This window comes from Apium graveolens, chromosome 10 (genome assembly GCF_009905375.1).
Source record: "Apium graveolens cultivar Ventura chromosome 10, ASM990537v1, whole genome shotgun sequence".
NCBI classification, from domain to species: domain Eukaryota; kingdom Viridiplantae; phylum Streptophyta; class Magnoliopsida; order Apiales; family Apiaceae; genus Apium; species Apium graveolens.
This window is the reverse complement of record NC_133656.1, coordinates 68,018,360-68,090,448: the sequence shown is the minus strand read 5'-3', so window position 1 is coordinate 68,090,448 and position 72,089 is coordinate 68,018,360. Positions and strand designations below refer to the sequence as shown.

The 72,089-nt window shown below is 36.6% G+C and overlaps 1 protein-coding gene across 3 annotated transcripts; it reads left to right on the top strand.

Annotated features, from left to right (window-relative positions):
- Window positions 1-14,912: 14,912 nt before the first annotated feature.
- On the top strand, window positions 14,913-22,223 carry LOC141693790 (bifunctional protein FolD 4, chloroplastic-like). 3 transcript variants are annotated; one of them, XM_074498952.1, is made up of 5 exons: window positions 14,913-15,158; window positions 18,699-18,904; window positions 20,266-20,502; window positions 20,596-20,763; window positions 21,852-22,223. In XM_074498952.1, the coding sequence occupies exons 1-5, from the start codon at window positions 15,005-15,007 to the stop codon at window positions 22,020-22,022; spliced, it is 936 nt and encodes a 311-aa protein (XP_074355053.1). In that variant the 5' UTR covers window positions 14,913-15,004; the 3' UTR covers window positions 22,023-22,223. The 3 variants fall into 3 exon arrangements, with proteins under 3 accessions (XP_074355053.1, XP_074355052.1, XP_074355054.1); XM_074498951.1 differs by having other exon boundaries at window positions 18,579-18,904; XM_074498953.1 differs by having other exon boundaries at window positions 15,022-15,158; window positions 18,502-18,904.
- The last annotated feature ends 49,866 nt before the right edge of the window (window positions 22,224-72,089 follow it).

Below are 72,089 nucleotides of genomic sequence, written 5' to 3'. Positions count from 1 at the left end.
TCAGTATATTACAGAATACTAGGTCAACATCTAGCACAGTTATCCTCATTGGATTGAATAGTCACAAAAACATTCATATCACTATCAGAGTTTAGAAATTCACATCAGACACCAATCAGCACTTAAGCAATTTTCAATTTAAGCACATAAAATACAAAGATAGTAATATCTGTAAATACTGATCATAAAGTCTGATGTATTAGAACATAAACTAAGCAGATTTAGAGAAAGAACCTGAAACCATTCCAAATTTATTTACCAATCTTGTAAAAGTAGCTTCACACAGTGGTTTTGTGAAGATATCTGCTATTTATTGATCTGTTGGAACAAAATGCAATTCCACTGTATCTTCATCCACATGTTCCCTTATGAAAAGGTACCTTATGCTGATGTGCTTTATCATTGAGTGTTGAACTGGATTACCTGTCATAGCAATAGCACTTTGATTATCACAGTAAATAGGGATTTTAGAAAATTCTAACCCATAATCCAGTAACTGATTCTTCATCCAAAGAATCTGTGCACAACAGCTTCCTGCAGCAATGTATTCTGCTTCTGCAGTTGATGTGGAAATTGACTTCTGTTTCTTGCTAAACCAAGAAACTAATCTGCCTCCAAGAAATTGGCAGCTTCCACTTGTGCTTTTCCTGTCAATTTTGCATCCTGCAAAATCTACATCTGAGTAACCTATTAGCTTAAAGTCTGATTCGCTAGGATACCACAATCCCAGATCATCTGTACCCTTAAGGTACTTGAAAATTCTTTTCACAACTGTTAAGTGAGGTTCTCTTGGATCTGCTTGAAATCTTGCACAAAGACAGGTAGCAAATATGATATCAGGTCTACTTGCAGTTAGATAGAGTAGTGAACCAATCATACCTCTATAATCAGTAATATCTACTGATTTACCAGTATCCTTATCCAATTTTGTTGCAGTGGCCATAGGAGTGGATGCACTTGAACAATCTTGCATTCTAAACTTTTTCAACAAATTTCTGGTGTACTTAGATTAACAAATAAAAGTTCTTTCTTCATTCTGCTTGACTTGATCAAATTCTTGAACTCAGTGTCATTATCACTTCTTATGATCTTCACAGAATCTTTGACCAATTTATCCAGTTGCTTGACATGATCAATCAAGTTAAATGCAATTTCACTTTTTGTGTGCAAGAAATATAACCATGTGTATCTGATGAACTCATCCACTATGACCATAGCATATTTCTTCTTTGCAATAGACATGACATTAACTGGACCAAATAGATCAACATGTAGTAGGTGATAAGGCTCAAGAATTGATGATTCAGTCTTGCTCTAGAATGAAGATTTTCTTTGTTTTTCTTTCTGACAAGAATCACAAAGGCCATCAGGAGAAAATACTGATTTTGGCAGTCCTCTCACAAGATCTTTCTTGACTAGTTCATTTATATTGTTGAAATTTAAATGAGAGAGTTTCTTGTGCCAATTTTAGCTTTCTTCAATTGATGCTCTACTTAACAGACAGATTGCAGAACCATCAGTACTTGTCGAAAGCTTGGCTTCATCAATGTTACCATGCCTGTATCCTTTTAGAACAACTTTGCCTGTAGATTTGCTTACAACTTCACAGTGTTCTTCAAAGAAATCCACATAATAACTTATATCACAGATTTGACTCACACTCAGCAGATTGTGTTTAAGTCCTGAGACCAGAGCTACTTTTTCAATGATGACATTCCCAAGATTGATATTGTCATGTCCCAGAGTTTTTCCAATGTCGCCATCTCCATAAGAAACACCTGTGCCAACTTTCTCCACAAAGTCTGATAGCAGGGCTTTATTTCCAGTCATATGTCCTGAACATCCACTGTCCAGAACTAGGATATTTTTCCTGTTGCCCTGCAATCACAAAGACCACTAATAATTAGTTTTAAGGACCCAGACTTGCTTGGATCCTTTGGCATTTTTAAGTTTGTTAACATTTGCAGCAGATTTAGCATCAGAGTTTATGTTAACAGTTTTCTTATCAGAATTTGCAATATCAAACTTTGCATCAGAACTTACACTAGAAGGAATAATGCTAACTTTCTTTACAGAAGGTTTTATTTGATAATAATCATAGTACAAACTATGATATTCCTTACAAGTATAAATGGAATGCCATAAACTACCACAATGAAAACAAGGATTTTGTGGCTTATATCTAACAGACTGACTCTTAACTCCTGAATTTGAAGGTAAGGAGTTTATGTTCTTATTCTTACTGCAAAAAGAAGCCAGATGGTTAGAGTTTCCACAGTTATGACATGTTTTTCTAGGAGCATTAGGAACAGGCTTATAATTGTTACTTTTGTTCACACCTTCCTTTCCATTCCTATTTTTCCTAGGTGGCTTTACCTTGTTTACATTCTTAACATCTTTCAGCTTATGCTTAAGCTGCTTCTTAGTCATTAAGCCTATGTTAACTTCAGTTGGCTTATCCGGTCTAGGTTTGTCAGAAGTTACTTTCTCCTTAACTTCTGATTTCTCAATATCAGACTTTGCAGTTACAAACTTAACAGGATTTACCTTTGGTTTTTGTTTAACAACTATAGGCTCAGTTTCTACAGTTCCCTACTGTTCTTATCATCTCCATAACCTAAGCCCTCTTTCCAGTTTCCACTACTAAGAATGTCCTGAGTTGTTCTACTAGAGTTAATCCAAGTCCTGATATTCTCTCTTTCCTTTTCTAACTCAATTTTTAGAGATTCATTCATTTTTAGTACTTCATCCCTAACATAAAAGGCATCATCTCTATCTTTCTAAGTTTGATGGAACATGACTAACTCTTTTTCTAAATAATCATTCCTTTTTTTATAAGCAAGATTTTCAGAAGTTAATCTTTCACATGTTAAAGTTTGATCTTTATAACTAATGAACATGGTTTTAAGATATCTTCTCAACTCAGTAATATCATCAGTAAGAAAGGCATAAGTAGTTTGAGGTACCTTTAAGTCAGCAGTATCAGAACTGCTATCAGCATTTGCCATCAAGGCATAGTTTTCCTCATTCTCAGAATCTGAAGCATCTGACCAGCTTTTCTTCTTTGTGACAAGAGGCTTACCTTTGTCACTCTTCCCTTTTCTGCAATCTGGAGATATGTGGCCTTTCTCACCACAGTTGTAGCATTTAACATTTGAGTAATCTCCTCTGTCAGACTTTCCTCCTCTGCCTTCAGATTTTCTGAAACCTTTCTTATCAGAACTTGCACCTTTCCTGGAAAACTTCTTTCCTCTCCTGAATTTCCTGTATACAATCTTTGTGATTTCTTTCACCATAAGAGCACACAGCTTCATCATCTCCTCATCAGGGTCTATCTCAGGTATACTTTCAGTTTCTGAGTCATCATCACTATCAGAACTTGATGACTCAGTATCAGATTTTGTGATGAGAGCCTTTTCCTTGCCTTTCTTTGAGGCAGCAAGTTTGGGACTTTCCTCTTCAGCCATAAAAGCAAATGTCCTTGACTTTCTTCCATTCCTCTTGCTTCTTTGTTCCATCTCAAGTTCATGAGTCTTGAGCATCCCATAAATTTCATCAAGAGTTGTTTCATCAAGATTATAGTTGTCTCTTATTATTGTGGCCTTCAAATCCCATCTTTCAGGAAGAGCTAACAGAAATTTAAGATTTGAGTCTTCAATATCATACTCTTTGTCAACTAGTGACAAATCATTTAAGAGTTTGACAAATTTGTCATATAAATCAGTTAATGAATCATCAAGCTTTGAGTCAAAGTGCTCATACTCTTGAGTGAGTATAGTCTTCCTGTTCTTCTTGATTGAATCAGTTCCCTGACACCTTGTTTCCGAAGCATCCCATATCTCTTTTATAGTCTTGCATTGAATTACCCTGTTTGACATGACATTATCAATGGCACTATGCAACAAGTGTCTTACCTTTGCATCCGTCACAATCGATGAGATATCTTCAGCAGTGTAATCACTTTTCTCCTTTGGTGCAGACTTTGCTGGCTGACCTGCAACTTCCACAGAGATTTTGGTTGGCATATGTGGTCCTTCATTAATCCTGTCGAGATATTCTGGATCTGTAGCTTCCAGAAACATAGCCATCTTCACTTTCCATATGGAATACTCAGAAGGTTTCAATATGGGAACTCTTATAGTCTCATATCGACTATGGGTTATGTTCTTTGGAGGTTCTTCAGTTTTGGTGGGTTTGTTTGAGTTTCTTCTTCAGACATGATTATTTTGGATCTTAAATTGTTTGTGTGTTAACAGATCGCTCTGATACCACTTGTTAGGTCACACACACTGTAGAAGGGGGTTGAATACAATGTTTAGCACAATCAAGTCGAATATAAGAACTCAAGTAACAGAAAATATATTTTATTCAACACAATAAACTCTGTTACAATATGGAACTGTCCTCTCTCAGTGATGAACAAATTATCACGAGAGCTGCTAGGGTTACAAAGAATAATAACTTCGATAATGATAATACTTATAGTGTAAACCCTATGTCTATGTTTATATACTACACAATTACAAGATAAATTCTAATTGATATGGAATATAATTCTGCTTCCTAAAATATATCACCTAGTTATCTTTTCTTCCAAATATTATATTCTTCATAGAATTCTTTCTTCATGCATAATTCTTTCTGTCTTAATCTCGATCTTCTTTCCTTTCAATCAGCCGCCTGCCTTATCTGAAAGTCATCTTAAGTCTTGATATTATCTCCTGATAAATATCTTCTGATAACTTAAATTCTGATAACTTAAGTTCTGATATCTTAAGTTCTGTCTTCAGTATAAGTGTTGATTTCCAGTTAAGTACTGATTTGTCCTATTAGGTAAGATCTGAAAATTAAACACAAATCATATTACACATGACATTATCAAATATATCTAACAGCGTCTCCTTTCGTTTAAGATCACCTCTAGTACATTTTTCCTAATGAGAACGCGTCCTCGTTGTACTTGCATATGAGTTTTCCTAAATTTTCCTTAAATATAAGTCATGTTACTGTTATCCCCTTAATATTATAAACTAAGGGTTGTATTGTAAGGGTGCGTCCTCATTTTAGGAGGCATCTACCTTACTTACTAATTGAATCCAAGAGTCATAAACTATCATCAACATCATAAAGGATATGAGGGCGCGTCCTCATGCTTTTTATGCAAGTTATCATAACTCTATTCCAGGATGTGTCCTTGCATGAGGGCGCGTCAAATATGTTTTGAATACTCTATCTTGCAATGAAATCTATCAAACAATAATTGACAAATTTTGAAGAAATTTTCAAAGTTTTCATTAATAATACGCTCTAGTGTCAAAAGTGCACCGGTCCCATGGCTACTATGCTCTATGGGGAATTTATTTGAAAATACGAGATCCTTCAACTAGTTCTAAGGTAAGATAATACATGCACTACCCTGTAGGCTAGGAGGAATTTTATTGCGTCTAGTCTACGATTCGGGCGTAGCCCTACTTAAATCAAATAAAAATATAAATAATATGTAAGGGGCCTCGGTCGCGCCTTACTGATAATACTTTCGGAGATGCTCCGCATTTCATGCTCGCGAAACAAGTTTTCCTTCCAAGTCTTCAAGGTGATATGTCCATTTCCACAAGATTGCTTTTATTCTATACGGTACTTCCCAATTAGCTCCAAACGCTCCATGCCGGGGATTCCTAGTGTTTGGCATTACCTTCCTGAGCACCATATCCCCCACCTTCAGCAGCTGTCCCTTTACTTTCTTGTTATAGTACCTTGTAGTATGCTGTTGATATTCTACGAGCTTTAACTGAGAGTTCTCCCTTATTTCTTCCAAAAGATCCAAATGAAGCCTCTAGTAAACTTCTACATCTCCTTCCGCATAACAATCTCTGCGGAGCGATCCCGAACCAACTTCTATGGGAACCATGGCCTCGTACCCGTAAGTGAACATAAATGGGGACTCTCCTGTAGTAGACGTTGAAGTCATGTTGTAAGACCATAACAACTTTGGGAGTTCTTCAGGCCAGTTGCCTTGCGTTCCTCTAACTTGGTCTTGAGAGTATGCTTTATTATCTTGTTAATAGCCTCTATTTGTCCATTACTCTGGGGATGGTAGACTGCTACAAATTCTTTCTTAATCTTCAAATCCTCACATAGTTGTCACAACTCCTTACTATCGAACTGCTTTCCGTTGTCAGAGACATGTTTGTAAGGAATTCCAAATCTGCATACAATAGAGTTGAACACAAAATCTTTGATTTTCTTTGCAGTGATAGTTGCCAACGGCATAACCTCTGCCCACTTATTAAAGTAATGAACTGCAACTATTGCATACTTGACATCTTCTTTGGCTTTTGGTAATTCTCCAATAAGATCAATTCCTCACATGGAAAATGTCCATGGACTCACCATAGGTGTCAAGAGCGTTGCCGGAATAGATGAGTAATTCTCAAAGCATTGGCAGCGATCACATGCTCTAACAAAGTTTGTAGAATCTTCCTTCATCGTAGGCCAATAATAACCTTGGCGTAGAACCTTCATCGCTAACGAGTTACCCCCGAGTGATTACCATAAATTCCTTCATGTACTTCCCTCAAGATGTAATTTCCCTCTTCTTCATCGACACATCAGAGCAACGGTTGATTGAAGCCTCTTTTATATAAAACTTTATCATACACCACATACCTCGCAGCCTGATAGCGAAGTTGTTGAGCCTTGAATTTTTCCTCTGGGAGTATTCCCTTGTGAATATAGGCAAGAATATGCGTCATCCATGTTTCCTTGGGAGCCTCATCTACTTGCATCACCTTTACCTCTAGGATACTAGGGATCTTCTGGATTTCTAAGGGTATAGATCCCAACAACGCGGCTTCCTGCTGGGATCCCATTTTTTCCAGAGCATCTGCATTGTTGTTCTTTTCCCGTGGTACACATTCCAGTTGAACCTCTTTGAACCTTCCAATCAGGCGCTGCGTGCACCTCAAATACAATTTTATTCACGGTCCTCGAGCTTGAAACCCCCTATTCACTTGGTTCACCACTAACTCTGAATCACTCTTTGTAATTAGATTCCGCACTCCCATTTCCAAAGCGAACTTTAGGCCATTAATCAGTGCTTCATATTTCGCATCATTATTCATTGCATAGAACTTAAAGTGAAATGCGCTCATCAGATGATGGCTTTTCGGAGATACAAGCACTATGCCCACGCCTTCTCCTCCATTGTTAACTGCTCCATCCACATGCAAACCCACCATGGATGTGGAAACTCTTCTAAAACTTCTTCAGGATGAGACATATGCAACACCACCAGAGCCTTACCATCAATTTCAGAATCAAATTCTAGTAAGAAATCAGCTAGGGCTTGCCCTTTGATTGCCTTGCGAGGCATGTATTCCAAGTCAAACGGTCCCAACTCCACAGCCCATTTCAACATCCTCCCCGACATTTCTAGTTTGTGAAGGACTTGCGAACTTCAATTCTATGAGCTTGGAAATATGGGCGCAGCTTCCTTGATGCGAGGATTAAGGCATAAACCAACTTTACCATGCTGGTATAGCGAGTCTCAGCATCATACAGTTGCTTACTCACATAATACACCGGTTATTGATGCGCATCCTCTTCTCTCACTAGTACCGCGCTGATTGAGTACTCCGAAATTACAAGGCATAAAATTAGAGACTCTCCATACAATGGTTTTGACAACATGGGAGGGTTCCCCAGTTGTTCCTTGATCCTCCTGAAAGCTTCCTCACATTCTGGTGTCCACACAAAGTCTTTCCCTGCCACTTTAATCGCCTTAAAGAATTCCTTGCATCTGTCAGATGATTTAGATACAAATCGATTTAACGCAGCGATTTTTCCGGTTAAGCTTTGCACTTGCTTTACACTTGTGGGAGACTTAATGTCCAGTAGTGCCTTGATCTTGGAAGGGTTAGTTTCAATCCCCCTATGATTGACAATGAATCCAAGAAATTTGCTTGACTTAACACTGAATACACACTTCTGCGGATTCAACTTCATGCGAAACCTCCTTGGGATGTTAAACATCTCCATTAGATACTTGACATGGTCATTTGCTTCCTTTGATTTGACCAACATGTCATCAACATATACCTCTATTGTTCTTCCGATCTGATTTTTGAACATCATGTTCACCAACCGCTGGTAAGTCGCACCCACGTTGATCAACCCGACTGACATCCCTATATAATAATATAACCTTCTATCGATGATGAAGGAAGTATGCTCCTGATCGGGGCCGTACATTGGAATTTGATTATAACCGGAGTACGCATTCATGAAGCTCAACAGGGCGTGTCCCACTATTGCATCGACCAACTGATCAATCCGTGGGAGTGGGAAACTATCCTTCGGGCAAGCTTTGTTAAGATCTGTGAAGTCTAGACATGTCCTCCACTTCCCATTCAATTTTTTCATAAGCTCCAGATTTGCGAGCCATTCGGGGTAGAAAGATTTCTTGATTAGCCCAACTTCCAACAGTCGATCTACCTCTTCTTTTAATTCTATCGCCCTCTCTCTGCTTACCGGACGACACTTTTGTCGTATGCCCGTGCAGTTAGGGAAGATGTTCAAATGATGACACATTACTCCCGGGTCAATTCCAACCATGTCTGAATGACTCCATGCAAAGACGTCGAGATTCTTTATTAAAAAACGGGTGAGCCTCTCTCTCATCTCATAACTTAACTGAGATCCCACTTTCAAAGTCTTGCTTGGATCATCCTTATCGACCGGAATAGATATCGTGCCCTCAGTTGATCCTATTTTCTCAGCAGGCATAGGGATCCTAGGATTCGAATCGAAATCAAAGTCCCGGGGGTCTTCAACTTCCATTTTGTACTTTAGGGCGCGTCCTCACAAATAGAAGCATCCACCTCAGGGCAAGGCGTGGTTCCATGCATTGCAGGTGTAGAGGACACATCCTCAGCTAGACGAGCATAGTTCTTTGACATTGCAAACATGGAGGGCGCGTCCTTCTTTTGAGGAGCATCAACCTCACGCTCATTTTCACTCTCCAAGGGCGCGTCCTCCATTTGAGGAGCATCTACCTTGGGATTATTTTTCAGGCTTTGAAAGGTCTCACTCCTTCCTTCCGACGTTTCTCCATTAATTTCCCTAAGCACAATATTTCCTTCATGATTCATCATGACTTCCTTCATACTGCGAATCCTCGAAATATTCCCCAGTATCAAAGCAGGAGCATTGGTCATACGAGTTTCTTCTTCCTCCGGATCCTCCATAAAATAATGGACGTGAACCTCTCCATTTAATTTTACCTGAATATTTGTCGCATCTTCATCGGGAATACCCTTTCCTTCATACCTTCTCCTACGAAATTCCTTAACAGCCTTGTGATAGTAGTCACGTGATTCGTATTGCGACCCGCTCAGGATGCCCACTCCGTTAGGTGTTGGGAACTTTATCATCAAGTGATGTATCAAGGTTATCACTTTGAATGCTCACTACCAAGGTCTGCCCACCAGCACATTGTGCACGGACTCCTAATCCAAAACTTTGAAGTCTATCATTTGAGTAACAGACAGAGCTCCTTCACGAAGTGTGACTGGAAGTCTAATAGAGCCCATAACCCTTACCGCTTCTCCGGTAAAACCATAGACATGCGCATCTATGAAATTCATATCACTATCATAAAAACCCAATTTCTTGTATGTGCTATAGTACAAGATGTTCGTAGAGCTCCCGTTATCCAGGAAGACTCGATGCACGTTCATTGCCCCAATAAGCATAGTTATTACCAACGCGTCATTGTGGGGATGATGCACCCATCTTGATTCTCTTTCCCTGAAAGTAATATCAGCAGAGTCCCCTTTAAATATTTTCAGGGGTCTATCCTCCACGAAATGAATGTTGGTGAGTGGTTGGTGTCGTGCTTCTCTTGCGTTCCTCTCCAACGCCCGATTACTATCACCAACAAATGGATATCCCCCTAAAATTGCCCTAATACTCCCAGCTCTTTGGAACTCAACATCGGCTGTCTTCTCATCAATGTCTACTTATGGGGGATGCCTTTCATCTTTACCCTTGTCTTCATTTCCTCTGCGTCGCTTTACTTTGTCAATCAACTCTCCCAGATACCCGGCCTTGATCAAATCTTCAATTTCATCTTTTAGGTGATGACATTCATGGGTATCGTGACCGGGAGACTCATGGTACTCATAATATTTTTTCTTGTCTCTGCTCTGCCATGAGGTCAAGCGGTCTGGTTTATTGAAGATTCCTCTATCCTTGTATACTTCAAAGATGTGATCAACGGATGCCACCAGGGGAGTATAATTACTTAACCTCTTTTCATAATTCATAGGTGGACTCCACTCTCTTCGCACATTCGTGACATTCACCCTATTAGGACTCCGAGCATTCCATCGATACTCCGGACTCGCGAACCTATCTCTCCTCTTAGTTCGCCCCTTTGAGTTGTTGGTATTATCATTCTTTTTGATCTCGGCAAGCGATTGCTCAATTGCCTTGAAGGACTCAGCCTGCACAAGTACATCAGCTAATGAACATGGTCTTTTCCTTGCAAGTGTTTCCAAAAATCCGTTCCCACACGTAGACCAGCTATAAGAAGTATTTTCAACATCTCGTCAGTTGTGCCTCTCACCAAGGTAGAATCTGCATTGAACCTTTTGAAGTATGAGGTCAACTTTCTCCTTCCTTCTGTTTCACATTGGCCAGTGTGGTAACAGGCGGTGTATACTTCACTACAGCTTGGAACTGAGTCAAAAACAAGGTTTTCATTTATTTTCATGATGTGATAACCCTCGGGCCAAGTTTCTGGAACCACTGTTGAGCACCTTCTCTAAAAATAGCTGCCAAAAGATGGCACCGTGCTAAGTCAGGTACTTGATATACATCCATTTCAATGTTGAAGCATCCCAATAATTCCACGGGGTCGGAATTTCCATGAAAGCGCAAGTCATTGGTCGTGTTCCTATATCCAGCGGGTAGCTGCACTTCCCTTACAACAGTAGAGAAGGGGGATGGGGCTTGCGCAGTTATTGTAACCCTACTTCCTTCAAGATGGTTGAACAACATTTTAAGATCATCCAAATTGAACGTTCCTACTCCATGAATGATTTGAACGTTGAGTTGTTGGGGTTGCTCCAAAATATATTATTATTCCCCTTGATTACCCCCCGGGTGTACCGGTGGATCTTGTCGCCCCTCGCACTGAGGCTGCGGCTGTGGTATATTGCCATCTCGATTTTGAACATCCCCTTATACACGAGGTTCCTCCTAGATGTGTCTCGGTATCTCATCGTTGTATTGCAACCTTTCTTAAATTCGGACGTCATCCTTGTCATGTGGATGCGTCCTTGATCCATTGCCCGTATCACTATGAGAAGCTATAGGAAAAATGACAGGAGTTTCTTCAGTTGAGGGCGCGCCCTCTCGTCTCCCATGATATGGCGCCATTCCATATTGGTATCCCATCCTTCCCCGCCCATTCCTTTGATAGCCTCAGCCGTAATTTCCAAACCTTCCACGTGGAAGGGCACGCTCGTGTTCGCGGTTCCGCATCCTATCATCCCTTGGATATGTAGGGGGCACACGCGTTGTATTACGGGCCCTCGCTTCTCCACATTTTCCTTCCTTTTTCCACTCTAGCAGCAGCATCCTCAAATCGTCATCTTCCAACCTTATGCCAAGTCTCCTCTTCAGGGTTGAAAAATCTCTTCTTTCTTCATCTTGGTTCTGGATATTCTCCGCACGACGACGCTCATCCACCGTACGTCCAGACCTATGCGGATGCGGGGTAACCTGATTGCCGGTACGAGGCCTCTCTCTTCCATCATTATCCTCATCGATAAGCTCCACAATAGGCTCGACGCCATCAGAGTATTCCAAGCGCCGCAGAGTGATTCGCAGGTTTCCTCCATTGGCTTGGCCGCGAACATCCTGGGTATCTCCTTGGACCACAGGAGCTTTCCCCACGGCGTGGCCATGGTGGGGTAAATGACGACCCTCCTTGTTTTGCGACGATCGACCGTGCTCAACCTCGAGTTAAAACTGTTCAGAGTGTCCCCCATGCGATACAGCTGCTCCAAGATATCAGCGTTGCTGATGAGAATGGGTGGTATTCCTCCCACATTTGGAGCTCGCGAAGGATCCACTATGTTTCTGGGTACGTATGATTCATGGCGAGTGTAACCTCCCTCGCCATATCCTTCAGATCTGCTATCACTTCTATCATAAGAACTTTCATCATGATTATAAGACATCTTTTCCTCCTAAGATTATGATCTTGATCAGCACCCCTCCTTCTAGCGTCAATTTATTAACGGAGGAATATGGTAACAATAAAGTTTGAGGTTTCTCGCCGAAATCAAGATCTGTGATGGTGGTTCTTTGCCGAAAAATCAAGTGGTGTGTGGTGGTTGTATGTTGATTAGTGGCTGAGATTGATTATGGCAAGTGGTGGCTCCTTTTCAGCTCTCAAGTTCTTACCCCTACCAATGTGCCTACGTACCCTTTATATAGGGATCAAGCCTGACGTAGTTCTTGGGGAACAAGAAATCTAATGGGCTTAGACTTCTCATTCCTAGGCCTGGTAAAAGTCCTTCCAGAATCCATCTTTCGCTAGCTTTAGGAATGTCCAACTATGAGGCCCAACCGCGAAGGCCCAAGACTCGTCCGTAATCGTAGGACTTCATGGATAGTACATCTCCCCGCGCAAGGATAACACTCCGCTACAGCTATCTTCCTTGATTTACGAACGCAGGTATAGCCACAATTCACCCCAAATGCCGGATGCGTCCCTATCCCCCGAATGAGGATAACCCATCAGATAGCAAGACGGGTGATCCCAAGCTCTTGGGTGCAAAGTGCAGGATGACTCCAAAGTTCTCCAACAAGGACACCCGTTGAATACAAGAACAGAGTTTCCAAAGCACAGACCAAAGTTAACCCCGCATCCCTAACGAGGACACCCGTTGAATACATGAGGAGGCTTTAAGTCACCAGGCATACCCCTGGAGGCCTTCAAACTTTTCGCGGACATCCCCCTCCTTGACCGTCTCAAGAAGGGAATTCTTCAAAGAGTACCTGCAATAAATACATTAGTAAGAATAATATTCCATTGCTCCTTTCCATGCTTGCCTTGATTTCAAAATATCCCTGTTTTCCTTGTCCTAGGTGAAGACAAGCCCATCTATCTAACAATATGCATCTCTCAAGGATATGATGCGTCCTCCTCTTGTGGAATACACACATTTCCCATGTATTGCAACCTTAACATGTGGACAATCTATCTTGTCAATTTTACCCATGGAAGGCGCGTCCTGAACTCTGGGCGCGTCCTGAACTCTGGGCGCGTCCTGTTCACATTGAGATTTCCTCCACATCCCTTGACATAATAACCTCAAATTCAAACGACCCAAATTACACAGTCCATTCAATGTTGGACGCGTCCTACACACGGAGGGCGCGTCCTCTCTTAGTACATTGTAGCCTACAACACAATCCTTAATCTCTTTGCCCTAATTCTATTCCAATTGGCCCATTATTGACCCGAAATGACCCGATGCCAAATTTTGGCTATAACAAAAAGAAAATTAAATATGTTAAACAAAGTAACAACATAATGAAAAAAAATAGATATTTCTTATATTTTTCTAAGATATTGTAAATTAAACCAAATTAAACGTATTCAGTATAACCTGCATAGAGCGGGGTCTGGGAGAGTAAAATGTACGCAGTCCCAGTCCCAACCCTAAAGTTAGGGAGATTTTTTCCGTAAATACCCTCGGCTTATTGCATAATAAATAAAATAATGTGTGATAGTTTCGAGATGATACCTTAACCTGTGGTTTTATTCACACGGGACTTACCTATGAGAAAATGCATTTTCGCGATTAACGCTACTTACTATATGGTTGATGAAACTCTAACCAAATATCTTTAGCCATTCTGGAACTTCTATGCATTTTCCCAGGTCCCGATGTCAGAAACGTTTCATGCAAATGTTTGTCGCATGTCGCGGTCCATAAATTCAAAACATATCGTTCAAGATATATTTTGATATGTGACGTGTGATGTTCCTTCATTGTGTTTTTGAAGATGTGTTGATCGAATACCGAAAGAAATAAAAAAATGTTCATGTATTCTCAAACTATAATGTGCCTAAATCCATCAAATTGCCGAGAATCTTCTCTTGAACCCAAACCACTCTTAAACGAAATAATATTATATTTTGAAAAGGAAACTAATTGAAAAAAAATTAGGATCATTGAAATATATTAATATATAGGGTGTCCGGTGAAAATGAAATTTCTATATAATTGATAATGAATGACCTGAGTGTTAGAAAATAATAAAGATAAATTTTTGATAGACTTTGAGACCTATTATGTGACATAAATGTCTTAGAATTTGGTAAAGAAGTCACGGGAGCGGAGGGAAAATTTTTCTTTCTAAGATATAGTACAAATATGTAAAAAACAATTCATGGAGAATTAAAATCGTCAATTTTTTTATAGGTATCCCCGATTTATTTATTAGTTTATATCAATGTTATAAAAGTCCATGATCTATAAATACACTAATTTATGATTAACCCGAATAATTGAGTATCAATAGAAATAATTAAATGGAGGAAAAATAGGATGTATTTGAATATTTTAAATTATTCAATCTACTACCCCTATTTTATTAGTTATTTATAAATAAATAAATAAATAAATAAATATTTATCAAATAATATAATTAAAGGTATTTAAATCTAATTAAAAGTTTATTTTATATCAAATAATTTAATTATAATATACTGATCAAATAAAAATTAATCAAATTTTAAAAGTCGAATCGGTACCATATTTTTATAAAATTAATCGATATAATAAAGTTTTTTGGAAACTCTTTTTAGTTGTAATAAATTTATTTATCAAGCTCATGAGTTCATAAGCGAAATGGAAACAGAACCATAACTACCCACGGTCTAAAACCCTCTGTAAATGTCACACAAATATTGGCTTTTCAAATGATGATTCAGTTGCGGTTTCTTCCTCTTAATAAACTCCCAAACGGCGTCGTTCGTTTCCATCGCTCAGTTTCTCCTAATTTTCAAGTTCAAAACCCTAACTTCGCAACAACACTCATCACTCGTGTTTCCCCTCCATCGCATTATACTACAGGTTTATATTATATGTTTGGCACTACATATGTACTCTGCTTACATAACATTATTGTTTTATAGTTGTTGTTTCACTTTTTTTCGCCTAATGAGAACACATAATTAAAATATTAATTTGTATTTATCTTATGTTATTATCGAGAAGAGTACGCGAAATTAGGTACCGAAATTTTTCTTAAATGATGCCGCATAGGTAGTAGGGGTGATCACGGTTCGGGTTGAACCACATAATCCGCATAAACCGAACTAATCGAACAAAACCGAAACCAAAATGTGGTTTGCCGTTACGGTTCAACTGGTTATGGGTTAGTTTTGGTTTGACCTTAACCCAACCCGCTTCCGATCCGCACGGCATCAATCTATCTATATAAGATTTTACATTTATGATTATATAACATAAAACAATTATATCCTATAATTAATATCTAAATTCGTGTTAAATCTCATCAAATAATCACGAACTTATCATAGATTTCAATAAATTGTATATTATTTTACTTTAAAAATAAAGTTGAAGACTTTTTTAATTTTACATTGAAAATTTATTATTTCAACTAATTTATGAACATGTTATTAGACGTTAGTCATTTGCAATTAATACGAGTGATATACTTTACCGTAAAAGAATACATAATTATATTATTAATTTACAAAATTGTAAGAAGGAAAGTTTAAATAGAAGAAATGTTGCTTTGAAAAAAAGAAATGTTATCTTATTTTAGAGTTCACTAATATTAAATGTCGTAAACCGCCAAAATCCGCAAAATCGAACTGTGGTTTGGTTTATTGGGTTACGACATTTAATATTAGTGAACTCGGGAAATAAGATAACATTTCTTTTTTTCAAAGCAACATTTCTTCTATTTAAACTTTCCTTCTTACAATTTTGTAAATTAATAATATAATTATGTATTTTTTTACGGTAAAGTATATCCCTCGTATTAATTGCAAACGACTAACGTCTAATAACATGTTCATAAATTAGTTGAAATAATAACATTTCAATGTAAAATTAAAAAAGTCTTCAACATTATTTTTAAAGTAAAATAATATACAATTTATTGAAATCTATGATAAGTTCGTGATTATTTGATGAAATTTAACACAAATTTAGATATTAATTATAGGATATAATTGTTTTATGTTATATAATCATAAATGTAAAATCTTATATAGATAGATTGATGCCGTGCGGATCGGAAGTAAACCGAAAAAGATCGCGATCACCCCAAATAGGTAGTGTGGTCAGTCTTGTAAATTTTCATTGGTGTGGCAGGAATGCTCGAGGGTCCACCAATTAAAATGTGACACCTAGCATTTAATAACTATTTTGAAACAAATTAAATGACATTTTATGAATAAATTCTGTAATTAAAAAAACTGTAAAACCGTTTATTATCTGAAGTAAACTCTTAGGCGATGTTTGTTTAATGCCATTAAGTAGAGGATAGAATTGTAATCCTTTAAATTTTCCAATCCCATATTTGTTTTGTAAAAAATTAGTGAAGGGTTATCCAAAGATTATAATTCTTTAAATTATCCTATCACGTGTTTGTTTGGTAGGAGTAGAGGATATGACTACAATCCCCTCTAATACTTGGTGGGAGGAGGTATTGTTTTATCCCCTCTTGCAAGTCATTTTTTAAAGGATTATAATTCCCTCATTGCTATCCCATGTGAAATAAACATAGGTTGAAAAATTTAAAGGACTATATTCCAATCCCAAGGACTACCCCTCAAAACAAACATATGATAAAATTTTAAAGGATTATAGTCCAATTCTACACTTAATTCTTCCAAACAAACATACGATAGAATTGTTTAATCCACAGGATTAATTTTGGTGGTATTAGCTATCCCCGAATTATTATCTCGAGATTATTATTTCATGAAACAAACTTGACCTTAGAAATATAGCTAATTGTGATTTTTTCTGGTTGATTGTTAGGAATGTTTTGGATTTTAAGTAAAATAATTGTTTAGTAGATTGTCGCAGCTGACTTTGATTAATTATTGAATTGAGAATTGTTTTTCAGTTGCCATCGATGAATCCCTTTCTTTTGCGAAAAATGATACGGTAGTGGTTCTACAATAGTTCAGTCAACTTAGGAGATGTTCGGCAGTTGGTGCACTCAAATCTATCCCATTTTAATTTTCCTTCTTGTATTACAGTATAAGTGCTTTAAAAATATACGTAAATTGTATAATTTGTTTCCTGTTTTTATTTTAATCAGGAATTTTAAAAAAATAGTAATTTATGCATGTATACTTAAAAAGTTAAATGCCCTACATTTGGCATAATTAGGGGTGTTCGCGAGGCAGACGGTGCAGTTTTTTCCTCGAACCGCAAACCAAATCGCACATGCGGTTTGATCAAATTTTTAAATCGCAGCACCGCGTAACCTCAAAAACTACATATACCACACCACGAAAATGCGATACGGCGTAGAGCGGTTTGTGCGGTTTACTTATTAAAAAAATTAAATGGTGTCAAAAAAAATTAATAATTACATACAAATGTAAAAAAATGTAGCTAACAAGGAAGCTAAAAATAATATGTTTTTGATTAAAAATAAAAATTCGTCGGTAAATTTTAGTATGTAAACTAGCATTTTATAACACAAAACTATAGTAAACAAGAAATGAATCAATAATATATAAATATATCTATGTATACATTTTATATATTTATTATAAAAATAAATAAATAAACAAATAAATAATATATATATATATATGAAATTGCGGTGCGGTTTAAACGGCAATGCTAAAATGTCAAATTGCAAACCGCACCGCACCGCGTGGTTTATCAAAAACTCAAAACGCAACCGTACCACAAAAAATTAAAAATCACATTTTGTGATGCGGTGTGGAGCGGTGCGGGCAATTTTTGCAGTTTGATGATCACCCCTAGCAAGTATCATTCAAGGTTTAATTTAGTTGTCAATTTGGTTTCCTAATGAATAGTATGAATTTGAAAGTTTTTTTTTAACTTGTAAACCAGAGAGATGTGTTTTATGTGTGTGAGAGAGAAATGTGTTCCAACTTACAATGTGGATCAGCGTTGTTTCTTTGTTTATCTGGAAGATTTATCATAGCTCTAATTAAATTGTAACATCCAAAGAAAAGATGGGTGCAAGAGTAAATGCAGGATCATATGACGGGTTTATAAAGATAAGAAATGTGGATAAATTTGGGTGGTATTTGGTGTAATGATACAGGGCAACTTTATGTATCTCTTGTGTCATGACTGTAGTTTTAAGCCCATCAGGCCTTTTAACTGAAAATAGTAATAATGATGTTAGTTTAAGCTGAAATATGATTAGAACATTTTCTTTGTGCAGTAAATAAAATAGAATACATGGAGATTGATTTTAAGTCCTACTACGAAAACCACTTACTTCTTTTAGTTGCGGTACAGCTTTTATGGGTACCAAGGTTTCCGCTATGGTTTTAGACGGGAAATCAGTTGCTGAAGATATTCGAGATAAATTGACTATTGAAATATCCAGAATGAAGAATAAATTTAGCGTTGTTCCAGGGCTAGCTGTTATACTTGTCGGTGAGAGGAAAGATTCTGCAACATATGTAGAGAACAAGAAAGAAGCCTGTGAATCTGTAGGAATCAATTCATATGAAGTGTGTTTGCGGCAGGACTGCAGAGAAGAAGAAATTCTCAAACATATTTCAAGATTTAATGATGATCCTTCCGTTCATGGAATTCTTGTTCAGCTTCCTCTGCCATCTGTATGCTTCTAGTTCTAATCCTTTTTTATTATTTGGTGAATTACACTGTACTGAATATTAAGAAAGTACAAAATATTATGATTGGGATCATCAGGATAATAAGCTACTGACAAAAGAAAATAAAAAGGTAATTAGGCTTATTAATATTAACCCCCCCCAACACAAATATGGGCTGCCTTTATGGCTTTATGGCTAGTATAACTGCTCTGGACTTGGCCTCTTCTGCTTGGACATTTTTTAAAATCTTTATAATTCTCAATTTTTTTGATGGATTTATTGTCCGTGCGTATATATATTAGTATTTTCAAGGATAAGACTATTCTAGGAGTTCTGTTAAGCGTCAAACAGAGCATGATATATCTTTTTTTATCCTCTATTACTAAACTGAGATTTAATTGTTCAGATCAGGATGGTTTTTGAGATCATTTTTTTTAATGATTGTGACTAATAATTTTTACTCTTCCATTGGTTAAATTATAAGGTTGTTTGCTCTAACCTACTATTTGCTTTCAGTTATTATTCTGCAATATTTTGTCCCACATTTTCTTTTTTCATCATGGTTTTTGCAATATTTTGTTCCATAGTTTTTTTCAAAGGTGTTAATACTCAGGAATCGGTTCTAATCGGTCTCTTCTTCAAAGTCCGAGTAATTGGCCGATTTTCCGACTGTTCGTTTTTAACATTCGAGTAGTTGTATGAGTACTCGCTTAAATACGAGTCGGTTGACCTCCGATTCCAGAGTACTCCTTCCAGTACTCGGCCGAGTCGACCGATTCTTAAAACACTTATATAACGAAATTATTTAGAGTCGAAAACTTATTGCTGTTGGTGCTGCCTTCCCCTGAAGGCTAAGCCTCATCACTACCTCATCCTTTTATCATTTATTATCTATCCTCGTCCAACCCATCACTTACTCTTGGAAACTTGGAATCAACTTGTACCCTGCATGGGATACATATATCCACCATCAACCTCCATTATCGCCAATCTGTTGAAAAACCAGTAAATGATTAATGCCATTATGTTTTCACCAAACACATTGTATATAATATGGGTTATAAATTTCTTGCTGCTGTTGCTATAGATTGACTGTTCTTTTCTGAATCGCTATTAGGGTTTGTAAGAGGACCCCTACCTACGCAAACTTTGTCTTCTCTAGAACTGGAACATCTGACCTTTAATTTTGTTTCCTCTGGGACTCGAACCCCCGACTTTGATACTGTTGTAGCCCTGCTTATTTGGTTATTGATTGACTCGTATGCCATATAATAACTAAATTAAAGATCTTGAATATGCAGTGTAGATTTGCGAAGTTAGATGTGGTAGTAACATGATTATGATTCTTCTTTGGACTAAACCAGCATATAAATGACCGGAACATCCTGAATGCTGTTTGTATCGAGAAGGATGTTGATGGATTCCACCCTCTGAACATTGGCCGTCTTGCAATGAGCGGAAGAGAACCATTATTTGTTCCATGCACACCCAAAGGATGTATAGAATTGTTGCGTAGATACAATGTTAATATTAAAGGAAAGAATGCTGTTGTTATCGGCAGGAGCAACATTGTTGGAATGCCTGCTTCTCTGTTGCTGCAAGTAGTGTTTGCTTATCTACCTTGTTACATTATTTTTCACAATTTAATACATCTTTCCGATTTTTATGCTCTCGTGTTTGTTCCAATGTGGTAGAGAGAAGATGCTGCTGTTACTGTAGTCCATTCCAGAACTAAGAATCCTGAGGAGATCACTAGACAGGCGGACATTATAATCTCGGCCGCGGGAAAACCAAACATGGTGACAGCTAGCTGGATAAAGCCTGGAGCAGTGCTAATTGACGTTGGAATAAATCCGGTTGAGGTGATTATGTATTCTCTTATATCACGTCTCAAAATATTATAGTTGCTAATTTGAACGTGTGCCATCAAGCTTTAACATGCACACATACTAAAATGCTCAATGTTGCTTAGGGCTATAATTCGGGCCGAGTGAGCCGAGTTCAGTCGGGCGTGATTCGAGCCAAGAGTAATTGAGTCGGGTGAGCCTGATCGTTTAACCTAATCGGGCCAAAACCTCTGCTCGAACTTGACTCAATTATTTCACGAGTCGGGTCGAGCCGCCTCGCCATACTTTAACGAGCCGAGTTGGGTTGCTCGCGAGTTTTCGACTTTATTTATGTATTTATTTTTGCCAAATGAGTTTACAAAATTATTTCTCAACCAACTGTACGAATGTTTTCAAAACATAAAAAATAAATTTGGTTGGAGATCTTAGTAGATCGCTGTTATATTCACCGGTACTCGTAACTAGTGCTTTGTCTCCGATTGATGTTTCTATTTTTTTAAAAATATTTCTCGACAATCCAATCGTATGGATGTCAAGATATATCTAATTTAATGATATTTCCAACTTTTCAAAATTAAAAAATTAATTTGGTTGGAGATCTTAGTAGATCACTATTATATTCACTAAGTATTATATTCACTGGTACTCGTAAATAATGCTTTGTCCCAGATTGATGTTTCTATTTTTAAAAAATATTTTTGGAAGATGTAAAAGTATTGATTTCAAGATATATTTAATTTAATGATATTCCCAAATTTTTAAAAAATAAAGAATTAATTTGGTTGGATATATATGAATTAATTTATTTTTTCAATTGTTTTTGTATGGATGTCAAGATATAAATGATCTCGTGAAAGTTTCACTAGACAAGCCGAGTGGAGCCCAGTTAAACGAGTTCGAGCCGGGCACCGACTCGAATTATAGCCGGGCACCGACTCGAATTATAACCCTAATTTTGCTACAAGAATCCATTTATATTCAGTTTCTGCTGTTATGAAAAAAAGTAGTGCATTTATGGTAATGATGATGAGATGTTGGTCAAGATACAAGTATGTTTTCATGGGAATTTAAGATGCATTTCATGGAACTGTGGTGTGTTACAGGATTCTACAGACCCTCGAGGCTACAGAATGGTAGGAGACATTTGTTATGAGGAGGCCTGCAAGATAGCTTTAGCTATTACACCAGTCCCGGGAGGAGTTGGGCCAATGACAGTTGCAATGCTTCTTTTAAATACTGTTACCTCTGCGAAGAGAATCCATAAATGCAATTGAATGTAACTTGTTTGTAGAGACTATTCTCATCATTTTCTTCCTACCGTTGTTTGGCTTCGAAGGTCAAACTGCAGGAGGCTTACATGGCAGTAGTTTAGCGTGTGCAGTGACTTGTTCTTGGGTAATGATTTGTAAGGCCCAGCTGAAGCGACTGTGCCTGCCAAAAATTAACATCAATGAAGTGACTAAGGTTCTTGTTTATTATTTTTAGCATGCAGGTGACCCGGAATTTTTTTATTGATTAAATAGAGCCCTGAAAAATATAATGTTAACGGCCGCCAATGTTAAACCCAAAATGTTTATTTGGGTCATTGGGTGAATTACCTCCCAATAATTGTTGGGGCTATTTGGTTGGGTTAACACCGCTCCTAAACAAGAATGTGAACTCTTATTCCTGTATTAAGGTGTTTGGATCGAGAATTATGATTGGGAAACGTCGATTTCATTTTAAATTTAGAATTTCAATTTGAAATCTCTTGTTTGAAATTCTATCTATTATATATATAATAACGTAACATGACATTTTTGGAGAAATATTTAATTCTATTGCCCCCGTATTTTAATTAATATGAAAAATTATTGTTGGGGAAATATTTAATTCGATTGTCCCCTATTTTGATTAATATGAAAGATTGTTGTTGGCATGGAAAATTGAACAAATGACCCCTATTATGCAAACATATGATTTCAACCAATTGAGCCGGAGGCTCATTTGTTCATATGATAACATTAATTATTGACCTACATGTTCGGTGGCTAAATCTATATAATTTAATATTCGTAATGAAAAAAATCATTCAAGACTTGGGTAACTAACTCTTATACATAATTATTATTTTAATTTATAAAGAACTTCTATAAATTAAATAAATAATTTATTAATTATATATTACAATATAATAATAATTTATTAATTATCGAAGCTTGGAGATTAACTCATTTCGATATACTAACTTTATGCTCGTGCACAACAACCATGGGTATAATCGAGCCGAGTAGAGTCGTAACTGTCAGGCTCGATTAAAAATGTTCGAGTTCGAGCACCAAATATTTGTCAATTTCACCAAATATTGATAAAAGCATGAAATATGATAGGTTCGGTTGGAGTTCGATTCTGTTAAATATATAATATAGATAAAATATTAAATATTTATATTAAATTATATTTATATAAAAAAATTAAAAATAGTAAAGCTCCGACAAGTCTCGCGAACCTTACAAGCCGAGTAATATGAAGTTTGATCTTGACTTCGTAAACAATTCAAATAACTCGAGCGCGAGCTCGATCGATTATTACATAGCCGAATTCGAATATTTTACGGGCCGAACTCTAGTGGCTAACAAACAGTTTGACTATTTTACACCCATAACAACATAATTATAATTATTTTTTAATTTATATGACTTTTTGGGTAAATATTTAATTCAAAATTACTATTTTGATCCCATATTCTGATAAAAATAAAAATTATTATTGGCATGAAGAACTAAACCAATGAAACCTATGTTCAAATTAACGATTTCAACTAACTGAAATCATTCAAGACGTGAGTAATTAACTCATTACAATATACTAACTTTGTACTCACGTGCAACAACGAGATTATTATTATTATTTTAATTTATGAAGAATTTCATACATTAAATAAATTATTTGTTGATAACATATTACCATATAATAATAATAATTTATTTATTATCAAAACTTGGGAATTAACTCAATTCGACATACTAACTTTATACTCGTACACAACAACTAGGGGTATATAAATAAAATCTTAAATATTTTTTTTATAAAAATGTATATATATTTTTAAAAAATTAGAAATAGTAAAGGTTCGATATGGCTCGCGAACCTTACGAGTCGAGTTATTTAAAGTTTGAGCTCGACTCTGTAAAGAATCGAATAGCCCAAGCTCGAGTTCAGCCGATGTTATGCAAGACATGCCTTTACATAACAAGACCATAGCAAGACCATGTCACTTGACAATCCCAAGATTTAGTTGACTTGAAATCTTATGTATCCTGTAATGATGTATCTTGAGTCTGTAAAATTGTTAAGTAGACTAGACTGAAGTATTTTCAGTAAACAGCCAACAAGTTAGGAATAAATCTCTGGAAGAAGATCAAGCCTGATCATGCCTCAGAATGAATATAAACTGCTTGGTGAAGAATAATGCTGTGAATTTAAAAATGTTTTAAGACAAATGTCAAGAAGTCACATATCAAGCTTATAGAGAAGTCACTCTACTTGTAGATAAATCAGATAAGCTTATTGGAAAAAGTCACTCTACTTGTAGAGAAGTCAGATAAGCTTGTAGAGAAGTGGAGATATCGACAAGTCTAAAGTACATGTAGAGAATTAGAGAAATGGAGATATACAAGTCAAAACTACATGTAGAGAAGTGGAGATATCGACAAGTCAAAACTGCATGTAGAGAAGCGGAGATATAAACAAGTCAAAACTACATCTGAAGAAGTGGAGATATTGATAAGTCAAAACTGCATATAGAAAATTAGAGATGTCGAAAAGTCAAACTGCATATAGTGAACTAGAGATATCGACAAGTCGCAACTCTTTTAGAGAAATGGAGATTTCGATAAGTCATTCTACATGTCGATATGAGACATCTTTATACAGTAATGAAGATCTCGATAATAGCTCCAATTACAGAATGCAACCAACTTGAATATTCAAGATTATCAGTCAACAAACCGTTTTATCACTGAAATGGAAAGTCTACAAATCCAGCTTGAAGAGTGCAAGATCAAGGGCCAAGCTGAGTTGGATAAAGGAGGGTCACGGAACTAGAAGATTATATGCAGATTTGCTGCACTTAAAATGGACATAGCCAAAAGGGCTTTAGAAAATATGTTAGTCTATTTTAGTGTAGGTTTTGTAAACTGTGCATGTTGATTTATAAAGCATGTCACTGGTCCTTAGTTCAAACAAAAGTAACAAAAACAGATCTAACAAATCTAGTATTCTCTCAAGAGAAGTAATCGAGTTCATATTATTCAGGAACATAGATTTGTAACACAACTAATTTGATTTCAATATAAATCAAATGAGTTTTGATAATTGTGTTTCTGTCTTTACAGTTATTTGGTTATCACTAAAATATTTAGTCTGTTAAGTTCAAGTAGCCAAACACTTTTAACTTGATTATCTTGAAAATATTCAAACATAGTTTTCAAATAAACAAAATCAAGAAAACACATTCATCCCCCCTCTGTGCGCATTTCATATCTAACAAGTGGTATCATAGCAAAATCTGAAAGTAAATAGATTAGATCTTCGAAGTATGAATGCACAAAAATTTAGCAGTATTAAGATCCCTGTCTTTGACAAAGTGAACTACACTCTATGGAAGAAGAAGATGATGTTGTTCATCAGGATGGATCATCCACTATATCTTGAAATTCATAATTTGTGCATGGGAAAGGAAATATGAACACAAATGTTAATAATTTCAGGTGGGTTGCTTTTAGACTTTCCAATTGAGGTTTTATTTTGAAGAAACAATCTGTTACAATTACAAATGTAATCTCACAGCTACGGTTTTCAGTGTTTCACTCAAGGAAGGATATATCTCTTAAGCTCTGTGAAATTGAAGAACCTATTTCTTAAGTGAAACACTGCTATTACTTGGTTTATATATCACCAAGTTACAAAGCTTGCTATACTAAAGATATTGTAGTCTTCGAGGTCCAGTAAGGTTGCTTCTTCATTCTCTTTCCCGTGACGCTTGACAAATGAGGATATATATTATCCTAATATACAGCCTTGAATATCTCTCCAAATTGTCAGGAACATAAATTGAATGTTTCTTCGTCTTTTGAATTCAAGATCACATGCAAAGTTTATCTTGGCTACTCATCTTCTTTTCTGAGATACCTATTAGCCCATGTGCTGTGATAGTCCTAGGTTTTGACCACTGTCACGTCACTATCAGTAGCTATTATATGCATTAGCCATTGATAGCTATTATCCGTAGAACTCCCTAGCCATTGGAGGTCATTATGCTACAACTTTCCTTAGCCATTGATAGTCACTTGATTAGTAGTTGATAGGCTGACATATATAGCAATTGATGCTTCTCTTTATTTATCAGTCGAAGATTCACTTCACTTAATATAAATTGCATGACATCAAATATTTACACTTAACCATCCTATTCTATATTATCCATTGAGCCAATATGACTTCTGAGTGAATAACTGCATTGCTATCTATTGTTATGCATTTTTAGAAGTTCGATTTCGGGGAAGGACTGATATCAACACCAATTTCAAGTCTTTTATCTCTTACAGTTCAGAAGTGTGGAGAATAATTTTGTGGGTGTTTTAAGTATCCACTAATTTATTCTAATAAACAAATAAAAGTTATATAATATGTATGAGAGAAACAATCCAAGAATAAGAGTTCTTCAATAGTTATCATGAAAGTATAATTTGTATCTCTTGTTTTATTAAAAAACAATCCTACTAATGTTTATAAAATCCTCTCCCAAGGTAGATTATAATGCCTACAAATATTCCTTGAAAGCCACTCCCATGGTCATACAAAGTATAATTATAGACTATTAAAACCAATGATTACATGTTTTACAATTTGTATATTATTCTCCCGATCCAATACTTAAATTGTGTCTAACATATTATATACTAGAATTACAACTACTCTCCTGATTCGTTATAATTCCTATAGATACAATCAAAGGTTCGCGACTCTCTCAATTGTGTTAAGCCCTCAATGATAGATTGTTATAAAAAATTGATGATATCAACTTATAAACTATCAGAGTTTATTATCAGTATTTGATATCAGAGTTTAGCAGAAGGTGACGCCATCAACATTTGTCATCAGCATTTTTTGATCATTGACGTCAGTATTTGGTCATTTCAGCTGAAAGTCAGAAGATATCAAAGAAGGAAAGGATTTGCAAAATACATATTAGTATAGGACTGTTGTGTACTTGATGATTTCATGAACAAAACACCTTGGTAGAGTTTACTTAGTGAAATTATGTAGCACTCGACGGATAAGGTTTATAGTCCCGATGGATGACTCAATATAGTCCCGACGGATGATGACTTATTATCCATCGAGTGAGTAGCTTATGTAACAATAAGTCTGTAGCACATTTCTGCATACACATTGTTTATAATCTATAGTAGTATTTGAGTCATGTTGACCTCAGTTAGATATGCAGAATAGGTTGATTAATTGTACATAGATGATGTCTTGTAATTCTGTATAAGTGAAATGAAGTCAAGTGCCTGATTGCTACCCGACGGATGAACAAACAATGAATTCGACGGATGATCAACAACTCGATAGATGATCTGTTAGGTCACACACACACTGTAGAAGGGGTGAATACAATGTAAAGTACAATCAAATCGAACTTTAATAACTCAAGTAACAGAAAACAAACTTTATTGAAACAATAAACTCTGTTACAGTATGGAACTGTTACCTCTCAGTGATGAAGAAATATCACGAGAGCTTCTAGGGTTACAACGAATAATATTTTCGATAATGATAACACTTATAGTGTAAACCCTATGTCTGTGTTTATATACTACACAGTTACAAGATAATCGCTAATTGATATGGAATATAATCCTGCTTCCTAAAATATATCAATCAGATATCTTTTCTTCCAAGTATTCTATTCTTCATAGAATTCCTTCTTCATGCATATCTCTTCTTATGTTTGTCTCGATCTTCTTTCCTTTAATCAGCTGCTGTCCTTATCTGAACATCCTTCAGTACTTAAGTTCTGATATCCATCTTCTGATGATTATCTCCTGATAATATAAGTATTGATATCCTTAAGTCCTGACTTCCAGTAAGTACTGATTTATCCAGTTTAAGTAAGATCTGAAAACTAAACATAAATCATATTAGCCATGACATTATCAAATATATCTAACAATCTCCCCCAACTTGTAAATTAGCATAATATACAAGTTCAACAAATATTTGATGATGTCAAAAACATTAAGTACAAATGCATGAGAATTAGACTAGATAACTACAACTTACAGTCCTTAAAGCTTTACCAATCTTTAACTTCTGATAACAACTTCAGTCTGTAAAAATATCAGAATTTAAGCAGTTGTAGATCTTGACTTAGCTTCATCTTCTGATCTCTCTGATGTCAGGAGTTGTTCTGAGATAGTTCTTCAACAAACATCTCTCAACATATCTGAGTTCATCAATCATCCTCCTTTTAGCATCTTTAAGTTCTGCAGTATCTTCACCAATTTGAAAGATTGCAGCCCTGAGATCATTAATCTTAGCTTTTCTTATATCCTGATCCAGTCTGATCAAATATGCCTTATCAGACTCAAGATTGAATTCCACAGCCCTGTAACCCAGAAATGTAGTTATAATCTTAGCAGTGTTGGGCTTTATTTCAACTATATCACCTTTGTGATCTCTGTACTTTGGAAGATATGTGCTGTCAGACTTAACCGAATAAAGCCTATTCTGTCTCTGAATCTGATCCTTCAAATAGTTTGCAACACTTTTTGTTAATCTGTCATTCACTTGAAGTAAGAATAGTACATGCTCCAGTTCTTCAAAATACTTCAATGGAATGGCATTTTGCCTTATATGATAAACCCTACCATCTGTCATGAAGTACAACAAGATGTGTTCTTTCAAGTAGGTATGGTAAACCATTTGTACAGATTCCAGTTGATTCAATCTCTCAGGAGTTGCTCCAATACCTGGTTCACTCAAGGAAGTTGGATCATTGGTAGTGTTCTGTATTCTTCTTTCATCAGCACTTCCCAATCCAGTTTTATCTCTTTCTTCCTTTCCAGTAACCACTCTTGCTTCAAAACCACTTGCAGCAGTCTTTAAAGGTTGAGTCTGTTTTGCTTTAGTGAATCCTGGTAGGAGTTTCTTTGATTTATCTTCTGATATCAAGTTAACTTGAGCTATGTCAGAGGTTACTTGCTTCTTCGAAATATCAGAACTTACTGTCTCTTGACTCTGAACAACTTGAGCCATGTCAGAGGTTGTCTTAAAAACTTTTCTTGAAGTCAGAGCAAGATCATCCTTTTCATCAGTAATTTCTTCAATCACAGGAGGCACATAAACCTTGATAGGTTCACCAACTTTTTCTTTACCCTTGGATCTTGGATCTATCTGAGGTTGTGATTTAGCCATTATTGCTTTAGTATTTGTCCTTTCTTTTATCACAATGCCTTTGAGTTTTGGAAGTGTCTTTTTACCAGAAGCTTCAGATTTAGACTTGACTTTTTCTGATTTAAGTCTGACTTCTTCTTCCATTAAACTCTCCAAGTCCATTCCTGGATTTTCCTGAAGAAATAACTGTATTGACATTTCTTCATCAAGATCTAAAAGTTCATCATAACTTATCCTTTTACCAGTAGCAGAACTAATTCTTTTTCCAGTATCAGAACTTGTCATGTGACTTGTGATTTCAGCTTTTCTTGATGAGAGACCTCTATCCATTCTAGAGTTTCCTTGATCATCCTTTTCATCATCCTTCCCCTTCAGTGTCTTATCAGTTTTGCATTTGGACTTAATTACTTTCTCCCCCTTTTTGGCATCAGCAGGTAAGAGAAGAGAGACAAGCAATTCCACCGAGGCTTGGATTTCATTAAGTTGAGATTGCTGAGAAGCTTGATTTTTCAGAATATCATCAATCTGAGCTTGTTGTGACTCTTGAGTCTTCTCAATATAAGCAACTCTGTCAAAGGTAGGTTGGAAGAATTTTTTCTTGTCAATCTTCTGAACTTGTTCTTGCTTCATTAATTCTTCCTGTAAGTGATGTAACTCTGCATGAGTAGTTGAATGGAGACCTTATAAATGTTTAGTACTCAATGCAGTGACTCTAAGCTGTGTTTTGAAATCATCAGTATTTAACATCTCATCAGCTTTTGTCAAGTGCTCAGCCAGATGCTGTGCAGATGGAGCACAGGTAGCTGAGTTCCATTCCTTAGTCCACTCCTGTCCTGCAGGAGTTTCACTCCAAGGCACTGGTGCTTCTCTTGTAACAAACTTCTTAACAAGTTCAAATTTAAGAACAGTTTGTTGAGGTGCATGTCCTGAAGGACCTGCTTCATCAGCATCTGTATTTGGAGCAGCATCACCAGTATCTCCAGCATTTGCAGCATCAGAACTTACAGAATCAGTATCTTCTGATAAAACAACAGTATGAGTATCAATGGAGGCTTCAGCATCATCCTCTAATTGCTATCTGGTTCCAAGTTCTGATCAACAGCCATATCCTGATGCTCACTTATATTCTGATCATCAGCATCTAGATGCAGAGAAGGTGTAGTAGAGAATTCTGGAGTTTGAGCAGCATCAGTAACAGGTGTTGTTGATGGATTAGTTACTGTTGGAGCTTCTAAGTGAAGAATTTCAGGCACAACCAGGTTCTGGATATCAATTTCAGCACTTGTGCCTGGATCAACAGGAGATACAGACTTTTGAACAGGAGACACAGATGGTGTGTTGGCCTTTTCAGTAGTAGCTTCCTGAGTTGGAGTTGATGGAGAAGCAGTGGCTTTAGCAGATTCTGGTTCTTGTGAGATTAGAGATTCCTGATCTCCTTCCTTAGCTGCTGCTTCCTCATCATCTGAAACTGGCCTTTTTTCTCTCTGTTTCTTGTATCTCTTTGAAGATGAGGATTCCTTGGGAGTTTCAGAAGAGGTCATTTTTCTAAGCCTTTTGAGAAGCTTAAATCCCCCAAATCCAGAATCCTTCTAAGAATGAACTTTCTCAGCTTCTTTATCAACAGGTTCTGAAGTAGGAACTTGTTCCTCACTATCAGATTCATCTCTCAAAATAATCCTCCTTCTCTTCTGAGGTGTTTGAGGAACAGTCTTTGTCCTCTCAGGCTTGGAAGATGAAGGCTTCACAGTAGGTGCTGAGGATGAAGGTTGAGCTGTCTGTGAAGTGGAGAGATGATTTGAGATATGTCCTGAGGGTAGGTTGAGTAGTATGAGTGGTATGTTCTGATGGTTGTTGTGGTGTTTGAGATGTGGTGGCTGGTTGGACATCAGGATAAACAGATCTGTAGGTGTCAGGATCAGCATTTACTAAGATCTGTTTTTTACAGATTGAGGAATCTGTAAAGGTCTAACCACCTTTTTCTTAACATCAGCATTTACCAAATCATTAAAGGCTCGTTTTGCAATTTTGAATGGTGAAATTAAGGTACACGCTAGTTGAGGGGGATTAGTACAGCAAAAGTTATATATAAGCTGACATAATCTAGCAAAATAAACTACATTTCTATCTTCTGTCATCCTATCCCCTATGAAACCTATCACAACATTTGCAAAATCGAAATGAGTTTGGTTAATGATTGCATACCCGATGTGCTGACTCATTATAGGGATTGCATCAAAGTTGGAACACTTATTCCCAAAAGCTTTAGTGATGCAGTCGAAGAAGAAACTCTATTCCTTTCTGATATGAGCCCATTTCAACTGCCCAAGCTTAGCCAAACTCTGCTCATACCCCAAACTGGCCATTAACTCCTGAAGAGCTGATTCCTCCAGTATTGAAAAAGTACATCCTTCTGGTAAATGGAGGGCCTTGCGAATTGTACCAGGAGTTACCACATGTGTAGAATCATCCACTTCGAAAACAATACTGGGAGTACCATGTGTACCACCATTATCAAAGTGCCCAGTCCGCCAAAACGTCAGTACTTGTTGGCTCGAAAAGACTGAAGGCTGGGTCAATGCATACCCAATTTCACTGTGTGCAAGGAAAAACCACTTGCATTACTTACCCACTTGCAGTTTTTCAAGGAAAAACCGTTCCACTTACCCAGTAATTCCATTAATCAAGGTAAATCAGTTTTAATTCAAAATTGAAACTGTTCCCACTTATTCAATTATTATTCACTGCAACACCAATATTCTGAAAAAAAATTCGAGTGTGAATGACCAAAAGAAATCAAGTGAACAAGTACTGATAATTTAAAATCAGAACTTAATTTAAATCAAAATATGAAATGGTCATCAGAATATGAATACTTATCAGGATTTATCAATGCATTACAGAACATCTCAGAGACAAGAACTTGCAAAAAAAAAGAAATTTCATTAATATATTAAGAGAATACATTCATGAAATTTAAATTACATCAGAACTTTTACAAGATTGTCCTAAGCTGCTAAACCTAACGTCAACAGCCTTTGTCCTAGCTCAAGAAGCAGGACAAGGCTGACAATGAAGAAAAATAGGAAGAAGAAAATAAATCATTTCTTCTTCCTATTCTCGACAAACAGAATAGCGAGTCTGATGATTCGCTCTTGCTGGCGGAGAGCTTCCAGCCTTTCCTCCTCCAATCGCTCTAAATGGCGATGGTAATCCATGTAGAAGAGCAAGAGGTGGGTGAGTACCTCCTGGGGAACTGAGTCCCATATCTCATCAGGAATGGCAGTGACATGCCATTCCTGCTGCCAGGCTTCACAGCTCAGCTCCATGTTGAATGTTTCATAGTTCAAAAACATGTTGTAATTGACCATGGTGTTTTTGATATAAAGAGAATGAAGGTGAGTTTGTGATAAAAGAGTTGATATGAAGGCTGATGTGAAGTGGTTGTTTAAATAGGCAAAAGAATGCCAGGAGATGCAAGGAAATTTAATGCTAACAGGTAGAGTTAATTCTACCTCGTCTCCCTAGACTGGGAAGACGAAAAACAGTCATTGAAAGTGTAAGTCAGGGTTTAATGCGCACAAGTAACAAGTAAACATTACTGTACATGTACATGAACCACTATCCCTAATGATATTGACTGTTAATATTCTACCCAAACATATTCTGATTTAAAATGAGACTGTTTTTAGATTTTATCCACAAATAAGTCAAGTAAAGGATCAGATTTTAATATCAGAACTTAGACTTATATCAGAACTTAACAGTTATCAGAACATGATTTCTTAACTCGAAAAATGAATGCCTATCTTAGTAAGTCCTCACACAAATTCTGATATAGATTCTTCAGAACTTAATCATCAGAACGTGCAATCAGAACTTGTCCTCAGAATTTGTGCAATGTGACACAAAAACTGTTCATCTAAAATAAGATAGATCACCACAGTAATTTTCATCATTCATATGGAGTGTTTAGTGTGTGCATTAAGCTAAATATCAGACAAAGAGTAAAGTCTGATTCACTTCAGTACATCTTAGAAATAAGGCATAACTAAAACTTTACTAAAAATATGTCATTATTCTGAAACCTACTATTGAATGAGTTCATGCTTGAGTCCATCTCAACTATTTTGTGCTAATTTTGTGCATCTTTTTAAATTCCATTTTACAGTGGCTTCTCAGTGTAAGTGAGTCACGACTGCTTATCAGAATTTATGCTATTATCAGAGTATTTCTCCAGTAACTATAGAGTGTGAAAAGTCACCAAGAAAATATTTTGCTTTTCTGATGCATATTTACTTTATACCAGCAATGCACTTGGGTCGTTCCTTCCACATTTTTTACTCTAGATATCAAAGGAGTACCTGATTTTAATCCTTGATTCTTTTCTTTTTCTTTTGATAAGAGAGGTTTATCAGCACTTAGGACATTCAACAGATTTACTAGCATCAGAACTTAACAGATGAGAAGCATTATTCAAGTTTGTGACATAGTAATAAGATAGACAAAGTAAACTCAACTAAGCTCAATATCAGAATTTGCTTGTGTCAATAGATTTCCACAAAAATAATTACTTCTAACATGGGATCCCTAGTTTATTAAAGACTACTAGGTCAGCATCTAGCACAGGTATCCTCATAGGATTGAATAGTTACATAAACAGACATATCACTATCAGAGTTTGGAAAGTTACATCAGATAACAGTCAGTACTTAAGCAAGTTTTCAATTAAGCACAGAATACACAAAGAGAGTAATTTTTGTAAATACTAATCATAAAGTCTGATGCATCAGAACAAAACTAAGCAGATTTAGAAAAAGAACCTGAAACCATTCCAAGTTCATTTACCAATCTTGTAAAAGTAGCTTCACACAATGGTTTGGTAAAGATATCTGCTAGTTGTTGATCTGTTGGAACAAAGTGCAATTCCACTGTACCTTCATCCACATGTTCCCTGATGAAGTGGTACCTGATGCTAATGTGCTTTGTCATTGAGTGTTGAACTGGATTACCTGTCATAGCAATAGCACTTTGATTATCACAGTAAATAGGGATTTTGAAATATGTTAACCCATAATCCAGTAACTGATTCTTCATCCAAAGAATCTGTGCACAACAGCTTCCTGCAGCAATGTAATCTGCTTCTGCAGTTGATGTGGAAATTGACTTTTATTTCTTGCTAAACCAAGAAACCAATCTGCCTCCAAGAAATTGGCAGCTTCCACTTGTGCTTTTCCTGTCAATTTTGCAACCTGCAAAATCTGCATCTGAGTAACCTATTAGTTTAAAATTTGATTCTCTGGGATACCACAATCCCAGATCAGCTGTTCCCTTAAGATACTTGAATATTCTTTTTACAGCTATTAAGTGAGGTTCTCTTGGATCTGCTTGAAATCTTGCACAAAGACAGGTAGCATACATGATATCAGGTCTACTAGCAGTTAGATAGAGTAGAGAGCCAATCATACCTCTGTAATCAGTAATATTTACTGATTTACCAGTATCCTTGTCCAGTTTTGTTGCAGTGTCATGGGAGTGGATGCACTTGAACAATCTTGCATTCCAAATTTCTTTAGCAAGTTTCTGGTGTACTTAGTTTGACAAATAAAAGTGCCTTCTTCATTCTGCTTGACTTGAAGGCCCGAAAATAGCTAAGTTCCCCCATCATACTCATCTGATACCTTGACTGCATCAGTTTGGCAAACTTCTTGCAAAGTCTGTCATTTGTAGACCCAAAAATGATTTCATCAACATAAATCTGAACCAGAAGTAAGTCCTTTCCATGGTTGAGGTAGAACAATGTTTTGTCTATAGTTCCTCTCTTAAATCCACTTTCCAGAAGAAACTGAGCTAAAGTCTCATACCATGCTCTAGGAGCTTGCTTAAGTCCATAAAGTGCTTTATCAAGCCTGTAGACATAATCTGGATATTTGGAATCTATAAAGCCTGGAGGTTGTTCAACATATACTTCTTCCTCCAATTCTCCATTGAGAAAAGCACTTTTCACATCCATTTGAAAGACAGTAAACTTTTTGTGAGCATCATAAGCCAAAAATATCCTTATGGCTTCCAATCTAGCAACTGGTGCAAATGTTTCATCATAATCAATTCCCTCCTGTTGAGAATATCCTTTTGCAACCAGCCTTGCCTTATTCCTTATAATTATGCCATCACTATCAGTTTTGTTTCTGAATACCCACTTTGTACCAACAACAGATCTATTCTTTGGTCTTGGCACTAGGGTCCAGACTTTGTTTCTTTCAAATTCATTTAACTCTTCCTGCATTGCTTGCACCCAATCAGCATCTTGAAGAGCTTCTTCTACTTTCTTTGGCTCAGTTTGAGAAAGAAAAGAATTGTAAAGACATTCATTTGAAGTACCTGTTCTAGTTCTGACACCTGCATCAGGATTTCCAATTATCAAATCAAGTGTATGTGATTTAGTCCACTTCCTTGCAGATGGAAGGTTTTCTCTAGAACTGGATGCTCCCCCATGATCCATGCTGTCTTCATTTTCATTTTCTGATGCTCCCCCTAAAACTATGCTCTCTGAGTTAGATTCTTCAGAATTTAGATTTTCAGTACTGTCAGAACTTGGCTTATCAGAACTTGACGAATCAGAACTTGAAGAGCCAGATGTATGTTCTGATGCTTCTTGAGATGTGGTAAGATCTTGAGTATGCTCCCCCTGCATAGGTGCATCTTCCTTTGGCGTAGTCACCACAGTTTCAATAACATCAGAGTTTAATCCATCAGAGTTTGCAGTATCAGGACTTATATTGTCAGGATTTTCAGTATCAGAATTTGAGTCTTCATTTTCAAATCTCAGCTGATCATGATCAATAAATCTTCAAGTCCAGTAATCTTCTTATCATCAAAAGAGACATTGATAGATTCCATGACCACTCTTGTTCTCAAGTTATAGACTCTGAAGGCTTTTGTGGAAAGTGGATATCCAACAAAGATTCCTTTATCAGCTTTTAAATGAAATTTAGATAGCTATTCAGGATGAGTCTTAAGAACGAAACACTTGCATCCAAATACATGAAGATACTTCAGATTTGGCTTCTTTTTCTTCACCATCTCATATGGTGTCTTTCCTTGCTTGTTAATGAGTGTTGCATTTTGAGTAAAACAAGTAGTCTGCACAGCTTCAGCCCAAAAATAGGTTGGAAGCTTTGCTTCATCAAGCATTGTACGTGCAGCTTCAATGAGAGTTCTATTCTTCCTTTCAACAACTCCATTTTGTTGTGGAGTTCCAGGAGCAGAGAATTCCTGCTTGATTCCATGGTTTTTGCAGAACTCTTCCATTATCAAATTCTTGAACTCAGTGCCATTATCACTCCTTATTGTCTTCATAGAATCTTTGACCAATTTATCCAGTTGTTTGACATGATCAATCAAGATAGACGCAATTTCACTTTTTGTGTGCAAGAAATACACCCATGTGTATCTGGTGAACTCATCCGCTATGACCAAAGCATATTTCTTCTTTGCAATAGACATGACATTTACTGGACCAAATAGATCAACATATAGTAGGTGATAAGGCTCAAGAATTGATGATTCAGTCTTGCTCTTGAATGAGGATTTTCTTTGTTTAGCCTTCTGACAAGAATCACAAAGGCCATCAGGAGCAAATACTGACTTTGGCAGTCCTCTCACAAGATCTTTCTTGACCAACTCATTTATATTGTTAAAATTTAAATGAGAGAGTTTCTTGTGCCAATTCCAGCTTTCTTCAATTGATGCTCTACTCATCAGGCAGATTGCAGAACCATCAGTACTTGTTGAAAGCTTGGCTTCATAGATGTTACCACACCTGTATCCTTTCAGAACAACTTTGCCTGTAGATTTACTCACAACTTCACAGTGTTCTTCAAAGAAATCAATATGATAACCTCTGTCACAGATTTGACTTATACTCAGCAGATTGTGTTTAAGTCCTGAGACCAGAGCTACTTCTTTAATGATGACATTCCCAAGATTGATATTGCCATATCCCAATGTTTTTCAAATATTGCCATCTCCATAAGAAACACTTGGGCCAGCTTTCTCCACAAAGTCTGATAGCAGGGCTTTATTTCCAGTCATATGTCCTGAACATCCACTGTCCAGAACTAGGATGTTTTTCCTGTTGCCCTGCAATCACAAAGACCACTAATGATTAGTTTTAAGGACCCAGACTTGCTTGGATCATTTGGCCTTATCAAGTTTGTTAACATTTGCAGCGGATTTAGCATGAGAGTTTATGTTAACATTTTTCTTATCAGAAATTATACTATAAGACTTTGAATCATAATTTACACTAGAGGAACAATGGAAACTTTCTTTAAAGAAGGTTTTATTTGATAATAATCATAGTACAAACTATGATATTCCTTACAAGTATAAATGGAATGCCATATACTACCACAATGAAAACAAGGATTTTGTGGCTTATATCTAACAGACTGACTCTTAACTCCTGACTTTGAAGGTAAGGAGTTTATGTTCTTATTCTTCCTGCAAAAAGAGGCCAGCTGGTTAGAACTTCCACAGTTATGACACGTTTTCCTAGGAGCTTGAGGAACAGGTTTATAATCATTGCTTTTATTCACACCTTCCTTTCCATTCCTATTTTTCCTAGGTGATTTTACCTTGTTTGCATTCTTAACATCTTTCAGCTTATGCTTAAGCTGCTTCTTAGTCATTAAGCCTATGTTTACTTCAGCTGTCTTTTCCTGTTTTAGTTTGTCAGAAGTTAATTCCTTTTTAACTTCTAATTTCTCATTATCAGACTTTACAGCTACAAACTTAACAGGTTTTAACTTTGGCTTTTGCTTAACAACAACAGGCTTAATATCTACAGTTCCTTTATCATTCTTATCCTCTCCATAACCTAAGCCCTCTTTCCAGTTTTCACTACTTAACAAATTCTGAGTTGTTCTTCCAGAGTTAGTCCAAGTCCTGATAACCTCTCTTTCCTTTTCTAACTCAGTTTTTAGAGATTCATTCATTTTTATCACTTCATCCCTAACATAAAAAGCATCATCTCCATCTTTCTGAGTTTGATGGAACATAACTAACTCCTTTTCTAAGAAATCATTTCTTTTCTTAAAAGCAAGATTTTCAGAAGTTAATCTTTCACATGTTAGAGTTTGATCTCTATAACTAACAAACATGGTTTTAAGATATCTTCTCAACTCATTAATATCATCAGTATGAAAGGCATAAGTGGTTTGAGGTACCTTTGATTCAGCAGCTTCAGAACTGCTTTCAGCACTTGCCTTATCAGCATTTGCCATCAAGGCATAATTCTCCTCACTTTCAGAATCTGAGGTGTCTGTCCAGCTTTTCTTCTTTGTGACAAGAGCCTTGCCTTTGTCACTCTTCACTTTCTTGCAATCAGGATATATGTGGCCTTTCTCACCACAGTTGTAGCATTTGACGTTTGTATAATCTCCTCTGTCAGACTTTCCTCCTCTGCTCTCAGATCTTCTGAAATTCTTCTTATCAGAACTTGCGCCTTTCTTGAAAAACTTCTTTCCCTTCCTGAACTTTCTGTATGCAATCTTTGTGATCCCTTTCACCATAAGAGCACACAGCTTCATCATCTCTTCATCAGCATCCGTCTCAGGCAGGCTTTTAGATTCCGAGTCATCATCACTTTCAGAACTTGATGACTCAGTATCAGACTTTGTGAAAAGAGCTTTACCCTTGTCTTTCCTTGAGGTAGGTGCTTTGGGGGATTCTTCTTCAGCTTTAAGATCAACTGTTCTTGACTTTCCTCCTTTCCTCTTGCTTCTTTGTTCCATCTCAAGTTCATGAGTCTTGAGCTTTCCATATATTTCATCAAGAGTTGTTTCATCAAGATTGTAGTTGTCTCTTATTGTTGTTGCCTTTAAATCCCAGCATTCAGGAAGAGCTAACAGGAATTTAAGGTTTGAATCTTCAAGATCATACTCCTTATCAACCAGTGATAGATCATTCAAGAGTTTGACAAATCTATCATATAAATCAGTCAATGACTCATTAGCCTTTGAGTCAAAGTGTTCATACTCTTGAGTGAGTATTGTCTTCCTGTTCTTCTTAATCGTATCAGTTCCCTAACACCTTGTTTCCAGGGCATCCCATATCTCCTTTGCAGTCTTACAGTTTATTACCCTGTTTGACATTACATTATCAATGGCACTATGCAGTAAGTGTCGTACCATAGCATCCTTAGCAATTGATGCGATATCTTCAGCAGTGTAATCACTCTTCTCCTTTGGTACAGTCTTTGCTGCTTCACCTGCAACTGCAACAGCGAGCTTGGTTGGTTTGTGAGGCCCTTCCTTGATTCTATCAAGATATTCTGGATCTGTCGCTTCCAGAAACATGGTCATCCTCACCTTCCATATGGGATATTCAGATGGTCTCAATATGGTAACTCTGATAGTCTCATATCGGCTTTAAATTTGTGTCTTTGGAGGTTCTTCAGTTTTGGTGGGCTTAGTTGGAGTTTCTGTTTCAGACATGATTGTGTTTGGATCTTAAACTGTTTGTGCGTTAACAGATGGGCTCTGATACCACTTGTTAGGTCACACACACACTGTAGAGGGGGTGAATACAGTGTAAAGTACAATCAAATCGAACTTTAATAACTCAAGTAACTGAAAACAAACTTAATTGAAACAATAAACTCTGTTACAGTATGGAACTGTTACCTTTCAGTGATGAACAAATATCACGAGAGCTGCTAGGGTTACAACGAATAATATTTTCGATAATGATAACACTTATAGTGTAAACCCTATGTCTGTGTTTATATACTACAAAGTTACAAGATAATCGCTAATTGATATGGAATATAATTCTGCTTCCTAAAATATATCAATCAAATATCTTTTCTTCCAAGTATTCTATTCTTCATAGAATTCCTTCTTCATGCATATCTCTTCTTATGTTTGTCTCGATCTTCTTTCCTTTAATCAGCTGCTGTCCTTATCTGAACATCCTTCAGTACTTAAGTTCTGATATCCATCTTCTGATGATTATCTCCTGATAATATAAGTACTGATATCCTTAAGTCCTGACTTCCAGTAAGTACTGATTTATCCTGTTTAAGTAATATCTGAAAACTAAACATAAATCATATTAGCCATGACATTATCAAATATATCTAACATGATCAATATCTCGACGGATGATCATGAACCCGACGGATAAAGAATTCAAATATCTGTTGAGAGTGATAACATAGTCACATGCATCGAGTGGATGCAAATGGAATGTGGTAGCCTATTCAACTGGGTTTTCGAGAACAAAGAAGCATTGCCATTTCCATGCTATTATGAAGATATTCAAAGATGCTGGAATAGAGTAATGAAGTAGCATTGTACTAGACTAGATAGTTTTTGTTTTATTATCCTGTCTCATTACTTTGTAATCTTGGTGATATATATAAACCAAGAAGTAGCAACTAAGAAATAATCGAATCTAAGATACAAGTGGAGAAACATTTTTAAGCAGAATTCTTAGCATTTCTCTGTAATCTTAGTTGTTCAATATTTATAAGCAGCTGTGAGCATTTTGCACACAGGGTTCTCTTGATATATAATATATATCTCTGATGGAATCATTCAAATCCACCAGAAAGTTTTTAAAGACTCTTTTTTTAATTACTTGTGTTTTGATTCATTTAAGTAACTATTCCGCATTATGCTAATCAATTCACACTTATATATATATTCGAGTTAGAACAATTTTTATTTGAAAGAAAAAGTTTCAAGAATTCCATTCAACCCCCCTTCTGTAATTCTTGTCATATTGTTAAGGGACTAACAAGGACTTTACTTCTTTTAGCAATCAATACATGAATATGCTTTAGGATTTCTTATTGTAATAGAATAGGATTCCTTATTGATTGTGTAGCTGTGCATTATATAAGCACATATTAGGTTTACACTTTGTGTGTCGCGAATTGATATATCTTTTTATGTAACCTAGCAGCTCTCAAGGATATATGTTCATCCTTTGAGATATTAGTTTTGTAATCAGTTTTTATCAATCAATACAAAACTATTTATACTGCTGAGTATTTAAAGGAGCTAACAATTATATCTCTAGATGAGATCTATGGCATGCTGAAGACTCATGAACTGGAGATGGAGCAAAGAAGTAAGAGGAAAGGACCAAGAGTAAGACAGGTTGCCCTTCAGGTTGAAGAGAAGCCAAAGGAGAAAGACGGGAGAAAAAGCCACTCCAAAGGCAAAGCTATGATTGCAAAGTCTGATACCGAGTCATCAAACTCTGATGATGACTTAAACTATGATAGTGAATCAGATATTGAAAGTGATCATGACAATAATGAAGACATTGAACAAATGGCAGCTTTTTTGGTTAAAAGTTTCAAGAAGATGGTCGACAAGAACTTCAAAAAAGGGAAGAGGTTTTCCAGGAAGGGGTCTAGTTCCTCAAACACTGATAATAGGAATTACAGAAGAAACTCTGATGTGAAGGAATCGAAAGCTGTAAAGTTTAACAAATTAAAGGAAAAGTGCTACAACTGTGATGAAATAGGACACTTTGCAGCTGACTGCAGAAAGCCAAGGGCTGAGAAGAAACAAGCCTTAATCACCAAGAAAAAGAACTGGGATGACACATCAGATTCAGATGATGGTGTTAACTATGCTCTTATAGAAAATGCTGATAATGAGGCTGACACTACTGAATTAAAAGTACCTCAAACCACACTTACTTTTGATATTGATGATATTTGTGAATTAACATTGTTTCTTAAAACTCTGTATGTTAGTTATAGGGATCAAACTCTTGAATATTCTAGGATTAAGAGTGAAAACCTTGATCTTAAGAAAAGGAATGATTACCTAGAATCTGATTTGATTTTCATGCTAGAAACTCAAAAGGAAAGAAATGATGCTTTGTATGTTAAAGAGAAACTGTTACAAAAGCATGCTTATCTAGAAAAAGAATTAGCTAAAGAAAGAGAAGTGATTAAGCTTTGGTCTAGTTCAGGAAAAATAACTCAGGGTTTAATAGAAAATGGTTGTTGGGGATCAGGATTAGGATACGCTGATAAGATTAATTCTGATAAGAGTAATAAAAAGGAAACTGAGAAAGTTAAACCAGTAAATACTGATGTCAAGGTAAAATTGAACCAGTCTCAGTTAAGACCTATTAAGTTTAACTTAAGTGCTGATGTTGTTAAATCAGGTCAAATTTGAAAACTGACAAGTATGAACTAGTTCATACAAAATCAGTAAAAGTTGGTTTAATGACTCAGAAGCAGCTTAAGCAAAATATGAAGGATGTTAAAATGAAAAATAAGGAAAAATAGCCTAGAAAGAATAAGAATGGAAAGGAAGGTGTTAATAAGGAGAACAAATATAAACCCATCTCTAATGCACCAATAAAGGTTTGTTTTAATTGTGGTAGTGCTAATCATCTTGTTGTTGCTTGCATGAAGAATAAATGGATACATAATGTTCCTCCTAAGTCAGAGTTTAGGAATATAACAGTTAGATATAAACCACAGAATTCGTGTTTTCATTATGGTAGTATTTGGCATTCAATTTACACATGTAAAGAGTATCATAGTTTGTAATATGACTACTATGAACTGAAACCCTCTTTGAATAAATTAAAAGTAAATTCTGCATGTGTAAACTTTGATATTAAGAATGTTAGCATAAACTCTAATTCAAAGTCTTCTGCTGTAAATGTTAACAAACTTAAAAAGGCCAAAGGATCCAAGAAAGTCCGGGTCCTTAAAAACACTAATTAACTGTTAAATCTGATTGCAAGGTAACAAGAAGAATTCTCTAGTCTTGGACAGTGGTTGCTTAGGACATATGACTGGAAATAAATCCCTGCTATTAGAGTATAAGGAAGAGGCTGGCCCAAATGTTTTTTATGGAGATAGAAACTTAGGAAAGACTTTGGGATATGGAAAGATTAAGCTTGGAAATGTCATCATTGAGCAAGAAGCTCTGGTTGCAATTCAAGCATAATTTGATCATTGTGAGTCAAATCCGTGACATAGGTTACCATGTGAAATTTTATGAGGAACATTGTGAAATTATCAATAAATCAGATGGCAAGGTTGCAATGACTGGTGTCAGACATGGTAACCTATATGAAGCCAGGGTTTCCACAAATTCTGATAATTCTATAACATGTCTACTTAGTAAAGCATCTGTGGAAGACAGCTGGAACTGGCATAAAAGACTTTCTCATCTCATTTTCAACAACATCAATGAACTTGTGAAGAAAGATTTTGTAAGAGGATTGCCCAATGCAGTATTTACTCCTGATGGCTTATGTGACTCATGCCAGAAAGCCAAATAAAGGAAAACATCTTTCAAGAGTAAAACTGAATCCTTAATTCTTGAACCATATCACTTGCTTCATTGATCTCTGTTAGGAAATGAATAACACACAAAGGGGGGGGGGGTGAATGTGTTTTACTATTTTTAAGCTTTTTTTGAATCTTTTATGGTTGAACAAAGTAAATCAAATCTTGTAGTAAAAGTGTGTTCATGCAGAAAATAAACTTGCAAGAATAAAGAACACATATCTTCAAAACTCACTTAATTTTATATTAAAATTAAGAAATGTTTCGCTACAAAATTTCTAGGCTCTTTTTTGATAAAGAGCTTAGCTTCTTCTTGAGAGTGTTACAAGATTTTCTATCTAAATTGTTACTACTGACTAAAGGACCAGTGTTAACTTTATAATTCAGTTAACTGCTGGTTTACACAACGTACAATAAGACATGCTATTAGCTTTAGTAAACAGTCACTTGTCATTTCCATTTATAGAAAAGTATATCTTATATATCTGGCTTAACATATCTTTAGCATCCTGTGATTATCTTGATCTTCCGTTGTCAGTTAATCTTCACCATTGATCTTGCACATCCTTCAAGCTGCTTTTTGTAGACTTCTCAATCCAGCTGTTTGGATTGTTTGTTGATTGTTAATCTTGGATATTGAACTGATCTGCAATTTTGTACTTTGAGATTTTACCTCGAGATCTCCAGTTTGATCTATAGAGAACTTGACATCTCAATAAGTATATTGGCTTATCGAGATCTCTAGTACTCTATAGTTAATTTGGCTTGTAGAGGTCTCAAGTTCTCTATAAGAGAATTTGACTTGTCGAGATCTCTAGACTTCATATCTTCACTTTGACTTATCGATAACTCTGAGTTCTCTAGTGGCTTCTTGACTTGTCGATATCTCAGAGTTCTGTAGTGAATTTTGACTTATCGATATCTCTGAGTTCTCTAGTGGAATTTGACTTATCGATAACACAGATTTCTCTAATGAATGTTGACTTATCGATAACTCTAAGTTCTCTAGTAGAATTTGACTTATCGATAACTCAGAGTTCTCTAATGAATGTTGACTTGTCGATAACTCTGAGTTCTCTAGTGAAGAAATGACTTGTCGATATCTCCAATCTTCATGTCTTCATTTTACCTTGTCGATATCTCTGAGTTCTCTATAAGCTTTCCTGAGTTCTTTATAAGTCATTCTGGAGTTCTCAAATGACTTCTCTATAACACTAAATCTGTGACTTGTAGAGATCTTGACTTAAAATATTTTTCTTAAAACAAATTTATTCAACTCCAAGCTTCTTCATAATTCTTCGGAGGCATGATCTTCTTGATCTTCTTCTAGATAGAATTCTTAGGCTAGACACTATTTTTTGAAAAAGACTCCAGTCTGCTCCTTTGACATTTTTACAGACTTTAAGTGTTACAACTAAAAAATACAAATTAAGATAACAATACAACTTACTTAGGGTTGACAAATTGTCTTAGTCTTGTTAAAGTACAGGCATGTCTTGCACAACAATCTCCCCCAATTTGTGAGAAGATTGCTTAACACAAATTCATGCCTGTTAACAAGACTAACCCCAAGTTTAAAATGATGGAAAATAAAATTAATACACAAAGCTTGATATAAATACCACTTTTGTACAATATAAGATTTACGAGGTTCAATGGTTACAAGTATCAGGTAAAGACAATTTTTGTATCTGCTTCTTCTCTAAGAACATCCTTCAAGTGGTCAAGAATTTCCAGTTCTTCTATAATAGGTGTTTCACTTAGAGCTTCTACAAGTTTTTGTCTTGCTACCTTGGGATAACCACTGTCTAGAAAATCTATTCTAAATCTTGAGAATCCACCAACTTTAATGTTTAGAAATTTCCCATCTTTAGAAATTCTGCTCATTCCTTTTGCCTTAAGCTTTTCTGATCTTTTTATGTACATCTTTATTTCTTCATCATACTTCCTCCTGCTCTCTTCAGCTTTAGCCTCATTTCTTTTCTTTATTTCCTCCCTTTCAATCAACCATTCAGCTAGAACTGATCTCCATGCCTTTGTAGCAGTATCCTTGTCCTTAATCAAACTTATCACTCTCTTAATTTCTATGGGAGACAGAGAATCCATTAAGTCATTGCCAAGAAAAGTGAAGGACCCATCTTCAAAATAAATTCTAACTTCTCTCAGGGATATAACCCAGGCTCTAACTATTTCTTCAGCTAGATGTTGGAAATAATCTTCATCTGAGGTGCACCAATTTAGAGGTAGAAAGTAAGGCTCCTTAAAATAGTTCCAGATGGCCCTTTCAGTGACTTCTCCTTTATTTATAGGCTTAACTTTCTTAGGCTTTCTCCCAACATATTTGTGCTTGATTTTTAGTGAGGGTTTGGCTAAAGGTAGAGTTGTCATTTTCTTGAGATTTGTCTGGCTTGTGGTGATTGGAATTTTTAGGAAGGAGTTGGCTATTTGTTTGTACAAAAATTTTGGCTTTGAAATTTGAGATGGTTTGGTGTTTGAGATATTTGATGTTGTAGGTTGAGCTGAGGTTTGAGCCAGTTGTGTTTGGATTTTTAGGGATTGTTGTGGTTCTGAGCCATCATGTGCCTTTTTAGTTCTCCTTTCACTACCTTCTTCTTCTCATCATTCTTCTTCTCCTCCTGCTTCTTGTCCTTGCTGCTAGTTGCCTTGGATTGACTTGGATTTGAGCCAGAAGGTTTATGATCATCTTTCTGCTCATCATTATCCTCATCTTTCCTTATATTGTACTTAGTAGATGGAAACATATTTTCATAATCTACAAGGTATCTTTCCAAGATCTTGATCATCTTCACATCCTCATCTATCTTGCTCTTCTTGATCTTCAAATCAGATTGTAGAGTCATGAGCAGCCTTAAGTTTGATCTGACATAATGCTTAGGAATATAGAAATGCTTGGCTTGCTTGGTGGAAGGGTAGACATAAACAATTCCCTTTTGTGGAGATAGATAGGCTTCTGGAAAAGCTACTACCTGTGCCTTTTTAAACTCATGTAAAAGTTGAGTGTCTTCAGGAATTACTTGGTGGACTTTGTCAATCATAACATCCAATTCAGATGCTCTCAATATTTGAAGATATTCCAAAGTAATCTGAAGACATCTGTCTACCCCACCATCATTGATATTCATCACAATCCTCTTCTCTAGAAAGTTGTCAATTTTCACCACCACTGCTCTTACAAAGTTGATATTCTTGCCTAAGGCTTTCTTGCAGTTCATGTAGTTGTGTTGAAGAGACACTCTTAGGGCTGCAAGAAGATCTTTGAATTCCTGAACTTGACTATGTCCTTATGCAGCTCTCAGTAGTCTTTCTTTACTAACATCAACATGAGTGTTAGAGCTTTGCCCTATCTGAACAGGCTTTTTAGATTGTGCCCTAGTATCCCTGGATTGTGCAATCCTAGCCTCAATCTCCCCCTTAGTCTTGGAAACAGGCATGTGCAGGGGAGTTGGAATTTCTGGCCTAATTTGTTCAGGTAAGGCAGGCAATGCTATGTTGAGCTTTCCCATGATGGCTCCCAAAACAACTGAGTTTTGCATTTGGAGATGCTTGTGAGAGTCCAACAAAGTCTGGATGTCAGTTTGTTGACTTTTGAATAGAGAAGTCAAGGCCTGAACTTGTGCATTGAGAGAAGAATTTGAGGTTTCCAAAGAAGCTACTTAATCCTTGAGTGCTTGAATATCTGAGGAGGAAGAGCTTGGAGCAGAAATTGCAATAGATTGGACAAAGTTAGCTTGCACAAATTTTTGAATCTCATCCATGACCAAAGGCGATGGAGTGTATCTTGCAGTATGCATCTGATCCAACTTCAACCTTGTGTCATTGAAATTAGTGATATGATTTTGAACTTGATTGTGCAAGGCTACAAAAGAGTCCTTGAGTTGATTCACACTCTTATCAATCCCACCGAGATCATACCTAGACATTTATTCTGAGAAGGTTTTGAATTGCTTTTTGATCTCAGTTTGAGAAAGTATGATTTCATCCATCTTTTCCCTTACTATCTTCCTGATTCTGTCTTCATGACCAGTCAATCTCAGTTCTAGTTCTTTTCCAAAGAGATGGAAATCTTTGAGTTGAGATTTTGAAATTTCATTGACTGTATCATAGACTTCACTAGGTGTCAGTGCCTTGAAATTGCTGCCCAGAATTGTCAAGTAATCTTCCCTGAACTTAGCTAACACATCCTCCATTTCCAGACTATAGTCCTTGTTCAGCCAAGCATCACAATTGCCATCCTGTTCAGCTTCATTAACAATTTTATCTTGTTCTTGGACATCTGATTGATAGGAGAGCATGATTGCTTGATAGTCCTGGTTAGACATGCCAGAGGTCAGCAATTGTTGAGAAATTTGTGCTAGGCCTGCAAGCTGATCTACCCTGAACTCTTCAAAATGTGATTTTGGTGCAGCTTCATGGATCTTGGTAGAGACAAGGTATGGTTGAGAAGTTGATGGTTGTGAAGTTGAAGGTTGTAAGGTAGATGGTTCAAAGACAACTACGACTGAGGTCACAGTTTTACTCACAGAGTGCTCTGTGGTTATGGCTATTTTTGTTCCATACTAGTTGTTGGAACCTCCAATTGAATTGGAGGGGATTTGACTGGGTTACTACCATGTTAGGTCACACAACACTATAGAAGGGGGTTGAATACAGTGTAGAATACAATCAAATTGATTTAAAGTACAAGTAACAGAAAACAGATGTATTCAATATAATAAACTCTGTTACAATGGAACTATTCTCTCTCAGTGAAGAACAAATATCACGAGAGCTGCTAGGTTACAATTGTATGATCTTCTCGATGATCGTAACTCTTATAGAGTAAACCTATGTCTGTGTTTATATAGACACACAGTTACAAGATAACTTCTAATTGATATGGAATATAATTCTGTCTCCTAAAATATATCAACCAGATATCTTATATAATTCTTCTAGTCCTCTAACTCTTTCCATGCATATCTTCTTCTTGTATTAGTCTCGATCTTCTTTCCTATAAATCAGCTTCCTTCCTTAACTGTTAGTCCTCCAGTACTTAAGTTCTGAAATCCATCTTCTGATATTATCTTCTGATAATCTAAGTTCTGATATCCTTAAGTCCTGACTTCCAGTAAGTCCTGATTCCAGTAAGAACTAATATTTCCTGTTAGTTAAGATCTGAAAACTAAACATGAAACATATTAGTTATGACATCTCAAATATATCCAACAATCTCCCCCAACTTGTAAATTATGCAAGAATATACAAGTTAATAGATTTGATGATGTCAAAAACATTTAAGTTCAAATGCAATAAGAGTTTAATAAGACTATTAATTACAACTTACAAAAAATCCAGCTTTACCAACATCACTGAATCAATCTGAATCCATAATGATTCTTAACAAAATCATTTATCAAATTATCTTCAGCTTTCTTCAGAACTTAGCTAACTGTGCTTTGACCTGCATCAGTTCTTCTTCCTTACTATCACCAATTTGATAAATGGCTATTCTGAGAGCTTGAATGGATGTTCTTTCAAGTCCATCACCAAGTCTGATAACCTTAGGATGTGAAGAGTTTTCATTATAACATAAGCATCTTCCTTTCAGAATAACTTCCACTTTAGCAGAATTCTTCAGCATAGGAATTTCTTTTCCATCACCTTCAGTAATCATTGGACTGTAATGAGAAGTCTTTGTACCAGAGATTCTGAATAGATCTCTTATAGCCTTCAAAATGTATTCTGACTATCTTCTTGTAACATCAGATTTTACTTCCAGAAGATAGTGAATATATTGAAGTTCTCTGATAGACTTCTTTAATACATCAATATCAGCTAATCTATAAGTCCTTCCATCATTGAGAAATAAGATCAATTTCTCTTTTAGATTCTCCTTATCATGAGCATCTATCACAACTTGAGCAGACAACACCTTGTCAAGGTGCCTTTGTTTAATTTGTTCATATGGTTTATCTGTCAATATAAAAGGATCGCTTAGAGTAACCTCTACTCCTATTCGAATCTTCTCTTCGTCAGAACCTAATCCAGCTCTATCTCTAGGTTGCTTGGCTTTCAACCCAAATGTAGCAAGTTTATTAATCATGAGATTGGATTTTGGTTCAACTGGAGTAGCTTTCTTCCATAATAGCTTCTTCTTATAAGCAATTGTCATTTTATCCAAATCAACTTGAGCATTGTCAGTAGTTGATGTCTTGATAGCTTGATCAGAATTTGCTGTTTCTTCTATACCTTCCTGTCCTTTATTCTAAACAAAAACTTGAGCAGTGTCAGAGGTTGTTTTAGAATCTTCAATTATCTTTCTTCTTTTTAAAATTTGAACAGTTTCATCTTCAACAAGATTATCATGAGTTACTTGAACCATTTTACTCACCGGTTTCATCAGATCTTGAGAAGTTTTCAAGTCCAGTGACTTGGTTGATTCATAAATTTTTCGTTTCCCTTTGTCTTTGGGATCACTCTCAGTCTGTGATCTAGTCTTGAACTTTGAAGTTTCAGAATTTGACGTTTCCTTGCCTTTTCTCAATGGTTGCAACTTTTTCAGAAATAGGTTTGATATACCTGTTCTTGTCAAGGTTGATCTATAGATTGAACTTATCATCTTGTTCCCTGAGTGTATCAACCTTTTCATGAGTAGAAGTATGTAGACCTTGAAGATGTTTTGTAGACAGAGCTGTGATCTTGAGTTGTGTCTTGAAATCAGCATTTGTGAGCAACTCATCAGCTTTTGCAATATGCTCTGTCAGAATTTTAGAACATGGAATAAAATCTGATTCATTCCACTTCTTGGTCCATTCAACACCTCTGTGAGTATCCTCCCAAAGAATAGGTGCTTCCTTTTCAACAAATTTCTTCACCAATTCTTCCTTGCCCAGATTAGGTACTGGAGTCTCAACAGAAACACTGTCATATACTGATTATTGCAAGATGAGATAAATGGCCCCATGAAGTCAATTCCCCAAACGTCGAAGACTTCAACCTCGAGAAGCACATTAAGAAGCATCTCATCCCTCTTAGATATATTACCACATTATGGCACCGATCACACTTCAAAATAAATTGATGCGCATCCTTAAACAACATCGGCCAAAAGAATCTCGCTTGAAGGATACGAGCTGCTGTCTTTTCTCCACCATAGTGGCCTCCATAAGAAGTCGAATGACAATCTTGCAAGACCCCCCCCCCCCCCCCCCGTTTCGCTGTACGGAATACATCTCCAGATGATTTGATCAGCTCCTTTCCTAAACAAGAATGGCTCATCCCACATGTACCACTTCACTTCATATAAAAACTTCTTCCTTTGAGCAGAAGACAAGTCTGGAGGCATAATATTACTCACAAGGTAGTTCATAATGTCAGCGAACCACTGTTCTTCATCTTGCACCCCAAACAACTGCTTGTTAGGTCACACAACACTGTAGAAGGGGGTTGAATATAGTGTTTAATACAATAAAATCAATTTCAAACACAAGTAACAGTAAACATATATATTTAATATAATAAACTCTGTTACAATGGAACTGTTCTCTCTCAGTGATGAACAAATATCACTAAGAGCTGCTAGGTTATAATGTATGATCTTCTCGATAATGATAACACATATAGTGTAAACCTATGTCTGTGTTTATATAGAACACAGTTACAAGATAACTTCTAATTGATATGGAATATAATTCTATCTCATAAAATATATCAATCAGATATCTTATACAAGTCATCTTATCTTCTAACTCTTTCCATGCATATCTTCTTTTATTTTAGTCTCGATCTTCTATCCTGTAAATCAGCTTCCTTCCTTAACTGTAAGTCCTCCCGTACTTAAGTTCTGATATGACCTTAAGTTCTGATATCTATCTTCTGGCTTCCAGTAAGTACTGATTCCAATAAGTCCTGATATTTCCTGTTTGTTAAGATCTGAAAACTAAACATGAAACATATTAGACATGACATCTCAAATATATCTAACAATCTCCCCCAACTTGTAAATTATGCAAAAATATACAAGTTAATAGATTTGATGATATCAAAAACATTTAAGTTCAAATATAATAAGAGTTTAATAAGACTATTAACTATAACTTACAGTCCTTGTAGCTTTACCAACATCACTGGATTAATCTGAATCAATAATGATTCTTAACAAAATCTTTTACCAGCTTATCTTCAGCTTTTCTCAGAACTTTAACTAACTGTGCTTTGACTTGCATCAGTTCTTCATCTTTACTGTCACCAATTTGATAAATGGCTGTGCTGAGAGCTTGAATTGATGTTCTTTCAAGTCCATCACCAAGTCTGTTAACTTTAGGATGTGAAGAGTTTTCATTATAACATAGGCATGTTCCTTTCAGAATAACTTCCACCTTAGCGGAGTTCTTCAGCATAGGAATTTCTCTTCCATCATCTTCAGTAATCATTGGTATATACTGAGAAGCTTTTGTACCAGAGAATCTGAGAAGATCTCTTATAGCCTTCAAAATGTATTCTGACCATCTTCTTGTAATATCATATTTTACTTCCAGAAAACAGTGAATATGTTGAAGCTCTCTGACAGACTTCTTTAGCATATCAGTATCAGCTAGTCTGTAGGTTCTTCCATCATTGAGAAATAAGATCAATTTCTCTTTTAGATTTTCCTTATCATGAGCATCTATCACAATTTGAGCAGATAGCACTTTGTTAAGGTGCTTTTGTTTGATTTTTTCATATGGTTTGTCTGTCAACATAAAAGGATCTCTTAGAGTAACTTCTCTTCATCAGAACCTAATCCAGCTCTATCTCTAGGTTGCTTGGCTCTCAACTCAAATGTTGCAAGTTGATTAATCATAAGATTGGATTTTGGTTCAACTAGAGTAGCTTTCTTCCATAACAACTTCTTCTTATCAGCAATTGTCATCTTTTTCAAATCAACTTGAGCAATGCCAGTAGTTGATGTCTTGATAGCTTGATCAGAATTTGCTGTTTCTTTTGTAACTTGCTGTTCTTCATTCTGAACAACTTGAGCAGTGTCAGAGGTTATTTTAGATTCTTCAGTTATCTTTCTTCTTTTCAGAATTTGAACAATTTCATCTTCTATCAAATCATCATCATGCATTGTAGCTTGATAGATTGGAACGGAAGAACTTATCTTTTTCTGAATCTTTAAAGGTTCACCAACCTTTTCTTTTCCTTTTGACTTATGATCAATCTCTGTTTATGATTTAGTCTTGGACTTTGAAGCCTCAGAATTTGACTTTTTTTTGATTATAATGCCTTTTTCCTTAGGCCTTAGAGGTTTCTTTGCATCAGAAGCTTTAGACTTAAGATTTGTCTTCTCAGCTGTAAATCTAGCTTCTTCCTCCTTGAGAGTTTCCAAATCCATTCCTGGATTTTGTTTCAGAAATAATCTTCTAGCTATCTCCTTATCAAGTGTCTGGATTTTAGGATCTTTGTAATAAACAGTAGTCTGCTTCCCCTTTAGCTTCAGAGTTTGTAAAAACTACTGAGAGTCTTTAGATCCTGATTGAATCAGAATATCAGAACATGACATCAGACTTTGCTTATCAGAACTTGACTTGTTCTGTGTAGAAGATTTGCTAACATCAGAAATTACTTTCTGTGAAGATTTTCCTTGAACTTTTTCTTGACCTTTGCTCTTATCAGAGTTTCCCTGGTCATCACCTTTGTCATCCTTCTTCTTCAATATTTTGAGTAGGTGAGCATTTGGACTTAACTACCTTCTCCCCCTTTTTGGCATCATCAGGAAGTAAGAGAGAGAGAAGATCTAGCTTATCAGCATGTTCCTTTAGTGTATCAACCTTATCATGAGTAATGGAATATAGACCATAAAGACTTCTTGTACTCATAGCTGTAACCTTGAGTTGAGTCTTGAAATCAGAATTTGACAATAACTCATCAACTTTTGACACATGCTCTGTCAGAATTTTGGTGCTTGGAATAAAATCTGATTCATTCCACTTCTTGGTCCACTCAACTCCCCTGTAAGTTTCTTCCCAAGGTACATGAGCATCCTACTTCCTAGGACTCCCAAGTCCATTCTAATTCAAAGACTTGACCACCAAGTCTCCTATACCAAGTCCAATTCAAGGACTTCCAACATCTATATAAGGGGCCTCACCCCACAAATCAGAACTATGTTTTTTGACTTGATCCTTGGCAATCAGCAAGGTACATAGGTATCTTGTTAAGGCAGATTGAGTCACGAAACACAAGAGTAGTCAAATCGAGCCTCGAAGCTCACGTTCCTTAGTAATAAATACAGCAATTATACATCTTAGTTTTTGATCCATAACATTTGGCACCGTCTGTGGGAAGACACAACAACAACCATGGCGAGAACACGGAGAACAATTAGAGCTCTAGAGGAAGGAACACCATCGGGGACAACTCAGGTGATTTCATCAACCGTGGAGATACCTCCTCATTCAACTTATGCACCTACCCAAGGGGAAGCCCAGACAGGGGCAACTCAACCTCAACCACAAGGGACAATTCCCCCGGCTATTCAAGGTACGAATCCCCAAGTTCTACAACTACATGCACCTGTGAACTCTTGGCCCATTGGGTACGAGTATTCAACTGTTGTGACCACTAACCCCCCTTATGGGATGCCCCTTCACCCTGAGGTGGGAGGACGTGGACATGCTGGATGGAGTGAAGCACGAGGGCGATCGCCCCCTACATACGAGGTTTGGCTCCTATCCCTGAGGATCAGGAGTTTTCTGGTCCTTACACTGAGAGAGACTCTGAATCTTCGGATGATGAAGTAGCCCCAAGAAGAAGATGTGTTGGCAAAGAACCGATGGCTGATGGAAGCCAACGTCCTCAAAACACCCAAGGGACGAACCCCCAAGACGTGCCGGAAAGGATCAGGGCTCATGAGGCTGAGATTTAAAGGCTGAGGCGCGGCTTGGAGGCGCACCAGACTACTAGACCCCCAGTACCTCCCAGGGGGAGAAATCCTCCTCCTGTCATAGACCTGGATGGTCCAGTACGGAGAAGGACTGTTGTCCCAAGAGCTGATCCAAGCAATCTCCTTCCCCTTGGAAATCCTGATGATCCTACTCCGCCTTTCACTGAAGAAATAATGAATGCCCATATCTCAAAGAAGTTCAAGATGCCAACTATCAAAGCTTATGATGGCACGGCAGATCCTGCTAATCATGTTAGGACCTTCTCTAATGCATTGCTGCTGCAGCCCGTGAATGACGCTATTAAGTGTCGGGCCTTCCCTCAAACCCTGTCGGGAATGGCTCAAAGGTGGTATAGTCGCTCTCCCCCAAAACCTATTGGGTCGTTCAGAGAATTAAGTCAGGCTTTTATCAAGCAATTCATCAGCGGGAGAGTTTATGAGAAAAGTTCAGCATCTCTTATGAGTATTGTGCAGGGAACAAAGGAATCCTTGAGAGACTACCTGAATCATTTCACAAAGGAGGCTTTAAAAGTCCCAGACCTTGATGATAAGGTAGCCATGATAGCACTGCAGCAAGGAACTAGAGATGAGTTTTTTAAGATGTCCTTGGCCAAACGTCCCCCTTAAAGCATGTTGCAGCTCCAGGATAGGGCAGGGAAGTATATCAAGGTCGAAGAAAGCATGAGGAAGACCGTAGTGAGTAATTAGCCCACTGGAGGCAAGAAGCGGAAAACTGATTTGGAGTATATCGCTAAGGACAAGTATCCTAGAACCGAGCAAAACCCTGATTCAAACCCCAAGAAGGGAGGACCTGGACAAAAGTTCACTGAATACGATAAGTTGAATGCTCCTAGAAGCCAGATCCTGATGGAAATCGAAAAAGATCGAGATATTCGTTGGCCTAAGCCCTTGAAGGCTGATCCTGCCAAACTAGATAAGAGCAAGTATTGCAGATTTCACAAAGATGTTGGTCATAACACCGATGAGTGTAGACAACTGAAATATGAAATAGAGTTCCTCATTCAAAAAGGAAGATTGAATAAATACACTAGAAAAGGAGGGGATAGGAATAACAATAGAAGGAAGAACTTTGAAGATCGTAGGAGGGACCAAAACGATCAGGGGCGGAATCCCCAGCCTAGAGGACCGGTTATAAACATAATTTGTGGAGGACCGCGACCTCGAGGGCCTGTGATAAACACAATCTTTGGAGGACCAACTGCTGCTAGATTATCCAGAAACTCCAGAAAAGCATATACTAGAGAGGTTATGCATATTGTTGGAGAAGCCCCGAAGAGGGCCATGACAGAAGTAACATTGGCTTTTGATGATTCCGACCTAGAGGGTATGAAATTTCCTCATGACGACCCGCTGGTCATAACACCGATAATAGGAAATAGCCCAGTCAAGAGGGTCCTTGTGGATAATGGTGCTTCAGTGGATATCTTGCTCCATGACGCCTTTCTAAGGATGGGATATAACGACTCCCAATTGACCCCAACCGACATGCCGATATATGGATTTGCGGGAGTAGAATGTCCTGTGGAAGGGATAATCAAGTTGCCAACCACCATAGTTCAGGAACCAAGGCAAGCAACATAGATGTTGGACTTTGTGGTGGTAAAGGCTAGTTCAACTTATAATGCTATCATGGGAAGAACATGGATACATGCCTTCAAGGTAGTCCCTTCTTCCTACCATTCAGTTATGAAGTTTCCCACCCGGAATGGGATTGGAGAAGAGAGAGGAGATCAAAAAATGGCTAGAAGCTGTTTTGTAGCCTCCTTGAGGGCAGATGGAGTTGGGGGGTAGGTTCTTCCTATTGAAGATATGGATATTCGAGAGAATGATGAGAAAAGAGGAAAGCCAGCAGAAGACTTGGTTTCGATTTCTTTAGCCTCCGAGAGTCCTGAGAGGATGACTTTCATTAGACCCACGCTTGAGGAGCCCCTTAGAGGGAAGTTGGTGAGATTTTTGCAAGAAAATAGTGAAGTGTTTGCATGGTCAGCAGCTGATATGCCAGGCATAGACCCGGAGCTGATTACTCACAAGTTAAACATGGACCCAAACCGGAAGACAGTGAAACAAAAGAAGAGAAACTTTGCCCCGGAAAGACAAGAGGCTATAAAACAGGAAGTAGAGAAGCTCTTAGAGGCTGGTTTCATTGAGGAGATTCAATTTCCAGAATGGTTAGCAAACCCTGTAATGGTGAAGAAGGCCAATGGAAAGTGGAGGATGTGTATAGACTTCACTGATCTGAATGATGCATGCCCTAAAGACTGTTTTCTGTTGCCAAGAATTGATACTTTGATTGATGCCACTACTGGGCATGAAATGCTGAGCTTCATGGATGGATTTAGCGGATACAATTAGATTAAGATGCAAAAGGATGACATTCCAAAGGTATCATTCATCACTGACTTTGGTGTTTATTGTTATCTTGTTATGACATTTGGTCTTAAGAATGCAGGAGCCACCTATCAAAGGTTGGTAAATAAAATTTTTAAGGATCTTATTGGTAAGACTATGGAAGCCTATGTTGATGACATGTTAGTCAAGAGTCTAGTAAAGACTGATCATATAACCCATTTGAGGGAAGCTTTTGAGATCCTGAGGTACCACAAGATGATGTTAAATCCTACAAAGTGTGCTTTCGGAGTAGGATCTGGAATTTTTTTGGGATTGATGGTCTCCAAGAGAGGGATCGAGGCTAACCCCGATAAAATAAAGGCAATCCTGGACATGTAACCACCAAAAACTGTCAAGGATGTTTAGAAGCTCACAGGAAGGGTTGCTGCGCTGGGACGATTCATCTCCATGTCAGGAGATAAGTGCTTTTCATTCTTCAAGTCACTAAAGAACATTAAGGACTTTGTATGGAATGAGGAAAACCAGAAGGCATTCGAAGAATTAAAGAAATATATGGCCCAGGCCCCGTTGTTGGCCAAGCCAGCTTTGAATGAAGTTTTATTCTTGTACTTCACCATTTTAGAAAGTGCCTTGAGCGATGTATTGGTTAAGGAGGAACTGAAAGTCCAGAAACCCGTATACTATGTCAGCAAAATTCTGCATGGTGCTGAGTTGAATTATTCAACTATTGAGAAATTTTCTCTAGCCTTGGTGATGGCTTCAAGAAAGTTACGTCCCTACTTTCAGGCTCATCAAATTGAGGTGCTAACAAATCAGCCCCTGAGAAATATCATTCATAGTCCCAAGGCTAGTGGAAGGTTGATCAAGTGGGCAATAGAGCTGGGAGAGTTCGATATTAAGTACAAGCCACGGACGGCAATAAAAGCCCAGGCATTAGCTGACTTCGTGGTGGAATGTACCATAGCCAACCAAGAAGTCAGGGGGCAGGAAGATACCATACCTCAAGACAAGGAAGTTGATAATGGGAACAAAGAGAAGGATGATAAGAAGAAAGAATATTGGGTTCTCTATTTTGACGGAGCATCAAAAACAAACTCAAGTGGAGCAAGATTGGTTTTACAAAGCCCTGATGGATTCTTAATTGAGTATGCCATGAAATTAGACTTCCCAACCACAAACAATGAGGCAGAATATGAAGCCCTGATAGCTGGCCTCGGCCTAGCAGGGACACTTAGAGTCAAAAACTTAAAAGTCCGTGGAGACTCGAAGCTGGTCATATCCCAGGTAAAGGGAGAATTTGAGGCAAGGGATGATACGATGTCTAAGTATGTCCGCCTAGTAAGGGCTATGATGACCCAATTCAATGAATGCCATGTTGAGCACATTCCAAGGGAGGATAATGCTAAGGGAGATGCAGTATCAAAGTTTGCTTCATCCGAGATAGAAGAAAGTTCAGGAAGTGTGTATTTCCGTGTTTTGAAGACACGGAGCATAGATGTTAAGCTTGTAGCTCCTGTAGGCCTGGGGATGTCATGGATAGATCCCATTAAGGCCCACATTCAAACCGGTTGGTTGCCGAATGATGCTACTGAAGCACGAAAGTTAGCTGTTCGGGCACTAAGGTACTCTTTGATAGATAGGATTTTGTACAAAAGATCTTTCATGGTTCCTTACTTAAGGTGTCTCAGGTCCGATGAGGCACGCTTGGCTATTGAGGAAGTACATGAAGGTATTTATGGGCAACACTTGGGGGCAGGGCCTTGGCTCATAAGATAACCCGTTTGGGCTTCTATTGGCCGGAAATGATGGCTGATGCCAAAGAATATGTGAAGAAGTGTGATCGCTGTCAGAAGCATGCACCGGTTGTTAGACAACCCCCTGAGATGCTGACCTCTATCAACTCGCCCATTCCCTTTGCTATGTGGGGAATGGATATTCTGGGTCCTTTCCCCATGGCCACGGCACAAAGGAAGTTCATGATTGCAGCCATTGATTATTTCACTAAGTGGATTGAAGCCAAACCCTTGGCCAAAATCACAACTAAGCAGGTTGCACAGTTCCTGTGGGAAAATATTATGTGCCAGTATGGAATTCCCCGTATCCTAGTCACCGACAACGGAACACAATTCAACAACGACGAATTCAAGAAGTATTGTGAAGAAAATGAAATTGAGTTACGGTTCACCTCTATGGCTCACCCACAAGCCAATGGGCAAGCGGAGGTAGCAAATCGAATAATCCTGGATGGACTAAAGAAGAGGATCGAGAAATCGAGGAATAATTGGGTGGATGAGATACTTCCAATACTATGGGCCTATAGGACTACCTGTAAGGTCACGACTGGAGCAACTCCCTTCATGTTAGCATATGGGGCAGAAGCAGTTGTTCCCGTGGAGATATCACATTCCTCTCCCAGGATTCAAGGTTTCAGTGCTGAGGAGAATGAGGAAGGACAAAGGTTAGCCCTGGACTTAATTGATGAAGTGCGAGATGAGGCACATGCGAAGATAGTGGAATATCAGAAAAAGGCTTCATTCTACTACAACCTAAGGGTTAAAGAAAGGTTCTTCAAACAAGGTGACCTAGTCTTGAGGAAGATAGAAGCTTCTGGTATAGGACAGAAAGGGAAGCTTACCCTGAATTGGGAAGGGCCATACAAAGTCAAGAGTGTTCAAGGTAGAGGAACCTACAAGCTGGAGACTATGGATGGTTTTGAAGTCCCGAGAACTTGGCATGCACAAAACCTGAAGGTTTACTATGTGTAGGGTAACTGAATATGATTCTCACTTATCAAGATGACAAGTAGGTTGAAAAGCACCTTGAAGCTTTGCTTGCTTAGGATTTATATGTTCTAGTTTTATTTTGAGGTTTATTAAGACTCGTGTAAGGGATGAATCCCAAACAATTTATGAAAATTCATAAAGTTTTCGAAATATGTTTGAATCTATATGGCAAGGCAAGTAAAACCAAATGCATGAAATGCAAGCATAAAATATGATAAATAAAATAGATCAAATAAATATTAGAAGAGTTTGATAAATAAAGTCTCAAAAATAAGATGAAGTAAACAAACCATGCAGGGCTGGAAAAGCTCTAAGGAGTTGAGGTGCCCTCTACATCCATATCGTCATCCCCTCCGCTCTCGCTAGATGTCTCTGTCGTCTCGGAGGAGGAGGAAAAGCTTTCATCCTCAGCAGGTCTGGAAGAAGACTCGGGAGGAGGAAGAAGCGGGTCCCGAGGGATGTGATCCGAGACAACTACTCGAGTACGAAACCTCTATAGCAAAGCCTCGTCATCAGGGCAGGCATAGTCCGCCGGGTTAATATCAGGACAAGCCTCGTTCACGGTCCCAAGGGCCGTGTCCCAACCAGTCTTTAAAACCCGGGGTGAAAGAGATATGTCCTAAGTCCAATCATGTATGAGGATTTAAGAATAACTTTTATATAATCTGTTTTGATTTCATTGATATTAATAAAAGACTTGCTTTGTTTTTATTGCGGACTTTATCTATTTAAATGTTTAAATAAGATATACCACAGTTTAGAGTAAAGCTTTTTATGGATTGTGATGAGATCATAATAATGAGACCTAAAAGATGATAACTCTAAACTTAAATAGTCCTGGTCGTAGGATTACTAACTGGTAATTAATAATTCGCAAAGATCGATACATACTATGCTTGTTTCATTATGAAGGATGTCTTTTCTCATAGACATTTGTGTGGTGACACTATAGCTAGTATGTAGGTGCTTATTATAGAATAAGTTCACTGAACATGACTCACACAACTGAACAACTGATAGAGTTCACTCATGTGTCAGCAGTCGTTCACATAGTGATAGTTGTACAAGTATCCTTAGATTTGAGGTCATCATAGTCATCTTGTGTACACTGAACTATGCTTTGGTTTAGTTCTTAGTCTCAAGGGACAATTATAAGGGCTCTACTGGATATAGGAATTTGTACACGAAGATAGTGTATGATCAATAAAGGATCTACCCCTTCCTGTGTAGGAAGAGAATGTTCAATGCTGATCCACTTATGTTAGTTCAGGAATCTCTGGCCAGAGTGAATGAAATTAGAAAGGAGTTTCTAATTTACATTAAATAGAACTAAGCATAGTGAATGGGAAAGCAAGTGATTAAATAAGATAGGCTTGACACAAGTTCCATGCCTTGTATTTAATCGTGATATTGCAGGATAGAAGGAATTAATTGTACGGTAACTACTCACTGAATAGGTTCTTGGTATTCTAAGCAGTTAATTCATATTATCCGGATAGTCGCGATATGATGAGAAGTATTCCTCACGATGTAGAATAAATATGATTAATTAATTAATCATATTTAATGAATTAGAGAATTTATATAAATAATGATAAAATAGTTTTATTATTATTTATTTCTATAACCGGCTTAATATTGAACCTACAGGGTCACACTATAAAAGAGAATGATTTAATGGTGGAGGAATTAATTAATAATGACTGATAATTATTTATTTATAAAATAAATAATTGGAAAATTTAATAATTGATTAAATGAGATTTAATTGATTATAAATTAATTAAGAAAACATTCTTAATATTATTAATTAAGAATTTAATTTTTGAAAATTAAATCAAGTGAGAGAATTATTTCTAAAGAGTTTAGAAAAAGGATTAATAATTAAAAGGTGTTTTAATTATTAGTGAGAATAATAAAGGGTTAATAATAATAATATTTTATGGGAAAATTTTCAGCTGAAAATTTTGCCTATAAATATACTATTATAAACCCTATTTTTGCCTCAACCAAAAATAGTATATTTATAGGCAAAATTTTCAGCTGAAATTTTCCCATAAATATTATAATTATTATCCCATTTATTATTCTCATTAATAATTAAAACACCTTTTAATTATTAATCCTTTTTCTAAACATTTTAGAAATAATTCTCTCTCTTGATTTAATTTCCAAAAATTAAATCCTTAATTAATAATATTAAGAACTTTTCTTAATTAATTTATAATCAATTAAATCTCATTTAATCAATTATTAAATTTGCCAATTAATTATTTATTTCACAAATAAATAATTATTAGCCATTATTAATTAATTCTTCCACCATTAAATTATTCTCTTTTTATGGTGTGACCCTGTAGGTTCAATATTAAGCCGGTAGTAGAAATAAAAAATAATAAAACTATTTTATCATTATTTATATAAATTCTCTAATTTATTAAATATGATTAATTAATTAATCACATTTATTCTACATCGTGAGGGATACTTCTCAGCATATCGCGACTATCCGGATAATATGAATTCACTGCTTAGAATACCAAGAACCTATTCAGTGAATAGTTACCGTACAATAAACTCCTTCTACCCTACAATGTCCCGATTAAATACAAGGCATGGATCTCTTGTCAAGCCTATCTAATTCAATCACTTGCTTACCATTTACTATGCTTAGTTCTATGCAAATTAGAAACTCCTTTCTAATTTCATTCACTCTGGCCTGAGATTCCTGAACTAGCATAAGTGGATCAGCCTTGAACATTCGCTTCCTTCACTGGAAGGGGTAGATCCTTTATTGATCATACACTATCTTCGTGTACAAATTTCTATACCCAGTAGAGCCCTAATAATTGTCCCTGGAGACTAAGAACTAAACCAAAGCATAGTTCAGTGTACACAAGATGACTATGATGACCTCAAGTCTAAGGATACTTGTACAACTATCACTATGTGAACAACTGCTGACACGTGAGTGAACTCCATCAGTTGTTCAGCTGGGCGAGTCATGTTCAGTGAACTTATTCTATAATAAGCACCTACATACTAGCTATAGTGTCACCACACAAATGTCTATGAGAACAGACATCCTTCATAATGAAGCAAGCATAGTATGTACCGATCTTTGCGGATTATTAATTACAAGTTAGTAATCCTACTACCAGGAACTATTTAAGTTTAGACTTATCATCTTTTAGGTCTCACTATTATGATCTCATCATAATCCATAAAAAGCTTTACTCTAAACTGTGGTATATCTTATTTAAACATTTAAATAGATAAAGCCTGTAATAAAAACAAAACAAGTCTTTTATTAATATCAATGAAATCAAAACAGATTACATAAAAGTTATTCCTAAATCCTCATACATGATTGGACTTAGGACATATTCCTTTCAATCTCCCACTTGTACTAAAGCCAATCACTCTAGTATCTAATACCCATCTTGTCTTTATGATGATCAAAGTGACTTTCATAAAGTAGCTTTGTGAGTGGGTCTGCTATGTTGTTATGTGTGTCAACTCTAATTCAATACAATACAAGAAATGTTACCGCGCTCCCACTAACCCTTTTGTAGATGCATGGTTCATCTTCGTTTTTGATAAAATCAAACTCTTTGATTGTCTCATCAAAACGAATGTTCCATCTTTCGAGAAGCTTGCTTTAAACCACATATGGTTCGCAGCAGCTTACACACTAGGTTTTCATTTCTCTTGGAAAGAAAACCATCTGGCTATTTGCCAGATCTCATAGTCGTAGTAAGCAGCAATCGCAAGCAAAATCCGAACTGATTATAACAGGGCTACATGTAAAAGGTTTCATCAAAGTCAATCCATTGCCTTTGTTTGAATTCTTTTGCCACAAGCCTAGCCTTAAAGGTCTCCACCTGGCCATCTACTCTAATCATTCTTTTGTATCCCGTATACATAGATTTCATTCCGGATTTCATGGCACTATGCCATTTCTCTGAGTCAACACTACTCATAGCCTCATTATAGGTTACAGGGTCGTCATCATCAATGATCGACAACTCATTGTCATTCTCAATGACAAGGCCATAATACCTCTCAGGTTGGCGAGACACTCTCCCTGATCTATGAATGGGCTGTTCTACAAAAGGTTGTTCAGTCAGAACAGGTGTTTCCACTCGATCTGTAGTAGTTTGTGCTTCTTGAACTTCATCAAGTTCAATTTTGCTCCCACTATTTCCTTCAAGGATAAACTCCTTTTCCAAGAAGGTAGCATGTCTGGAGACAAACACCCGATGATCGGTGCAAAAGTAATACCCTAAAGTCTCTTTAGGATATCCCACAAAACTACATTTTACGGATCGATATTCCAGCTTATCTGGGTCAACTTTCTTGACATAAGCTGGACATCCCCAAATCTTAACGTGTTTAAGACTCGGTTTCCTTTCTTTCCATATCTCATATGAAGTTTGAGGAACAAATTTTGGAAGGCACCATATTCAGTAAATATGTTGAGGTTTCCAATGCATAACCCCATAGGAATACTGGAAGATTTGCATAGCTCATCATGGACCGAACTATGTCTAACAAAGTTCAATTTCTCCTTTCAGATACCAATCTGGAGGAGTCCACTAGGAGACTATACCATTTACTTTGAGATAATCTAGAAACACTCCATTAAAGTATTCACCACCTCGATCTGATCGAAGAGTTATAATACTATGTTTGGTTGTTTCTCCACTTCATACTTATATTCTTTGAACTTTTCAAAGGCCTCAGACTTGTGTTTCATCAAACACATATCCGAATCCAGATCTATCATCTATGAAAGTAATGAAGTATGAAAATCCACCCATGGCTTGCGTAGACATTGGTCCACATACATCTGTGTGTACCATTCCTAGCAAATTTGCAGCCCTCTCTCCATGTCTGCTAAATGGAGACTGCAGTGCCACAATGAAGTGAGATTTTCATCATCCCTTTTCTTTTATTAGTTTGTTCAATCTGAAGTAAATTATGTCACATTTATACAGACCATTATTTAAAGTACCACGTCCATAAAGAATATTATCTCTAAGAATAGAACATTCATTATTCTCAATAATAAATGAAAATCCAGCCAAGTCTAACATGGGAATAATATTCCTCACAATCGAGGGAACAAAATAACAATTATTTAAAACAATAGACTTGCCCATAGGCATATGTAAATGAAATGATTCTACATCTTCAGCAGCAACTCTTGCTCCATTTCCCATCAGTAGAATCACCTCCTCTTCCTCAAGAGTCCTACTTCTCCTTGGTCCCTGCAACAAATTGCAGATTTGAGAACCACATGTGGTATCTAATACCCAAGTAGAAATTTAATTTTAATGACATATTCACTTCTATCATGAACATACCTGAATCAGAAGCGGTAGTCTCACTACCCTTCTTCTTCTTCAATTCTGCAAGGTAAACCTTGCAGTTCCTCTTCTAGTGCCCCACCTTGTTACAGTGAAAGCAAACAACTTTGCTCTTGAGGTTTTAGCTTTTGGTGGAACTGGCGTTCTCTCACCTACTTTCTTCTTCTTGGAAGGGTTCCTCTTCCTTTTCTTAGGATTGGAACCTTCACCAATTAGAAGAATAAAACTCTTCTTAGGGGGAAAATTCGATTCCGCAGTCTTCAACATGTTGTGGAGTTCAGGCAGGCTGACATCCAACTTATTCATGTGAAAGTTCACAACAAACTGCGAGAACGAACTCAGAAGCGATTGCAAGACCAAGTCTTGGCTCAGCTCCCCATCCATGGCAAAACCAAGTTGTCCAAGACGTTCAATCAAATTGATCATCTTAAGTACATGGTCATTCACAGATGATCCCTCTGACATCCTACAACCGAACAACTCCTTCGATATCTCATATCGAGCTGTCCTCCCCGCCACATCATACAACTCTTGTAGATGCATGGGGATAGTGTGAGCATCCATATGCTCATGTTGCTTCTGTAGCTCAATGTTCATGGAAGCTAGCATGATGCATTGAGCAACATTTGCATCATCTATCCACTTACGATACACAACATGTTCATCATTATGTGCATCACTAGCAGGTTCAGTAGGCTTAGGTGAGTCAATCACGTATTCCAGCTTCTCAATCCTCAGAACAATTCTCAAGTTTCGAAGCCAGTCAGCATAATTAGGACCAGTCAATTTGTGAGCATCTAGTATGCTCCTGAGTGATAGTGCAGAAGACATAACGTACAAAGTAAATCTGTAAATGTTAAACACATAACAACACTTAGCAAATATTCGATTTCATTTCAAAACACTATATGAATCGGGTCTTTATTCATAAGTGGCTCCCACTAGTTTATCTAATTTATTCAACCCCCTACGTGAAAAATTAAGCATTCATAATGCTAGTGGGAATAGGGATCCTACATTCCATTACACAACCTCGGCTGTGGCACGAAACACCATGTAATGTTTAATAGGCAGACAACTTTTGTCAATTACATCTAATGTTATTCCCTAATTAAACTTTAGCCTCTTGAATAATTGAGTCACGACTGTGGCACGACAAACTCAATATTCTAAGTCAAGTCTAACCCAACATTCCGTACAATTGAATCAGTCCCCAAAGGCCCACGGCTGTGGCACGTAACGACCTTTAGATTCTTATTCAATGTACACATCTCTATGTAATAGACAAGTATTTCTTATTTTGAAATCAAAGCCCTCGGCTGTGGCACGAAACGACAATGATTCAAAAATAAGAACTACTTTTCTATCATGTTGGAAGGCTATGACCGACACAAGCCCGTTGTGTCATTGGCCAATTACTACTTGATATTATTTAATTTTAGAGGAATTATATTACGTTACAATCATAATCATATTATAAAGAGATTCTTCCTTTTAGATTAAATATTTCAAATCAATAATCAATAATCAGATGATTCCCAGATCGGGTGGAGCATTGTCAAGAGGCGTCACTTAATAACCCTTTCTTACAGATAGAAATCTGTTGTTGATAGAATCATCCTTTCTCTCATATCAAAAATTCATATTCAATTACGTGTTTCACAAACACAAGAATCTCATGATTGTATTCATAATATTGTTATTAAGGTTATGAAACAATTTCACTATACTAGGTTGTCTAACAAACGCGTTATGTTCATTTAAGTTCACCTAAATCTATCATCGCATGATAAACTAAGCATATATCACATATATAAACATGAATAAACATCAAGGCAGGCATGTTAAAAAATCTAGCATATTGGTATAAGCATTATATATCTCTATGTATCACATGAAGCATTTAAAAGCAGTTAAAACAGTTAAAAAACAACTTTAAAACACTTACGGAAATATAAACAGTTCAAAACTTTTATATCAACTAAAATTGATCACTCCATTAGATCCGTCTCGGAAAAAAGAATCCAACGGTATATTGCACGCCTAAAACGGAGTTACGAAACTCCCAGAAAATTAATTTTAATGTAAACAGTCGGGCTGTAACGCATTACAAGAACGCGTTACAAGCCCTGTAACGCATTCCGGTGATGCGTTACAACCCTTTTAACCAATTAAAAGGTGTAACACATTCCGTGAATGCGCCACAGGGTGTAACGCATTCCCGGAATGCGCGACACCCTTTTTTTTTTCTTTTGCAGCAGCCGCCGTCTTTTTCTTTCTCGGTTGCCGTGCCTGACAACTCACCTGTGCTTGTCTGTCTTGTTTGTTTTTCTCCGTGCAGCCCCGAAACAATAGCAGAGCAGATATATACATACATACTTACAAATAATATATATATATATGATTTATTTAATTACGAATTTAATTGCAAGATCTTCAAAAATTCATAATAAAAAATCTATACATCATAAAATTATGAAAAAAATACCCAGACGATCTACAACACTTGTAGAACCCAGATCAACATTCAAAATTATTCTGAGAAACGATTTCTCATCAGCCTAAATTAATCCATGATATAACTTGTAAAAATCATAATTAATTCATACAAGCATATAAAATTCTGAAATTTTTTACCACAGATCTATATGCATACAACCTAAGCTCTGATACCAATGTTGGATTTTAATCGCAGCGGAGGCATGGCAAAACACTTTTAAGCCATTAAAATCCAAATAAAAGCATATAAATCATGGTAAAAACATAGGGATCGATTACTAACCTTTAATATGCGATCCAAGAGCAACGATCGGAGATCCTTAGCAGCTGCTCCTCAAACGTGAAGCACTCCACCGGTATCCACCAAGAAAACGACGTTAAGGAGGAGGATGAGGTGGAGAGAATTTGGTTTTCTAAAACTTTTTGGGTTTTTGGGGTTAGAATTAAAAATAGGGTTTATAATAGTATATTTATAGGCAAAATTTTCAGCTGAAATTTTCCCATAAATATTATTATTATTATCCCATTTATTATTCTCATTAATAATTAAAACACCTTTTAGTTATTAATCCTTTTTCTAAACACTTTAGAAATAATTCTCTCTCTTGATTTAATTTCCAAAAATTAAATCCTTATTTAATAATATTAAGAACTTTTCTTAATTAATTTATAATCAATTAAATCTCATTTAATCAATTATTAAATTTGCCAATTAATTATTTATTTCACAAATAAATAATTATTAGCCATTATTAATTAATTCCTCCACCATTAAATCATTCTCTTTTTATGGTGTGACCCTGTAGGTTCAATATTAAGCCGGTAGTAGAAATAAATAATAATAAAACTATTTTATCATTATTTATATAAATTCTCTAATTTATTAAATATGATTAATTAATTAATCACATTTATTCTACATCGTGAGGGATACTTCTCAGCATATCGCGACTATCCGGATAATATGAATTCACTGCTTAGAATACCAAGAACCTATTCAGTGAATAGTTACCGTACAATAAACTCCTTCTACCCTACAATGTCCCGATTAAATACAAGGCATGGATCTCGTGTCAAGCTTATCTAATTCAATCACTTACTTACCATTTACTATGCTTAGTTCTATGCAAATTAGAAACTCCTTTCTAATTTCATTCACTCTGGCCAGAGATTCCTGAACTAGCATAAGTGGATCAGCCTTGAACATTCCCTTCCTTCACTGGAAGGGGTAGATCCTTTATTGATCATACACTATCTTCGTGTACAAATTCCTATACCCAGTAGAGCCCTAATAATTGTCCCTGGAGACTAAGAACTAAACCATAGCATAGTTCAGTGTACACAAGATGACTATGATGACCTCAAGTCTAAGGATACTTGTACAACTATCACTATGTGAACAACTGCTGACACGTGAGTGAACTCCATCAGTTGTTCAGCTGGGCGAGTCATGTTCAGTGAACTTATTCTATAATAAGCACCTACATACTAGCTATAGTGTCACCACACAAATGTCTATGAGAACAGACATCCTTCATAATGAAGCAAGCATAGTATGTACCGATCTTTGCGGATTATTAATTACCAGTTAGTAATCCTACGACCAGGAACTATTTAAGTTTAGAGTTATCATCTTTTAGGTCTCACTATTATGATCTCATCATAATCCATAAAAAGCTTTACTCTAAACTATGGTATATCTTATTTAAACACTTAAATAGATAAAGCCCGTAATAAAAACAAAACATGTCTTTTATTAATATCAATGAAATCAAAACAGATTACATAAAAGTTATTCCTAAATCCTCATACATGATTGGACTTAGGACATATTCCTTTCATTAACTTCGATCATGAACATGCCTGAATCAGAAGCGGTAGTCTTACTACCCTTCTTCTTCTTTAATTCTGCAAGGTAAACCTTGCAGTTCCTCTTCCAGTGCCCCAACTTGTTACAGTGAAAACAAACAGCTAAATTAGGACCAGTCAACTTGTGAGCATCTAGTATGCTCCGAAGTGATAGTGCAGAAGACATGATGAATATAGTAAATCTGTAAATGATAAACACATAAAAACACTTAGCAAATATTCAATTTCATATCAAAATACTATATGAATCAGGTCTTTTTTCATAAGTGTCTCCTAGTAGTTTATCTAATTTTTTCAACCCCCTAAGTGAAAATTAAGCATTCATAATGCTAGTGGGAATAGGGATCCTACATTCCATCACACAACCTCGGCTGTGGCACGAAACGTCATGTGATGTTCAATAGGCAGACAACTCTTGTCAATTACATCTTATGTTATTCCCTAATATAAGTTTAGCCTCTTGAATAATTGATTCACGGCTGTGGCACGACAAACTCAATATTCTAAGTCAAGTCTAACCCAACATTTCGTACAATTGAATCAGTCTCCAACGGCCCACGGCTGTAGCACGTACGGACCTTTAGATTCTAATTCAATGTACACATCTCTATGTAATAGACAATTATTTCTTATTTCGAAATCAAAGCCCTCGGCTGTAGCACAAAACGACAATGATTTAAAAATAAGAACCACTTTCTACCATGTTGGTAGGTTATCACCGACACAAGCCCGTTGTGTCATTGGCCAATTACTACTTGATATTATTTAATTTTAAAGGGATTATATTACGTTACAATCATAATCATATTATAAAGAGATTCTTCCTTTTAAATTAAATATTTCAAATCAATAATCGATAATCAGATGATTCCCAGATCGGGTGGAGCATTGTCAAGAGGCGTCACTTAATAACCCTTTCTTACAGATAGAAATCTGTTGTTGACAGAATCATCCTTTCTCTCAATATAACACCCCCAGATCCGGGGTCGCGGATCCGGGTCATTACGGTCTTTCTTTCCACAATATCACTTAACTTAATTAATAATAAATAACCTCATGCTGTGACCCCACACTAACACACACCACAACCCGTTATAGTCTCAGAGATGAAATTGAAATAAATACAAGGACCTTATGCTGGACTTCCACTCAGCCACTTACGCATTTGATGGACTCCCACAGAGCCACTTACACTTTCATGGACGCCCACTGAGCCACTTACACTTTTATGGACGCCCACTGAGCCCATGTTGCTTATGCCGACTGAATAGATGGACTTACTTCCCGAACGTTGGGTAAGTAATCAATTCATTCATCAAAACAGCAACCTTGTTGCGAAATATAAATACACCACAGAGCCGGATCCCTCAGGTTTTGAGCGAGTATTTAAATCCCCTTTGAAAGGAAGATCTTAAATATAAAAATGAGTTTTGGGATCCGCTCTAACTTTTAAAATCATTTCGAAGACTCGAAAACACTTTTAAGAATGTTTGGAGTAATGTTGATTTAATGACATAAATCAGTCCCGATATATTAGAAAATATCTGAATATTATTATTTAAACAATATTCCCATAAGGATAATCTCTATATAAATAATTTGAAGTAGAAGTTTTAAACTCATACTTGAAATGAATATTAAATAACCAAAGATATACATATACGAAAGTACTATCTTTATTTGAATAATCAAAAATAAGTTTGATTATCGACACATTATTCTTTAATAAAATAAAGAATATTAATTAGTAAATAATCGGAGTCATAAGTTCTCAAATGAATATTCAAATAATATTCACTAAATAGAATAAACGGAGTCATAAGTCCTCGAATGAATATTCAAAATAATATTCATTAATAAAAATAAAGTTATCGAATAAACCTTATTCGATTAATAGTTTTGAAAACTATATCAATATATATATAAATACATATATATAATATACTCGGGAATATCGACTCCCGGTTTTAGAAAATGTTCACCTTTGGGTCTCCTATACTAAGGGTATACGCAACTACTGCTTATCTCTAGTATAGGTATTATGCAACTATAAGCATTGAAATCAACAGATAGATAACCAGATTACAAAACAGACATGCATATATATACCATATCAGCATGCTTCAATATATCACAAAATTTGCTAATTAACCAACACGCATCTATCACAAGATAATGCATATACATATATACATCACAACAACAGTATAACGGGTAGAAAACTTGCCTGAGCGACTGGGGGTGGTAAAAGTCCTGGGATGAGTCTGGTAACCTATAAACCACATATAAGTTGGAATTAAACCAAAGTCGCTTAAGAATCTATACTTTAACCAATTAGACTTTAACGCTCGCTTTGCGCTTAATGATTCTCTTAAGTCGCTCGAGTACCCTCGCCTCCACCATTTTTAATAAATTAACCATTAAGAGTTTTAAGGCGATTCTTTCGCGAATACCTTACTAACTGCCTAATACACTTTACATAAATGTTTCATACTCCAATTAGTCATTTAAGGTCTTTAACCAATGTTTCAAAGTAAGGCGAGGGGTAATGGTTCGGTCGCGAAGCGCTGTTACTTAAAACGGTCGTTTCACCTAAACCGTACATCGGATTCAAACGAACCACATATCAAAACGAAGCTTATAACATGAACTATCTAATCATGGCAATGGTCAAAACCTAACAGTGAATTCTCGGGTCCTGATGTTAAGAACAAAAATAGTCTAAAGTAAATCGGGCATTACGA

Bases quoted from the DNA above. Each gene is read 5' to 3' on its own strand.
- LOC141693790 (XM_074498951.1), top strand. From the start codon at position 15,005: ATGATGATTCAGTTGCGGTTTCTTCCTCTTAATAAACTCCCAAACGGC. The intron at 18,905-20,265 runs GTATGCTTCTAG...GGACTAAACCAG, and splicing joins TTCAGCTTCCTCTGCCATCT to CATATAAATGACCGGAACAT. The intron at 20,764-21,851 runs GTGATTATGTAT...GGTGTGTTACAG, and splicing joins TTGGAATAAATCCGGTTGAG to GATTCTACAGACCCTCGAGG.